Source organism: Bos mutus, chromosome 16 (genome assembly GCF_027580195.1).
Source record: "Bos mutus isolate GX-2022 chromosome 16, NWIPB_WYAK_1.1, whole genome shotgun sequence".
Classification (NCBI taxonomy): Eukaryota; Metazoa; Chordata; class Mammalia; order Artiodactyla; family Bovidae; genus Bos; species Bos mutus.
In genome coordinates this window covers 4832236-4898307 of record NC_091632.1, presented here as the reverse complement: position 1 = coordinate 4898307, position 66072 = coordinate 4832236, and the positions used below count along the sequence as shown (strand labels likewise).

At 38.2% G+C, this 66072-nt stretch overlaps 1 protein-coding gene across 3 annotated transcripts; it reads right to left on the bottom strand.

Annotated features, from left to right (window-relative positions):
* Positions 1-5542: 5542 nt before the first annotated feature.
* CR2 (complement C3d receptor 2) lies at positions 5543-54883 on the bottom strand. Of its 3 annotated transcripts, XM_070384611.1 has the most exons (27): positions 54660-54853; positions 41578-41757; positions 39468-39567; positions 38959-39044; positions 37080-37478; positions 35299-35475; positions 35114-35216; positions 34411-34496; positions 32928-33317; positions 31124-31312; positions 30936-31035; positions 30638-30720; positions 29535-29942; positions 27928-28104; positions 27747-27837; positions 27393-27469; positions 22439-22846; positions 21890-22066; positions 21728-21815; positions 21291-21373; positions 19525-19917; positions 18305-18490; positions 16783-16971; positions 15799-15822; positions 13793-13868; positions 9203-9308; positions 5543-6254 (listed from the first exon to the last, which is right to left on the bottom strand). In XM_070384611.1, exons 1-26 carry the CDS (start codon positions 54715-54717, stop codon positions 9218-9220), a joined length of 4419 nt encoding a protein of 1472 aa, XP_070240712.1. In that variant the 5' UTR covers positions 54718-54853; the 3' UTR covers positions 5543-6254; positions 9203-9217. The 3 variants fall into 3 exon arrangements, with proteins under 3 accessions (XP_070240712.1, XP_070240711.1, XP_070240713.1); XM_070384610.1 differs by lacking the exon at positions 21890-22066 and having other exon boundaries at positions 54660-54883; XM_070384612.1 differs by lacking the exons at positions 34411-34496; positions 35114-35216; positions 35299-35475; ... (2 more) ...; positions 39468-39567; positions 41578-41757 and having other exon boundaries at positions 5545-6254; positions 54660-54857.
* Between the last annotated feature and the right edge of the window lie 11189 nt (positions 54884-66072).

Below are 66072 nucleotides of genomic sequence, written 5' to 3'. Positions count from 1 at the left end.
TTGTCCCTTATATCTGTGAGTCTATTTCTGTTTTGCTGTATTCATTCTTTTGCTTTATTTTCTAAATTCCACACACAAATGATCACATACAGTATTTGCCTTTTTTGTCTGACTTATCAACTAGAGGTTTTTTAATATTTTTGTGTATTATGGACCCCTTTGCCTATTTGATCAAGCAGGACTCCTTCTCAGAATTGTTTTTATAAATGCATAAAATAAAGTACACAGAATTACAAATAAAACTGGTTATACGGAAATATAGTTCTAGTCATGAATTTTTGGAGGTCTGTGGTGATCAAGACAAAAACCCTAGATTTAAAAATTAGTAGAAGCAAAAGTCATTTGTTTCTAAAGCTAGAGTTAGAGCAAGTCATATGGAGAGTGGAGTAATTTCAAATATCAAATGCTGTAAAGGGGGAGGAGGGGTATGAGGATTGAAAAGGCTTCAAATATTTCAGTAAATATGTTAGCTCTTCTCTCCTCTGTGCATAGATATGGTTCATGGTGGAATAAAGACATTCAAGGTTGGAAATTAATCTTCACTCATTATCTCTTCACTGTTGGAGACCCACATACACACCGTCCAGCAAACCTGCACTCACTCAGCATGTACAGCCTTAGTTCACACAACAGTCCAAAATACTGTCTTACTTCATTAGTCCTTTTATTAAAGTCTCAGTTCCTACCCTCACTAGGTGAAGAAGGGCAGTGTCCCAAAGGCCAGATATGTTTTTAATCTTCCATCCTTGTCCATTAGACTCTCTCCTAAGGCTCTATTGCGATAAAATCAACTTTGATCACATCACATCACAACCCCCTTGTATTTTTTTAATCAATAAATTTATTTTAATTGGAGGATAATTGCAATGCTGTGATGGCCTCTGCCATACATCACCATGAACTGGCCATAGGCATACCTGTGTCACCTCCCTTCTGTCTCCCCTCCCGCCTCTTCCTCCTCCCCATCCCAACAGTTCAGGTCGTCACAGAGTGCTGGCTTTGGGTTTCCTTTGTCACACATCAAATTCCCATTGGCTATCTATTTTACACATGGTAATATATAAGATTCAATGCTACTCTCTCAAATCATCACACCCTCTCCTTCTCCCATTGTGTCCGAAAGTCTGTTCTTTACATTTGTGTCTTTTTTAATATTTTAATACTTTCCTTTTTAATACTTTGATACCACTCTTTCTAGGATTTGATATCATCCTTTCAAGATATTCTAAATAGAGCAATGAAAGAAGAAGCCAGATCATAGTAGGCTGTGGAAACAGAAATAGAAGATTGAACTCCCCAGGCTTACATCACAAGCTATCAGAATATGCCACTCATTACCACTTCTTTTTACACTAGTCTCCTAGCATCTGCTTTCTTCCCTCATTTCTGAAAGGTTTTAGCTCCTACCTCATGGCAAACTTCTCTACCGTTACTCCTGTCATAATCCTCAGTGATTTGATATTCAGTGATGGTATTTTCCAAATACCTTATCTTTTTTCAACAATCCTGTCCTTTCCTCTATTCTGCCACTTATGCCCATGGCCATATCTTAGACCCTGTCATCATCCATAAATACAGTCCCTCTATAATTTTGGCCATCCCACTGTCCAACCACCAATCCTATCCTTCTAGTTCACCTCTAGTACCTTGATCCCAACAATCTTGGTATCTCTCAGTACCTACGATCCGTTTATCTTTTCTTTCAATTTCACACACCCTTAGTATCCTCACGTTCATCCTGACAAGATTCAATTCAATTCCATGGTCCATCATTATAATCACTATCTTGCATTCTGCCTCAGCCGCCTTGCCCTTCTCCCAAGTTATTGTATTTATTATGTGAACAATTTTGCTTAGATTCATTTCTCCACAACTTTGCCCCTGTACTCATGAAACTGAATGTGGCTGGAAAAAAAAAAAAAACGTCCATGAGGACTAGTCTAATGACAACTCACTTCAAATGGACCTTTGTAATGCGGGCTGGTGTTCTTACTATACTTACCTAATCCATTTACTCTCTCATTCTTCCAAGTGACTATCAATTTTTTTTTTTTTTTTGGCATTGAACTCTCACTTCTCCTCCATTGTTCTTAATATGTTTAGAGCTTTGCTTCTCTTTTTTTTAAAACGGAAAAAAATAGGAAAAAATTAAAAAAACAAAAACAAAAAACAAACTTCTCTCAAAATTTAATCTGAATATTTCTATCCGGTTTAGATAATTTATCTCCTGTTCATAGGGTTATATAGTTCACACCTTATCTAAGGCTAAATTTGCCACTAATGCACTAGATTCTATCTGTTCTTTCTTGCTCAAATACATCACTCTAGGAATTCCCCTCTCTCTCCAGAATTATTACTTCCCCTTTTCTACTGGATTTTTACCATAGCATGCAAACAAATTTCTCCAAATGCAGCAGACATAGTCCCTCTTTGATTTTTTTTAATTATTTTTTCATTTAAAAAAATTTTTCGCCTAATATTTCTTTTGCTTGCAACCCAATCTGATGAGATATCTATATCTGCAGAGCTACCTCCTTCATCCCCTTGAGTTTCTATTTTTATTTAAGTGTTACCTTCTCAATGAAGTCTTCTCTGGCCACTATTTACAGCTGCACATCCATTCAGAACTTCCTTTCCTCTTTATCTGCTTCATATAATGTTAAAATTTTTACTTATTTTTTCATTTTATTTCCATCTGACAATCTGCTTGTCATTTGCCTCTCCTCACTAGAATAAAAGCTACTTGAGAAAACATGTTCATTTATCACTGCTATATCCCACAACCTAAAACATTGCCTAGCACGCAAGAATGGGTACCATAATTATTGGTAAGTGAATAGATGAAATGGTTAAATCTGCTAAGTTCAACCACTTTTTCAGAAAATTTGATGGTAAAGAAAAGGGAGATAGTTTAAAAGAGAAAGCATGGATGGTTTGGGGGAGGATTTTTTCAGGGTTGGGGGTGGATATGTGTTGCTTTAACTGAACCCATTCTTTTGGAATTAAGCCCCTGATTTTTCCTGATTCCACAGTTCCATATGGTTCAGATGGATCACAATTTCTCAAATATGACAGTATTGACATATTGAACCAGACAATTCTTTGTTTGGGGGCTGTCCTGAGCACTGTAAGATGTTTAGCAGCACCTCTGGCTTCTACCCACTAGATGCCAGTAGCATTCCCCTCCTCCAGCTGTGACAACAGCAAACGTCTACAGGTATTTCCAAATGTCCTCTGTGGGGTGTGGGGGACTGGGGGGAGAGAAGGGAGGGTGTGATTACCCCACTTGAGAAGAACTAAGGTAAATCAATTCTATCCCCAGTTCTAAGCCTAGGCAAACAGCTTAGCCCTTGTCATCTGCTTATTCACTGCTCTGATCTAGTAAGTGGTTCAGCTGAGAACATTGTCCCAATTTGGACAAGTAAGAGTTAGTGAAGGCACTTTTGAAAGAGTTATTGGACCAAAGAAGTTCTTTGTGCTGGAATGCTAAACTGACAGGGCTTCCTAGGTGGTGCTAGTGGTAAACGACCTGCCTGTCAATATAGGAGACCCAGGTTTGATCCCTGGGTCAGGAAGATCCCCTGGAGAAGGAAATGGCAACCCACGCCAGTATTTTTGCCTGGGAAATCCCATGGACAGAGGAGCGTGGCAGGCTACAGTCCATGGGGTCACAAGAGTTGGACACGACTTAGTGACTAAACCACCGCCACCAGAGAAGGAGGCCAGCAGAAAAAAACAAAACCAGGGAATGAAACAGATTCCTAAAGATATGATTTGAATATTTAATTCCCATTTTGACTGAAACAAGCTGCACCCTTGACCTTTTCTGTCATGCGACATAAAATTCCTTCTTGGTTTAAACCAGTGTGAGATGGATTTCTGTCACCTGCAGCTGAATAAGTACTGGCTTGAACACATTTTGTAGGTGAAAAAAGGCAGGCAGTGATGAGAGAAAGTATAACTGAGGGAGCAATGTCCTGGAAGAAATAGAAAGGGATGAGAAAACTGTATAGTCTGTAAAAAGTGGTAAGTGGAATTGAGAATAAGGATGGATAAACTTGAGAGGTGAAGAAAGAGGAACTAGAAAGCTATCCTGTGATATTTTCATCCTCTGCTAAGATAAGGAAGGTGGTAAGATATAATATGGGGTTTTCCAGGTGGCTCAGTGGTAAAGAATCCACTTGCAATGCAGAAGACACGGGTTTGATCCCTGGGTCAGGAAGATCCTCTGAAGAAGGAAATGGCCACCCACTTCAATATTCTTTCCTGGAAAATCCAATGGACAAAGGAAACTGGTGGGCTATAGTCCGTGGAGTCGCGAAGAGCCAGGCACAACTTAGTAACTAAAAAACAACAGGTTATAGTAGATGGCTTGAGGTGAATGAACAAATGAGTTGGAGAAATGAAAATGTACTGTGAATGAATAAGATACCAAACTACATACCAACTGAAAGCAATTTCTTAAGGAGATATCTGGACACTCATGTTCATGTGTGGGGAGGCTAAGTTGCTTCAGTCCTGTCTTACTCTGTGCAACCCTATGGGCTGTAGCTCGCTAGGCTCCTCTGTCCATGGGATTCTCCTGGCATGAATACTGGAGTGGGTTGCCATGTCCTCCTGCAGGGGATCTTCCCAACCCAGGGACCGAACCAGCATTTCCTGTGTCTCCTGCATTGGCAGCTGGGTTCTTTACTATTAGCACCACCTGGGAGACCCATTCATGTTCATAGCAGCAATATTCACAATAGCCACAAGGTGAAAACAACCCAAATGTTCATTGACGGATAATTAGATTTTAAAATATTGTATATACATACAATGAAATATTATTCAGCCTGAAAAAGAATTCTGACACATGCTACAACACAGATGGACATTGAGGACATTATACTAAGTGAAATAAACTTGTCACAACAGAACAAGTAACTGTATGGTTCAACTTATATATGAGGTATCTTGAAGTAGTTATGAAATTCATATAAATGGAAAGTAGAACGGTTGTTGGCAGGGGCTGAAAGATGAGGGGAATGTGGACTTACTCTTTAATGGATATAGAGTTTCAGTTTTGTAAATTGAAAAAGTTCTGGAGATCTGTTGCATAGCAATGTGAATATACTTACACTTCTGAAGTGTACACTTAAAAATAGTTAAGACTAAATTTTGTTACATGTTTTCTTTACTACAATTTATTTTTTAAAGATGTCAAACAGCCTACAGAATCTAGAAAAGTGGGAGTAAATCTGTGGTAGTGAATGAGCAAGATTTTATTTTCTCAATAATTTAAATACTGGAACAGAGAACACTGACAGCCAGATTTAGAGTGTGGTAGGAGACAATGAGTGCACTGGGGGAAGGTGTTGCTGGATAAGTGTTGAGGATGAGGGAATTCAGTTTGTGGGTTGAGTTTGACTAACGTGACAAAATGGTGGGCTCCAGGATGCATAATTGTTAAATCAAAAATTCTAAAAACCCTAAAACTATGTCTGCTATTCAAGAGTTCATTAATTCCAGAAAAAAAGATCACAAAAGGCAAGATTTTTTTTAAGATAAAATTTACTTGAATGACTAATGTACACATTGTCAAATGACATTTTACAACTATAGTTACTTCTGAGTTAAAGCTTCAGAATTACAACTTGACTCCTATAATTTTAAAAAAGATGTGCAAACTGGAATTACTGAGTGATTATAGAAAGGCAAAAATATATTCGATGAGAAAAACTCAAATCAAGTGGAAATAAAAGTGAGATGTTTAACTAAATCAGAGAAAGATGCTCTTATTAAAATAAAAACAGGTTTCCCAACAAATGTATGCCTATCATAACCACAGGATATGCTTCATACTTTGCTTAAATAATTAAAACCACACTATAATTAAAAGCATATGGTAACATAAGTATGTTGATTGCAGTATATATGTCTAGATTCTTTCTAGACACAAGGAAAGCTCTTTTTAGTGCCTTCCTTAAAAATGTAACACTTCAGAGATATGTAACTGTTTATAGCCATAGCCTGTCTCCAGGTACATCACAGGTGAGGCTTCAAAAAGTCCTTGAAATGCACATGGCGGTAAAACTGGGCTCCCATCTTTACCATCATCAAGCAACTTTTCTTTGTTCTGCTTGAGACCGATTGCATATAGGAGTTAAATCTTATGAAACAATCTCACTGATGTTGAGACCATACTAATCCACCTATTGATAGTAGAATGGTTTCTTTCCAACCATCAGTAGGGTTCCAAGCGGTGAGGCATACTGAAATAGATTAATTTGTATTTAGGAGGTGGCATGAAAAGCAGTGATGCAACTCAAAGTTTAAATATGAGTGTTAACCTTATCTTTATATATACCAATTACAAGTGCTATAAACAATGAAGTATCATTCAATTAAATGGTCCATCATATTACAAGAAGCAAATAAATAATAATTAAATTTTGCATTGATAGATATGAATAAAAATAAATGAGGAAGAAATTAAAATAATGGTCTCCTACTAACTTACTCATATATTCATTCAACAAACATTTACATGATAGCTTTACTTTGGGCCCCCAGGGCTTTGGTTTTAGAGATCACTCTGGCATAGTCTCTCCCATCCTCTTCTTCTCTTTTTCTGCAACTCATCGGCAACAAGGCATCATTTTCTTCCTCAACTGCCACAGCAGTTTTTCTCTGTCTAGTTTATGGCACTTAATGTTACACTATGATATGTATATGTCTTATTTCTCTGACTAAAATAAGTTCCAAGAGGGTAGAGGTGGTATCTTCATTTTATATTTTATAACTCATATAGGAGAAAGCAGCTTGAAGTCATATTTGAGCTTGAATTCTACCTTTGTCAACTACTGACCCCGAGTCTTTGGTCAAGAGAATTTTTTCTTCCTGGTTTTGTCACCGAGGATATTATATGCCCATTCAGGTATTGCTGCTGCTGCTGCTAAGTCGCTTCAGCCGTGTCCGACTCTGTGGGACCCCATAGACGGCAGCCCACCAGGCTCCCCCGTCCCTGGGATTCTCCAGGCAAGAATACTGGAGTGGGTTGCCATTTCCTTCTCCAATGCATGAAAGTGAAAAGTGAAAGTGAAGTCACTGAGTCTAGTCCGACTCTTAGTGACCCCATGGACTGCGGCCCACCAGGCTCCTCCATCCATGGGATTTTCCAGGCAAGAGTACTGGAGTGGGGTGCCATTGCCTTCTCTGACTAAGGTATTACCTTGGAATAATACACACCTTTTACAGTTGCAGTGAAGGCTAAATGAGATAAGGCATGAAAGAGCCTTAGCAAACCTCAGGGGGGCTCTTCATGTTGCCTGTCAACATTTCTGTACTCCCTATCATTCAGGCTTCACCTATCATGGTGACAAATTAATACCTTCTTCTCCTTCTCCTCAAGTCTTTAACATCTCCTTTTCTTATCTCCTTGTCAGCTGGTCATTTTGCTTTTTATTCACTGAGAACACAGAGGCATCAGAAGAGAGCTTCTACATGTGTTTTCCCAATCACATCTCCCCACCTGCCTTCATCTGCTCCCATGTGTTCTGCCTTTCCTGTTACTAAGGCCAGGCTCCTGGCTAAGGTCTACCTCCTGCTTGAACACTAGATCCCATTCCTCCTAGCTTAGGACATTGCTCCCACAATTTTTCCTTTTCTTTCCCTGTCATTTCCTTCCTTCCCCCTAGATCATTCTCTTCAGCTTATAGGAATAGCAGCTATTTCTCCATTGTTACAAATATGTCCCTTTGCTTCTTATCCTTGCCATTACTCTATTTATCTGCTCCTCCCTGTAGAAAAGATCCTTGAAAGAGAAATCTCCAATTTCTCCCCTTTCATTCTCTCTTAAACACTTCTGTCAACTCCAATTTGCTTCTTTTCCCCTACACCAAAACTGTTCTTATCAAGATTACCAGCAAATCTTATGCCAAACCCAGGTCAGTTTTCACATTGATGTTCCTTGATCTATCAGCACATTTGACAGGGTCTATCACTCCCTCCTCCTTAACGTTCTCTCTTTGCATGACTCCTGGAACACCACACTCTGGGGTTCCCTCCTGTATCAGAGCAGCTGCTATGCTCTTGTGTCAGCTCCTTCCCACTCTATGACTCCTAATGTTGGAGGATCCAGGGCTCAGCATTCAGACCCATTTTCTTCCCTTGCCTATCTCACTCCCTTTATTGACCTTACTCGGTTTCATTATTCTGTATATCCATACACTGACAAGACCCAACTTTGTATCCCAAGTCTGGTCCTATTCCTAAAATGCTGAGTTGTACATCCAGCTATCTTTTTAGCACCTGTATGTGGATATCTATTAGATATCTTACATTTAACATCTCCAAAGTGAACTGCTCATGTTTCTCTCTGGTCTTGATTTCATTCTCAGTTGTCTTAATTAACAGCAATTCTATACTTCGGGCTGCTCAGGCCAAAAACTCAGGCATCATCATTGACTTCTCCCTTTCTCTCATACCCTGATACAAACTGTCAGCAAATTCTACTGTCACTATCTCAAAAATGTATGAAGAATCTGACCTCTCCTCACCAGGCTGGTAATAGCAATTCACAACTTTAATTAGAGTTTTGTGATAGCGTCCACATGGAGGCCCCATCTTTCACCTCTGGCACTTACACTCTCTTCTTGATGAAGAAGTTAAAGTGATCATTTGCTTCCCTGTTTAAAATCCTTCAATGATTCTCATCTCAGAGCAAACACCAAGTTCATTACAATGACCTACCATACCCTATAGGGCCATCAATCTTCACCCTCCTCCTTGTGTGTGCCTCCAATGCAGCAGGAACATACCACCTGATACGGTCTTTGTGCTCACTGTTCTTTCTTCCTCTACAAGGCTGTCCTTGCTTCACACTAGTCTTTGCTGAACTGTCATTTTCTTAGTGAGGACTTCCCTTCTAACTCTTCTTCCCTATCTAGCCCCTTTTCTGGTTTATTTTTTCTCACAGTATTTATTGATTGATTGATTCTTATTTTGTTATGTATTTAAATATTTGTTGAATAGATGAATAAATTTAAAAAAACAGGGACATGAGTTGGTAATGTGAAGCAAGTAAACAGATTTTGTGCATAATTATTAAAGACCTATGCAACAGAGCCATATATATTTAGTACTATACTTATTGATAAATATAAATTGAAAGAAATTTTGACATAGAAATTAATAAAATATTTAAAACTTCATTAGATACCAGTTTGTCTTCTGATTAGTTTGCTGGGCTGTATGGGTCAACAGAGTATATGTCTAGTGTTTCTAAATGAACATCTTCTTTATAGTTTGTATTTGTGTAGTAATTGCTAAATGGAAAAAAAAAAGAAAAGAAAAAATAAATTCTTTATTCACTGGCCAAGATTACTATATAAAGGTGTAACAGTTGTTTTCTTTTTTGCAATTCCCAACACATAGTAAGTACTTTTTATGGATGATTTCATTTTATTGTCTTAACTATCTTATGAAGTAATCATTATAATTCTCATTTTTTGAAAAGACCCATAAAAATAATTTGCTAAGCTACTAAGTGTCCAAATCAGAAGTTGGCAAAACCAATACAATATTGTACAGTAATTAACCTCCAATTAAGATAAATAAATTTACATTTAAAAAAAGAAGTTTACATTGGGCAGCTTTATCCAGGCCTTTTAATGACTAATAATTAGGACTCCCAGATTGAAAAAATTTATAAAGAAGCTTTCACTTTATAATATGATTATAAACTTACCTTTGGAGGGCCAATCTTCCAAACTAACTTAAAAAGAAATTTTTATATTTGATATTTAATTCAAAATACTTATATAATCATGCAGCACTAAAAATTTTAAATGACTTTTAAGACATTTTTACTTTTTTTCTTTCAAAGCACATGTACTTTGCTGTGCTTCTAAAACATTTTGTCAAAATTAGCAAAAGACAATAAAAGGTGATTGCACTATCATGTAGAACTCTGAGATAAAATAATACAAAATTACTAGGAAAGAAAGTTTACCACTAAGGGTACTTACAACTTGCCACTCACTATCACATTTAAGAGGTCAATTTACATATTTAGCAGGAAGAGACATTAAAATTATTACAGAAGATAATTTTTAGGTTAATGTGAGATTTAGGTTTTACTGAAACATCTTAGAAGGCAAGAAGAGAATAACATAGTCTCTTCTTCACGTTTGAATAACTTCAAAATATTTAATTTTGTTAGTAGACATTGATTTTTAAATGATCCATTACTCATCTTACTTACAAAAAGTATTTAAGGCAGTTCAAATGTCTGTATTAAGTATAAGAAACTAAACTGAAGTCAGTTAGAAAATGGAAATAAAACAAGTGATGCTTAGAAGTTTAATTAACATATATGTTTAGTTCATAATCAACTGAGGCTCTTATGTATAGTGTTTGATATAAACATGTTAATAACTTTGTTAATAACTTTAATAATCAGATAGGAATATTACAAATTATTTATGCTTATAGGTGTTCCCAAAGTTTACAAATTTTCCTACACATGTAATGCTCTGATAGCAAACTTTGTAAAAGGAAGGTAGGAGATAGAGACCACCTTTTCTATTTACTTAAATGTCTTTTTAAATCACTCTTGACTAAAATTATGTTCTAACTTCCTGTGAGAAAAGCCATGCAAATGACATCTCTATGTTTGTTTTCTTAAGACCTTTAACTCTCCTGAATTCTATGAAGCCATTTTCTCCCAACTTTCTTTCCTCTTACTTCTGACAGTTCCTTCCCCCTCTTGCCTTTTAAGTATTACCGTTATTCTTAGATCTGTCTTCATCCTTGTTCTAATCTTCTATTTTGTTTGGTACCAAGGCTTCAATTGTGATTTAAGCATCATCTACCTGAGTCCAGGCCTCTCTCTTGAGTCCTGGAAGAGAGTACCTAGAAGTAGCAGATCAGAACTGCACCATTTTCCCCCACAAACCTATCCCTCTCCGTTTTTTGTGAACCATTGGATCCATCCAGTGGCACCCACTTGATTCATACTTTGTGTCCCCTTCTTCCCACATTTAATAATTCACTAAACCTTGAAATACTGATTGAAGGCGGGAGGAGAAGGGGACAGCAGAGGATGAGATGGTTGGATGGTATCACCAACTCAATGGACATGAGTTTGAGTAAGCTCCAGGAGTTGGTGATGAACAGGGAGGCCTGGTGTGCTGCAGTCCATGGGGTCACAAAGGGTCAGACACGACCGAGCAACTGAATTGACTACACTGAAATCCTGAAAAGCCTATTGTCTTCATAGTGAAAATATTTCCTTTTAAGATTTTTTTGGACATGGACCATTTAAAAAGTCTTTATTGAGTTTATTACAATATTGCTTCTGTTCTATGTTTTGATTTTTTGGTCAGCAGGCATGTGGAATATTAGTTCCTAATCAGGTATTGAACATATACTCCTGCGTTGGAAGGTGAAGTTTTAACCACTGGACCACCGGGGAAGCCCTTGAAGATATTTCCTACATCTATTGCATCCTCTTGATCCTCACCACTGCTGCTTTGGTTGACAACTCAGTACTGCCCCTTTTTAAAAAACTGAAAATCTGAACATATTGTTTCTTTGCTTAAGATTCTACAGGGTAAACACCAACTCCTTGTCGTGGCATACAAGGCTTTTGATGATCTAACTTTCAGACCATCTTTCCCCAAGACTGTTAAACATCAGTCCCATGAGATGTTAAAGGCATTTTATGAGAAAAAAGTTCAGCAGCCCAACTCGTCTGCAAGACTCGTTTTTGAAAAATTAAATGGGCTTCTTTCGTGTAGGACCTTAAATAGTCTCATGGTCATTGTGAATCCCCATGAGAAAAATGTAGCTTGAAGTATATCCCAATATTATTTGTTCATAGAACATCATTTCCCCTGAAATCATTCACAAAACAAAGGTTATGTGATAAACTCTGATAAACACTACTGCCTAAAGTACCTCCGACTGTAGACCCTTGCCAGACCTACTGCATTTAGGCCCTTCCAGGCTTAGAACAAACTATTCAGGTTCAAATATGCCATTATTACATAATTTCAATGTTACCCCCTTCATGTCTGATGCCTCCTCTAGGCATTACAGAACTGTGAACAGTGCAATCAGATCACTTAGATAGATCCAAATGATTGGCTTGTTAAAGTAATTTTGCTGGAATTTGTGGGTGACATGTTTATGGTGACATGATTTGGTCATCCCCCACTGGAAGTTATATGAGATTTGGTAAGACTTTACCTGATTATCCTCCCTATCACTAGCATTTATTGATCCTTAAGAACCTGGGCACACAGAACATTCCCTGGCTGATAATTGACGATATCATTTGCTAAAAGTGTATCCTTTGTACCTACCAGAATATTCTGCAATTTCCATAAGATTTTATGTATCAGAGGGGATCTTTTATGTCACTTAAACCTATGCTAACTTCAATGTTTCTCAGGCATGTCAATTGCTTATGTAGTTCTTATAATATATGATGGAAAAACAAGTCCCAAACTGCACCTTCTACTTGGAATACTTTTCTCTACTTGTCTACACTCTGTGAGGCATACCTGCAACATCTTCTCCACTATGAAAGCTTTTCTGATCAAAATTCCTAAGTACTGACCATTTGATTGCATCCCCACCAAACATTACTTAATCTACTCTGGCAATAATACTTTATGGATACAAATTTTTTTTAATAATAAATTTAAAATAAAATGAAAAAGTATGTCTAATTTATGTGTGATAAAACATAATATAGCAAAATGTAGAAACCTAGTAGTATATTTAAAGAGTCATGAAAACAACAATTGAGTTGTTTAAAGATTGCTTAAACAAATAGAAAGGCCTAGTATGTTTCTGTATGAGAAAGCATTTACAGAAAATGTGCCAATTCTCAAAGGTTAACCTATAGACATAAATGTAATCACAACATATATGTCTTTAGAAAATGACAGATCATCTAAAACTCCTATAAGAACAAACAGAAGAAAGAGGAAAATCTTTAAAAACTATAATGAGGGGATTCTTGTCTTGTTAGAAGTTATAATATCAGAAAACTATACTATTTGAATGCAAAGTGTTTGTGATAGAAAAATAGACACATCAATGAAACAATAAAAAAAGAATCCAGAAATACAATATATCCAGATATATTATTTGATATATGATCAAATTGGAGCTAACTTTCTGGAAAACCATTTGGCAATATTAACTAAGCATCTAAATGTTCATACACTTATTCCTAGAATTCTAAGGATCTAAGCTAAGGAAATATGGAGATGTAGAAAAAGTTTCTTTAGGTTTTTCTTGTTTTTATTTATTATGAAAATAAATGCAGAAGCAGCTTAAAATCTACACAATATGGATACATATTATAGAAAAATATGCAATCAAATCGGTAAAAAGAAAATGTGATTTAAATATAAAAATAGGCTAAATGAAAAAAAAATTAAGGCAGGATTAAAAAAAAATAAGGCCAATATTGCAGTTTAAAAAAAAAGAAATAAAATAATCATATAGGCAAATGCCAAATATCAGCAGTTTTATGACTGGGACTTTTTTCTATTTTTAGATTTTTATTATGTATAAATAAATATTATCTTATCTGTATAAATACCATTCAAATAAAATGAATGCTCGTTATCTTTTAAGTTCTTACAGAAAGGATATTCTATTTAACACAAGATGCCTTATTCCAGTTATCACATTGCAGTATTTATTTCATTTAACTTGTGCTTCTGTGTTTAGTTTTAGGAAAGAAGTCAAAATCTTTTGTGTATTTTTGTCAAGCAGGCCTCAAACTTACCGTTCTCTGTGTTTTGATATCATGTATAAGGCGACAGCACCCAAGCAGAAAAGAGCTATTACCCCAGCAGAAAAACCTAAAATACAAAACAGAGTATTAAACGATAGAAAAATGTAACCTACATTGTTTTGAAGTGATTGTGGGGCCTGTTCCTAGTGGTGGGGAAAATGTTATGTGACTTTTTTGCTTATTCTTCTTCAGCCATACAGATACTAAATTCCGAAATAGTTGTATGTGGGCTTACGTTTTGGATTTAATCCAGTTCATATTTATTCTAAAGCACCAAGCATTTGATCACAAGGTTCCAGTCAAGTTTAGGTTCAGCTTTTCTGTTCTTTTCAGTTTTATTAGTAATATTCTTGTCACTGGAGTGAAATTAGAAGCTCAGGACACCAGGATTCCGTGACTTTTCATACAATATTTAACTCTCAGTTGTGAAATATATTTTGCCACTGCAGAATAAATGAATCTGTTTTGATAGCAACCAAATTATGCAAAAGACCAATAGTTAAACGAAAGTTTTGTGTGTGGCACTCACTAGCTCAGTCATGCCGTACTTTTTGCGACCCCATGGACTATAGCCTGTGAGGCACCTCTGTCATAGAATTCTCCAAGCAAGAATACTGAAGTAGGTTGTCATTTCCTTCAGGGTATCTTCCCAACTGAGAGATTGACCTCACATCTTTTGCATCTTCTGCACTGACAAGTGAATTCTTTACCTCTGCACCATATGGGAAGCCCAAACTTTTAGTAAACCTAAACTTTTGAACTAAAAACTGGGAGTAGCTGATCAAGTCATTCATTTCATCCTATCCAAAAGTGACAGTTTGTGATGTGAAGTGCACATTAAAAGAGCCTTAGAACACTTAAAAGAAAAAAAAGTACAATTTCTCATGAGTTCAAATGAAAAACTTAACAGGCAGGATACAGGGCTTCCCTGGTGGCTCAGATGGTAAAGAATCCGCCTGCAATGCGAGAAACCTGGGTTGGATCCCTGGGTTGGGAAGATCCCCTGGAGAAGGGAATGGCAACTCACTCTAGTATTCTTGCCTGGAGAATTCCATGGACAGAGGAGCCTGGTGTACCACGGTCCATAGGATCACAAAGAGTTTGACATGACTGAGTGACTAAGCACAGCACATATCAGTTCTGTTCAGTTGCTCGTCTGACTTTTTGCGACCCCATGAACTGCAGCACTCCAGGCTTCCCTGTCCATCACCAACTCCCGGAGCTTACTCAAAGTCATATCCATTGAGTTGGTGATGCCATCCAACCATCTCATCATCAGTCGTCCCCTTCTCCTCCTGCCATCAGTCATTCCCAGCATCAAAGTCTTTTCAAATGAGTCAGTTCTTCACATCAGGTGGCCAAAGTATTGGAGTTTCAGCTTCAGTGTCAGTCCTTTCAATGAATATTCAAAACTGATTTCCTTTAGCATGGACTGGTTGGGTCCCCTTGCTGTCCAAGGGACTCAAGAGTCTTCTCCAACACCACAGTTCAAAAGCATCAGTTTTTTGGCCCTCAGCTTTCCTTATAGTCCAACTCTCACATTCATACATGACTACTGGAAAAACCAAAGCTTTGGCTAGACGTACCTTTGTTGGCAAAGTAATGCCTCTGCTTTTCAATATGCTGTCTAGGTTGGTCATAATTTTTCTTCCAAAGAGCAAGCATGTTTTAATTTCATGGCTGCAGTCACCATCTGCAGTGACTTCTGAGCCCCCAAAAATAAAGTCTGTCACTGTTTCCATTGTTTCCCCATCTGTTTGCCATGAACTGATGGGATCAGATGCCATGATCTTAGTTTTCTGAATGTTGAGTTTTAAGCAGCTTTTCACTCTCCTCTTTCACTTTCATCAAGAGGCTCTTTAGTTCTTCACTTTCTGCCATAAGGGTGGTGTCATCTGCATATCTGAGTTTATTGATATTTCTCCAGTGCCTCAAAATTTACATATATTTGTATAAATTACCTTAGAAGTTTTATTGAAGAATTTAAGAAAACTTACCAGCAATAAGAGGAGCAAGTGAACCTAAGGAAAATACAAAATCATGAAAACATTAGTTTAGTTGCATGGCTCCACATAGCTCCAAATACCATGGATGTCCCAGAAATTAACACTCAGATCCCTCTTCTTTAAGTCTACTTAAAAAGATGTATCAGAACACTGAATTATACCCAATCTTTCTTCATTCTTTATGTAACAACTTCATTGGCCTTTAAATTTTTTTCCACTTTAAGGTGAGGTAGTTTACTCATGAAAAAAAAAATAATAATAAGCTCAACTTTATAATCAGGGATTTCTCAGGTCAGAATGGAAACAACGATTACAACAGTTTAGTTAGCATATTTTTGGAGGTCCCTGTCATATCAGTAAGCACTTATAAATCAAGATTCAGCAATAGCAGAAGTCTCAGGAGCAACTTCTTTCAAAATACAGTCTGTCTTTTGTATCTGTGGATTCAACCAACCACTAATTAAGAAATATTTGAAAAAGTAAAATATTCCAGGAAGTTCCAAAAAGCAAAGCTCACGCTGTTAGCCCAGCATCTATTTACATAGCATTTACATTGCATTGGGTATTATAAATAATATAGAAATGACTTCAAGTATATGGGAGGATGTGCACAGATTATATGCAAATACTATGCCATTTTACATAAGGGACTTGAGAATCTGCAGATTTTTGTATCTGAGGGGGTCCTAGAACCAATTCCCCTGAGGATACCAAAGGACCACTGTATAAGGCTGTGAGCTTTGCACCTTTTAAATCAGTGCTCATCTCTCTTTATATTCTTTCTTTACTTTCCCAATCTTCAGAAAGTCTCACTTTTACTACAATAGACCACTGACTTCAAATTCTTCTGTTACTATACCACTGATCACAAACCTACATCACTTTGAAACCCAGGAGTCCCTGAAATTGGATAACCCTCTGTCTCTTCTTTCCAGTGAAACAAGTAGAAGCTGCAGAGAAGCTCTTTGCACTTACTGGGTGATTTGCAAACAGCCAAGGGAGGGTTCCATCGGTGATCTTCCTGACACTGGCTCTGGGGACTGCCTTCTAGGGTATACCCGTCTTCACACATTAAAGTGACAACAGCTCCATATTGATACATTCTTCCAGGCTCCAGCCCATTCTGGATTCCATTTATATGTTCTGGGAAGCTACAGTTCACCTCTGAAATTAAAGGAATCTAATTGAATCTGTGTCATATTTTGACCTTCAACTAAGAATGTAGATACTGCCCTTAATGGAAAGATTTATGAAACCAATTTATTCTATTCTCAGTTAGTAAAACTTCACTGAAATAACACAAAATTATATCCTAGGCATAGACTTTTAGTGTCAGCCATCTACCTCAATAACACCCTGGTTATCAAATAACTTTCTTTCTTGTGCTTTAGTCTCTAAACCAATAATGAATAATTTTTGTGGCTTCTTAGAGAAATGATGCAGGATGAATGAGTAATGTTAAGACTTCTGAATTATTTCCTCAACTTCTACTCTTGTTCTCTAACTCTTCTTAGATCTTTAGTCTTTGCAGTGTAGTGGCCAATAGTGTGAGATTTTGGATTTAAACTAACTCTAGGGCTTTCAAGTTGTTTGACTCTGTATAAGTTATAAATCTCTCCATTCTTCGAGGACTTCATCGATAATACAGGAATAATGACACCAATCTCATACGGTTCTCATGAGGATTAAATGACAGAAGGCATGCAAAGTGCTGTGTGCCCTAAGTGCTCAACTAATATTTAGTATTAACTCACCACTCATATTTCATATGCACTATTTATGATAGTAAAAATGACATTCTGAAAAACTTTTATAAGTATACCCATAATTCTACCACCACTTACAGGGAAATATGCTCAAAAAAGTATTTTTAGGAGTATTTTGTCAAATGTACACTTATCATAACTAACCACAGTGCACATTCGATCTGTATTAGTTGTTTAATCTACATAAAGACTTCATCTTTCCATATTTAAGTGACTACATATATGATAGCTCATATAGACTAAGGCCTTCAGTCATTTTCTTTATTTTGCAATATTTAGATTACTTCATCTATTAATCCAATTAAATATATTTAATTGTATTAAATACATTAATTAAATGATCCAATCAATGCATCTATTTGGCTATTTTAAGTTGAAAGTACTTAGGAGAAGGCAATGGCACCCCACTCCAGTACTCTTGCCTGGAAAATCCCATGGACGGAGGAGCCTGGTAGGCTGCAGTCCATGGGGTCACTAAGAGTCAGACACAACTGAGCGACTTCACTTTCACTTTTCACTTTCATGCATTGGAGAAGGAAATGGCAACCCACTCCAGTGTTCTTGCCTGGAGAATCCCAGGGACGGCGGAGCCTGGTAAGCTGCCATCTATGGGGTCTCACAGAGTCGGGCACAACTGAAGTGACTTAGAAGCAAGTTGAAAGTACTTAACTGAAAATATCTACTTGGGACAAATTTTATTTAAAAAATAAGAAAACAAATACAGAACACACCTTTACAATATGGAGCAGGTTGGTTCCAGGTTCCTTCATGTGTGCAAAGAAGGAGTGCCTCTCCCACAAGCAGATAGCCTTGGTTGCAGCTGTACAGGATTGACATTCCAGGAGAAAATCGAGTTATGTCTCCACCAGTATGATTTCCATGGGAGATTGTAAGTGGACGTTGACAGCCAAAGAAAGCTTAGACATCAATATGAAAGGATTTTTAATTTAGTACAGAGGAACACATAGCCAATACTCTCTGTAGTTGATAACAATACATAAAGAAGGCAGGCAACAAGCCAACTGATCAGTATCCAAAAATACTCATTCCACCCAAACCAAGCAGTATAGGACAGATATTTGCATTTCCTACCTACACCATATATGATCTGAAAGCAAATGTCAAAAGTAAGATAATGAAACATCAGTGGTTGCAGCCTACAATTGTAATCTATCAAAGAATAGTAATCTTTTCTCTTTATATGGTAGAAAGGCTATAGTCAAGTGTCACGCCTTCAAATATCTACAGGCACCAGGAAGTGATGCCAAGTTATAGAGCACCTATCTTTCTAAAAATGGCAGCCACTGCCTAATTCAAGCTACTGGTACCTTGCAGGAAAGCAAAGGGGATCCTCACTGTATCACAGATTCACAGTTTATCTTGGGCAGTAGGGATGGGTCTCACTTAAAATAAGACTGCTGTGCTAGACAAAAATAAACAGTTCTGAATTCAGTTCTTGGTTGCCAGTTGGCATTCTCTGTTGCAGATAGCCACTGACAGGGATAAAACCACCAATGACAACTAAAATTACAAGACAATTAAGTGGGTTTTAAGGCTAGTTCCATTCTCCAGAATACTCAAATATATCTTTCTGGCTGATAGCACAGCCTTAAATATGAAATTATCAAGCAATGTTACTGCCAAACATTTGCTGAAAAAGGTATGTGCATTTTTGCTATTCTAAACTAATAAAAATAATAAATTTGGAAGATCCTATCAATTTAGAAGTTAACTGTTATCCTTTCATGTACCTTTTGTCAACATGCTTGGAAAGAAAAAGGAAAACAAAAAATGAGCTGAGAAAATAAGACAAGCAAGTGTTTTGTAAAATAATATGATTACCTAAGCTTTTAACTTGCCTTTCTATAGGTGAAATGACAAGTGCACATTCAAAACCCCTTTTTAAAAATTCTATGTAACACCCCATATTTTGTTCCTTAAAATATCTTACCCTTTTTGATGCAAGTTGGTACACCTGGCACCCATTTGTTGTTGGTATGGCATCTAATCAAGTGACTGCCATTCATGATGAAGCCGGGATTGCAGGCAATATGTAATATGTCATTGTGGGAATATGAAGAATAGGTTTTATTTAGCTTGTGTCCATGCATGACTTCTGGGTTAGGGCAGTGAGTCACAGGAGGAGATTTTAAGCACTGCGGGGCACGTCCACTCCAAGATACAAGTCCTTTAGAATCACTTATGCACCGTATACTTTTCTCTCCCAGGAGATCAAATCCTTGATCACATTCATAAGAGACTTCGCTTCCATATGGAAAGCCTCCTGGCAGCACACCTCTGTACCTCCCATTGTTAATCACTGGTGGGTCCTGACAGTGGATAACTGCAGAAGAGAACAGGAAATTCTGCTTCAGCTGGTACACCATAGTAGACAGTCTTCATTCAGATACAAATGCCACTATGCAACTGTGTGTACTGCTGCTGCTACTGCTGCTGCTGCGTTGCTTCAGTCATGTCTGACTCTGTGCAACCCCATAGACAGCAGCCCACCAGACTCCCCTGTCCCTGGGATTCTCCAGGCAAGAACACTGGAGCGGGTTGCCATTTCCTTCTCCAATGCATGAAAGTGAAAAGTGAAAGTGAGGTCTCTCAGTCGTGTCCGACCCTCAGCGACCCCATGGACTGCAGCCGACCAGGCTCCTCTGTCCATGGGATTTTCCAGGCAAGAGTACTGGAGTGGGGTGCCATCGCCTTGTGTGTACTGCACATAGCTATAAAGTTGTTTCTTGGAGGAGGAAATGTCAATCCACTTAGTTCTTGCCTGGAAAACTCCATAGACAGAGGAGCCTGGCAGGCTACAGTCCATGAGGTTGCAAAGAGTTGGACATGGCTGAGTAACTGAGCACACATAAAGTTATTTAAATTTTAGATGCTGAATCATAATTTCTTTAAAAAACTTCATTGAATTTTTTGACTCTATGAATAATACATACTCATTCCAAAATAATTCAGAAAATAGAGTATAAATATAGACAAAGGAATAAATACAGCTATGTTCCCATGAAATAAATAGTTTATATTGTTATTTTTTTAATTTTTAGCAATTAGCAGGCTTACTGCAAATACAGTCATTCCTCAGTACCCACAAGGGACTGATTCCAGGGTCCCCCATCAGTACCAAATTCCAAGGAGGCTTAAGCTTCTTATATAAAATGGCATAGTGTTTGCATTTAACTTATGCACAGACTCCTATATATTTTAAATCACCTCTAGATGACTTATAATACTGAATACAATATAAATGCTATCTAAATATTTACAAATACAATGTAAATGCTAAGTAAATAGTACACAGTGCATAGCAAATTCAAGTTTAGCTTTTGGAAACTTTCAGGATTTAAAAATATATATAATATATATATATATTATATATATATAAGTATATATTATATATATATAATATAAATAATGTAAATATAAATAAAATGTAAATGTAAATAATATATAATATATATATTATTTACAGTTGGTTGACACAAAAAGTTATGAAGCCTGCAAACACAGAGGGTCAACGGTATTCATTTCCTACTTGACAGTTTTGTTTCCCACTGCCAGTACTATCTAAATACCAAAACATGTTTTATATAAACTAAGCTAGAACACATACACTGCTGAGGCATAGAATAGCTCTGCAGTGACCTATCCTCTTTACCTCTCTACAACCCCATGGACTTTTTTTTTTTTTTTTTAACTTACTTTCACAAACTGGAATCCTTTGGAACCAAACCCTATTTTCATCATCTTGACATTTTTGAAAAGCATATTTCATCATCCGGTACCTAGAGAGAGATTATAATACATTTTCTCTTCTTAAAAATCACATCTCTGAAACCTAGCCTCCTCAAACCAGTAATATAGAGGCACTTCTAAATAAGAAATTTGGCACAAAAGAGTCAAAAGTCTTGGCCCTTCAAGTAAGAAAACTGCTTTAGACTTAGGGTGCTCCCAGCAAAGACATTTTCATGTCAATAAAGGACTGAAAAGTTAGAGATGCTAGTTAGACCTTCATAACCTCGCATCCTCTGTTAATGTGACAATGAAGAACCTTAAAAGGGAGTCACCAGGACAAATTGAGGCTAGAATTAATGCATAAAGCAAGATGGAGACCCTTTATGAGAATGAGTCTTACTAACCCTTCTTGGCAAGATGTATTAACTGGTACCACGAGTGAATCAACTGGAGGTTCTCGAACATCTTCTTCCAAAGGTTGGCATTGTGCTTCTAGAGGAGCAAAGTTGAAATTACTTATATATGCTTGATATAAAAGAGAAAGACAACTCAGGAACTGAAAATACCTTCACACCGAGGGACAGACGGACTCCAATTTCCTGAAGACATACAATGAATGGATCTGTTTCCCACAAGCAAGTAACCAAGGTCACAGGTGTAGTCTACAGTCATCCCAGAGACAAAGAGGACCCTATTTCCACCTGTATGCCGACCATGGTGGAGCCCAGAGGGTGGCTGACAGCCTGGAGAGAAAACTTCCCACATAAATACCAACAAAAACTCAAGAACACTAAATACACAACATTTGACAATAGACAATCTGAAACTTTTAAGCAAAACAGCAAGCCCTTATTCATTACTGAGTGCTTTCTGCTCTTTTGAAGGAAACTGCCACCTTAAAAACAGATCTTCTGAATTATCTACCTTGACTTTATCCCATATCCAAGGGAGCATTTGGATAAAGAACATATACAACACGAATAGACTGTTTTAATACAGAATGGGATGGTAATCTATGCCCCTTTGCTTTTTCCCACAACTCTAGCTTTGAGTGGGAGGTAACAAACAAGAATAAACAAATAAATACCTCCATTTTTTCTCCACTTGATTTTTACCTTTTTCACAAACTGGTATTTCAGGATCCCAGGTGTTATTGGCTTTGCAACGAACCTGACTGCTGCCCTTCAAAATAAATCCATCATCACACTTGAATATCACACTGTCATTGTAGAAATATGGAGCTTCCTTTCCAGATATCTTGTATCCATTTGCAACATGGACATGCGAACATTGAACAGCAGGGAGGGAGAGTTTACAGAGAGGAGCAGGGCCACTCCAGATGCCTGTCTCTTGATCATTGCTTATACAACGAATTGTGCTCTCCCCAATGAGGTTGTACTTCACTCCTCTCTCTGGCCCAGGGTTACATGTGTAAGTGACTGTAGTTCCATACAGGACATCTTCTGAAGAACTGCCTGTGTGTACTCCATTGTAGATAACAGGAGGTGGTGGGCAGGTGATATCTGGAGGGAGGAAAACTTACTCTACAATTCTGTTTCAGTATTAAACACCAAAGAAAAGAAATGAAGCTGATTATAAATCTTTTATCAGGTTTCCTAGAGAATATGGGTGAGATATGATTATGTTTTGTGTCAAAACTCATCATGTATGTAAAATTCAATTTAAAAGATTTCATTGAAAAAATCTTTGCAATGTGTTAAAAGATGTATATAAATATCATATTGTGACTAAAGTCTGATAGCAAATTATTAAGAAAAGAATTCTTTTTATAACAACCAATAGGTCAATAGGCAGACAGAATGAAAATCACAATCACAGAAAACTAACCAAACTGATCACAGGGACCACAACATGTCTAACTCAATAAAACTATGAGCCACCAGGATAGATGGGTCATGGTGGCGACTTATGACATAATGTGGTCCACTTGAGAAGGAAATGGCAAACCACTTCAGTATTCTTTCTTTGAGAACCCCATGAACTGTATGAAAAGGCAAAAAGATATGACACTGAATGATGACCTCCTCAAGTTGGTAGGTGCCCAATATGCTACTGGAGAAAAGTGGAGAAATAACTCCAGAAAGAATGAAGAGACAGAGCCAAAGTGAAAACAATCCCCAGCTGGGGATGTGACTGATGATGGAAGTAAAGTCTGATGCTGTAAAGAACAATATTGCATAGGAACCTGGAATGTTAGGTCCACAAATCAAGGTAAATTGGAAATGGTCAAACGAGATGACAAGAGTGAACATCAACTGTTTAGGAATCAGTGAACTAAAATGGACTGGAATGGGATAATTTAGTTCAGATGACCAATATACCTATTACTGTGGACAAGAATCCCTTAGAAGAAGAGTTTCCCTCAAAGTCTACAAAATAGTCTGAAATGCAGTACTTGGGTGCAATCTCAAAAATGACAGAATGATCTCTGTTCATTTCCAAGGCAAACAATTCAATATCACAGTAATCCAAGTCTGTACACCAACCACTAATGCTGAAGAAGCTGAAGCTGAATGGTTCTAGGATGACCTACAAGACACTCTAGAACTAACACCCAAAAAAGATATTCTTTTCATCACAGGGGACTGGAATGCAAAAGTAGGAAGTCAAGAGATACCTGGAACAACGGGCAAGTTTGCCCTGGAGTACAAAATGAAGCAAGGCAAAGGCTAACAGAGTTTTGCCAAGAGAATGAACTGGTCACAGCAAATATCCTTTTCCAACAACACAAGAGATGACTCTATACATGGACGTCACCAGATGGTTAATACCAAAATCATATTGATTATATTCTTTCAGAAGATGGAGAAGCTCTATACAATTAGCAAAAACATGACTGGGAGCTGACTGTGGCTCAGATCATGAACTCCTTATTGCAAAATTCAGACTTAAATTGAAGAAAGTAGAGAAAACCACCAGACCTTCAGGTAAGACCTAAATCAAATCTCTTCTGATTATACAGTGGAGGTGACAAATAGATTCAAGGGATTAGATCTGATAGACAAAATGCCTGAAAAACTATAGATAGAAGTTCATGACATTGTACAGGAGGTAGTGATTAAGACCATCTGAAAGAAAAAAGAAAAAATGCAAAGAGTCAAAATGGTTTCCTGAGGAGGCCTTACAAATAGCTAAGAAAAGAAGAGAAGTGAAAGGCAAAGGAGACAAGGAAAGATAAACCCATCTGAATACAGAGTTCCAAAGAATAGCAAGAAGAGATAAGAAAGCCTTTTTCAAGTGATCAATGCAAAGAAATAGAGGAAAACAATAGAATGGGAAGAAACTAGAGATCTCTTCAAGAACATTTAAGATACCAAGGGAACATTTCATACAAAGATGGGCACAATAAAGGACAGAAATGGTATAGACCTAACAGAAGCAGAAGATATTAAGAAGAGGTGGCAAGAATACACAGAAGAGTTATACAAAAAAGATCTTCAAGACTCAGATAATGATGATCCTGTGATCACTCACCTATAGTCAGACATCCTAGAGTGTGAATTCAAGTGGGCATTAGGAAACATCACTGCAAACAAAGGTAGTGGAGATGATGGAATTCCAGCTGAGCTATTTCAAATCCTAAAAGATGGTGCTATGAAAGTGTGGCACCAATATTCAAGAAAATTTGGAAAACTCATCAGTGACCACAAGAATGGAAAAAGTCACTTTTCATTCCAATCCCAAAGAAAGGCAATGCCAAAGTAGTTTCACACTACCACACAAATGTTCACCCACTAGTAAAGTAATGCTCAAAATTCTCCAAGCTAAGCTTCAACAGTACTGAACCAAGAACTTCCAGATGTTCAAGCTGGATTTAGCAAAGGCAGAGGAACCAGAGATCAAATTGCCAACATCCGTTGGATTGTAGAAAAACAGGAGTTCCAGAAGAACATCTACTTCTGCTTTATTGACTATGCCAAAGCCTTTGACTGTGGATCACAACATCACAACAAATTGTGGAAAATTCTTAAAGAGATGGGAACCCCAGACAACCTTACCTGTCTCCTGAGAAATTTGTATGCAGGTCAAGAAGTGACAGTTAGAACCAGATATGGAACAACAGACTGGTTCCAAATTGGGAAAGGAGTACATAAAGGCTGTATATTGTCACCCTGCTTGTTTAACTTATATGCAGAGTACATCATGCAAAATGCTGGGCTGGATGAAGCACAAGCTGGAATAAAGATTGCCAGGAGAAATATTAATAACCTAAAATAAGCAGATGACATCACCCTAAGGCAGAAAGTGAAGAGGAAGTAAAGGGCCTCTTGATGAAAGTGAAAGAAGAGAGTGAAAACGCTGGCCTAAAACTCAACATTCAAAAAATGAAAATCATGGCATCTGGTCCCATCACTTCATGGCAAACAAATGGAGAAACAATGCAGTGAGAGACTTTATTTTCTTGGGCTCCAAAATCACTGAAGATGGTGACAACAGCCATGAAATTAAAATATGCTTGTTCCTTGGAAGAAAAGGTATGACCAACCTAGACAGCATATTAAAAAGCAGAAACATTACTTTGCCAAAAAAGGTCCTTCTAGTCAAAGCTAGAGGGCTATGAGGGCTTCCCTTATAGCTCAGTTGGTAAAGTATCTGTCTGCAATGCAGAAGACCTGGGTTCAATACCTGGGTCAGGAAGATACCCTGGAGAATGAAATGGCAACCCACTCCAGTATTCTTGCCTGGAGAATCCCATGGACAGAGGAGCCTGGCAGGCTGCAGTCCATGCGATCACAAGAGTCGGACATGACGGAGCAACGAAAGAGAGAGAGAGAGTCAAAGCTATAGTTTTTCCAGTAGTCATGTGTGGATGTGAGAGTTGGAGCATAAAGAAAGCTGAGCATCCAAGAATTGATGCTTTTGAACTGTGGTGTTGGAGAAGACTCTTTCGAGTCCTTTGGACTGCAAGGAGATCATATCAGTCAATCCTAAAGGAAATCAGTCTTGAATATTCATTGGAAGGACTTCTGAAGCTGAAACTCCAATACTTTGGGCACCTGATGCAAAAGACCCTGATGCTGGAAGGACTGAAGTCAGGAGAAGAAGGGGACACCAGAGGATGAGATGGCTGGTTGGCATCACCTACGTGTTGGACATGTGTTGAGCAAGCTCTGGGAGTTGGAGATGGACAGGGCAGCTTGGCATGCTGTAGTCCATGGAGTTCCAAAGAGTCGGATATGACTTAGTACTGAACTGATATGAATAGGTCAATAAACAGCACAGAGGAATAGAATTAAGGTTTTTTGAGATGGCTTATCTTTGTGTTGTGATGGTATGGTAGGTTAGCCAAGAATTTTTATTGTTTACTTAACATCTACTTTTTGCTAGACAATGTTCTCATCCTTAATGTAGGGATAGTAGCATTTAATTATAACAACTTTGAGGTCTGAAATCTTATGGCAACATTACAGATAAGAGGCCTGAGTTCAGAGAAATTACATAAATTGCCCCAAGTCAATAAGTAGAAATAGAATCTGAGTTCAGATCTCATCTCAGTCCTCTTTCTTACCACTAAGCTAGTATACCCAGACTTAAGGATGATGGTTCATATACTTACTGACTTCATTACTCTTATTCTCCCAAATCACATAAGAGAATCAGTAGTTAAATGAGTTCACATTAAGTGATTGCTATGCTTTGAGTAAAAGAGGAGACAACAGAAAGCAAAACTGTGCAACTATAACTATTGACAGAGAGAAAAGAATGGAATCTAATATTCATAATCCCATAACATGTCTAAAACAGAAATCTCATAGGAAGCTAAAGTGAAAGTGAAAGTGAAGTTGCTCAGTCGTGTCCGACTCTTTGAGACCTCATAGACTGTAGCCTACCAAGCTCCTCTGTCCATGGGATTTTCCAGGCAATAGTACTAGAGTGGATTGCCATTTCCTTCTCCAGGGGATCTTCCCAACCCAGGGATCAAACCCGGGTCTCCTGCATTGTAGAGAGACGCTTTACCATCTGAGCCGCCACAGGAAGCTAGATCCTCTGTTATTCATATTCATTGATCTCACATTATTCTAGATCCCCTGTTATTTTTCTACTTACCTTTACAAAGACGAATTTCCATAAACCAAGGAATTGTGCCTTGACACTGCTGATAGACACTTTCACCCAGTCGGTACCTAGGGACAAAGAGTCAAGACATTTTGTTATCTGTGGACCATTAGCCTAAGCAAAAGCTATTGGCTCAATAGCACATATTACTTTCAGGACAGGCAACTATAGGAACAAAAATGTAGCCACCAGGAGCACAACCCATCCACTGAACAGCATAGTCTCCATTAATGGAAAAACAGAGTGATCAACATGTCCACAAACCCATGAAGAAGGTCTTTGAGATAAACTCTTAACACAGGGCTTGCAGTGTAGCTACTGTAGTCTGAGATAGTCCTCACTTACCCTTCATCACAAGTAGAGTTAACATCTGGTCTAATAAATTGGTTCTTGGGTTTTTTAAAGACTTGCTTTCCGACAGGTTCACATTCTGCCACTAAGAAAAAAAAAAGGAGAATGAGAAATCAACTGAAGGCCATTTCAAAACCAAAAAAAAAAAAAAAAATCAAAATTCAGAGCCTGGCACCTTTGCATGTGGGAGCAGTGGGCATCCACACTCCATCAGGGGTACAATGTATGGATTCTTCTCCCACCAGCTCATAGCCAAGGTCACAGCTGTATTTTATGGATGTCCCAGGGTCAAAGCGAACCCTGTGTCTGTCTTCCTTCTGCCCATTGAGGATTTTAGGAGGGGCTTGACAATCTAAAAGAAAGGCAGATAATTTTTCTTATGTAAACAACAGAAAAAACTGAGCCAAAGATATTGATATCAATGCTACAATGCCATTCTGGTGGCAGTTGTACAGTACAGCCGTAATCTTGCAGCCCAGTTTTGGGTAACTTTAGGTCAGTGGTTATCTTTTTCTTTTTCTTTTTTTTTCTGCATTTAGGCTGCTGTAGATTGTTTTCCATTCCAACTGAGTGCTCCAACTCATTTGCTGTCTCTTCCTGTTTTAAGGAACCCTCTTGTATGCTTCTAATGGGAGATTCTGATCTATCTATAGGGTGGGATTTTGCTGAAGTCTCTTTTAAGAAATCACTGTTAAGACAAGCAAACATTTTCTCCAGTTTTTTTTTTTTTTTTTTCACTTTAAAGAAAGGGACAATTTAGTGATCCCTAATGTTTTTCCTCCAAGGATACTTCCACAAAATGAATGGTAGTGTTTTAAAAGGCTCTGTATAACTGATATTCACTATATTTGATGAGGGTGGGCTTCCCTGAAAGCTCAGCTGGTAAAGAATCCACCTGCAATGCAGGAGAACCCGGTTCGATCTCTGGGTTGGGAAGATTCCCTGGAGAAGGGATGGGCTGCCCATTTCAGTATTCTTGGGCTTCCCTGGTGGTTCAGATGGTAAAGAATCTGCCTGCAAGGTGGGAAGATTCCAACCCAAGGATGGGGAAACAATGGAAACAGTGGCATACTTTATTTTCTTGGACTCCAAAATTGCTGTGCATGGTGACTGCAGCCATGTAATTAAAAGACACTTGCTCCTTGAAAGAAAACGTATGACCAACCTAGACAGCATATTAAAAAGCAGAGACATTACTTTGCCGACAAAGGTCTGTATAGTCAAAGCTATGGTTTTTCCAGTAGTCACATATGGATGTAAGAGTCAGACCATAAATAAAGCTGAGCACCAAAGAATTGATGCTTTTGGACTGTGGTGTTGGAGAAGATTCTTGAGAATCCATTGGACTGCAAGGAGATCCAACCAGTCAATCCTAAAGGAAATCAGCCCTGAATGTTCATTGGAAGGACTGATGCTGAAGCTCCAATACTTTGGCCACCTGATGTGAACAGCTAACTCATTGGAAAAGACCCTGATGCTGAGAAAGATTGAAGACAGGAGAAGGGGATGACAGAGGATGAGATGGATGGATGTCATCACTGACTCGATGGACCTGAGTTTGAGCAAGCTCTGGGAGTTGGTGATGGACAGGGAGGCCTGATGTGATGCAGTCCATGGGGGTCACAAAGAGTCGGACATGACTGAGTGACTGAACTAAACTGATACTTGGTATAATTGAGGGGACTGGAAGCTGGAAAAGGTCCTGCTGAAGTCCATAACACCTTCTCTAATGTTTCTAAAGAAGAAATCAGTAGCATTTATTCTGAACATTGGAATACCCACCCTTTTCACAGACTGGTACTGACGGTTCCCATGTGCCTTGGGCATTACATCGGACTGCCCTGCTACCCTTCATGGTAAAGCCAAACATGCAAGCAAATACCACAGTGTCATTATAGGAATATTGATCTCTCTGCCCAGATGATATTTGGCCTCTTGGGATCTGAGGAGGTGGACACAAAAGCTCAGAAACAGAAAGTTCACAGCGTGGGGCAGGTCCGCTCCAGGTCCCAGTCTTCTGACTATCGGTGGTACAACGGATAGTTCTCTCCCCAACGAGGATGAAGTTCACTCCTTTCTCTGGGCCTGGGTCACAAGTGTAACTGACTGTGCTTCCATATCGAAAGATCACTGAAGAGGTGCCTGTATGTCTTCCATTGAGTATAGGAGGAGGTGATGGGCAAAGAATTTCTAGAAAATTAGAGAGATAGTTGACAAGATTACAGCTGTACTATCAACAAAGAATGTCTCCGGTGTTTCTAGATGCCACTCTCATATCCTCGGTTCAGGGACAATAGTGTTTGAATCTGTGATGAATCTGTCAAAGCAGCTATAGCAAAATAATTCAGAAAGTATGATCTAAAATTTTGTTCCTGAATATATCTACTTTGCTGATCCTTTTATTTCTTTTACCAAGTATATAATCTCCATTATGTGCATGGCCTGGATGGCAATTGTACATAGCTTTCAGAGAAAAAAATGCTCAGGAACCCTGTTTTACCTGAGTAAGCAAAGGATAAAGAGATAATACAAGGATGCTTCAGTGAAGAATATATCCCTTAAAATCTAAAGATTTCTTCACAGCCTGTGCAAGTCAGTGAAACTTTGAGCCATGCTGTGCAGGGCCACCCAAGATGAATGGTCATGGTGGAGAGTTCTGAAAAAATGTGATCCACTGGAGAAGGAAATGGCAAACTACTTCAGTACTCCTACCTTGAGAACCCCGTGAACAGTATGAAAAGACAAAGATCTCTAGAGGAGATCTTTGTTCTATAAGATCTGTGTAGTAACAACTAGACAAAAAACTTTCAGTTAAGCTGAGGAGGCAGTGTCTTGCTGAACCTCTGGCCAAGGAGCAAGTTACAAACTACAGTTGCCTAACTTACCTTCACATGCTGGCATCCTGGTCCAAAAAGTACGCTGTCCAAAAATTACACACTGACTAGAAAGTGGTCCTTGTAACCGATACCTGGAGACAAAGGGAGGTCATTCAGAATGATTAGGCAGAATGAAAGCCTCTATTAAAAATCCAAGATAAATTCACTTAATTTGTGGGCACTAACTTCTTTTTATCAGCATTATCTCACAACCTCAAGCTGTCCATCGACCCTCATAGTTTCACAGTTCACACCATGCACACATAAGTCAAATGAATGAAACCCCATTGGGCCTCTAGACACTCACCCTTCATTACAGGAAAAGTTCACAGTTGCACCAACCCCAAAACTAGTGGGCCTCTTTATCTGCCCATTGAGAAATGGTCCTGGAGCTTCACACTCTGCCTCTAAGAAAGCAATCCAAAGATGAGCAAAATATGGCAAGTAACATAATAGCCCAAATTCTTAACCCAGATGATTGTCAATTTAGAGTACCTTTACATGTGGGAGCAACAGCACTCCAGTCTCCCGAAGACAAACAGTGAATGGTGTTTTCTCCAAGAAGTAAATAACCAGGTTCACAACTGTAGGTCACAGTCAATCCTGGAGCAAAGGAGCCAACACTCTCCCCTGTGTGATGCCCATTGGCAATTGTGGGAAGTGAAGGACACTCCAGGGGGATATCTTTACACACACATTAGGAAAAAGGTCATCAGATAACAGTTCCTTCACAGTCTGTATTTTGATTTAGTACATACATCCAAATAAATGATACATGATGTATGGCAAACAGTCATTATTAATATTCAACTCAGTCTTTTAAAGATTAAACAGGTGTGGTTTAATTATATCCATTTTATACTACAAATAGTACATTATATTTTAGTTATACTTTATGAATTATATTTACCATGTGAAAACCTTCAATTACCAAAAAATAAAGTCCATTTTTCACTCATACTCCCATTCTACCCTTAAGCCTATTCTATGCTCCAAAAGTAGCATGCTGTTATTTATAAGATTATCCTGCCAGATATCAGTAATATAGTTTGTTTTTATCCTATATGTGATATATACACACACATTTTTCCTTTGTGTGATGCTCAATACATATTGTTCAATGCCTTGCTTTATTTGTTTAATAATCTATGTCTTTCCATGTCAATACATAGAGGCCTATCTAAGTCTTTATAAAGACTTAATTGTTTTTCAGGCTTCCCTGATGGCTCAGATGGTAAAGAATCTGCCTGCAATGCAGGAGACTTGGGTTCCATCCCTAGGTCAGGAATACCCCATGGAGAAGGGAATGGCAACTCATTCTAGTATTCTTGCCTGGAGAATTCCATGGACAAAAGAGCCTGGCAGACTCCAGTCTGTGAGTCTCAAAGAGTCAGACATGATTGAGTGACTATCAAACACACACACAATTGTTTTCCATGGTCACCTCATTTGTGACTATCTTCAGAATGCCCCCAAGATTTTATAGATAGAATCGTATTTTGATTATTTTGATAGTACAATTTTTGTCAAATATTGCCAGATCCCATAATTACATAACTGAAATTCAGATTTAGAGTTCAAGCAATGTAAGTCAAACAAAATACAAAGAAAAGGAACTTACAGTAGTTCCTGTTCTCAAAGTTGTTGTTCAGTCACTAAGTCATGTCCAACTCTTTGCAACCCAATGGACTGCAGCATACCAGACTTCCCTGTCCTTCACTATCTCCTGGAGTTTGCAAAAACTCATGTCCATTTTCAAAGTAACTTGATTTGAAATGTTATGGCTTAGGAGATGAGTTTGGAATATAGTGTGGATCACTCAGAAAGTATTTATAGAGGTCAAAGGGAATGGCAAATCATTTCTGCCGTACTACATTAACAGCTCTTATAGATAAATTTTAAATCCATTTAGTATGTTTTTGCTTTAGGAGCCCACATTTCTTTTCATTTGACAATACCTTAGATAGACAGTTTAAACTATCCACTTTCCACAGTCCAGACTAACTCTGGCCTCTATCATTGTGAGATATTCCATTCAAATATTAGGTGTGTTCAGTTAGATTTTCCCATTATATTTTAAAATTATTTGCTCTATTGATGAATGAACATTTATATCCCTCTACAACTAAGGAAAAAAAAAATAGGAAACTGTCATTTTCACCCTTTCCCTTGCTTCCTCCCTCCACCCTTACCATTTACACATTCACACTGTTCTTCCTTCAGAATGATCCCAAACTTAACCTGCACAGAAATGGAAGGGACCAAGCTCCTGGCTCAATTTTACTTTCATTCTACTCACCACTCTCACAGGTTGGTAATGGTGTCGGACCCCACCTTCTATTTGCTCGGCACCAAACAGTTTTGTTTCCTTTCATGGTGAAATTGGCATTACAGGAAAATGTCACAGCATCACCGTGTCTGAATGGTGGTCTAGATGTTTTACTTCGGTATCCCCCTGGTACTATGGGTTCAGAGCAAACAGAATTTCTATCGTAATATTCACAGATAGGAGGAGCTTTATCCCAGATTCCATTCACATTGTCTTTACTTATACAAAAAAGACGTCTTTCTCCAATGAGGCGGAAGGCACTCTGACATGTATAGGTCACCACAGCATTATGAGCTACAGGACCAGAATAATAACTACTGCGTCCATTTTTGATAGAAGGAGGGGGGTCACAAAAAATCCCTGCAAAGTAGGAAAGAAAATATGTGGTCACACTGATCATGAAAATAAGATTCAAATTTAGATAAAAGATCCAAATATAGGTCATGTCACTGTTTCAGAAATAGATTAGAAATTCATATAATTTCTTTCTTATTCATACTGACTCTGACAGCTCAGTAAGAGCTGTCCCTAAGCTGCTAAATTCTTACCTTTCTCTTGATCTTCAGCAAAAAAAGCAATTAGGACCAAACAATAACAATGAAACAGAATTTATTGAATAGTTCTGTGTCTAATCAACTTTAATAATGAAACAAAAGGTAAATAGTACATGAAAATAATGTTAATGACGTACTAATTACATGTGTACAATTTGGGCTCAATAGGCCTGGTTTCAAATCCCCACAGTCATTCAATAGCTGCGTGACCTTAGACAAGTCTCACCCTCTTTAAGCCTCAGTTTCCTAATCTAGTAAGAAAGTAGCTGAAAATGACAAGTACAATACCTGGAACATGCTAATTATGCAACACCTATTTCAAGCACAACTGGGGCTATTAAGTATAGAGACCACATTCTGTCCTGTTACAAAAGATACTGCATCCTCACTGCAAGTCAATTGTCTTCTTTTAATGCTTGTCTCCTTTGAAGAAGCCACAGGAAATGGTTTCAAATAATATCTTTTATTTACTTGTCCTATTGGGCATGAAGAATATTAATTGTTTATAGCTGTATTAGTATATGTACACTTTTCCTGAGTGAGTCTCAGAATAAAGAAAAAACTGCCAACCTCTGAAACTTCTGGTTGATTTCCATTTAGCTCCAAGATTTGCTCATCAGATGAGGAAGTGGCATTACCATGTCAGTGCATCAGTGCTATTCATTTTCAGCTGGAGTAACTTTTGAGAGCCTTTATCCTTATACACATAGAATACTCAACACCATTTGTAGTCAACTGAATAAAGTTAGTTTTGGCCTGCATTCTAAAACATACAGAAGAGTGGCATGTATATGTTCAAAGCATACATGTTGATAGATTTTATAATTGATAAATGCATAAGAACAGACCAAAAATCAAGAGGCACAATCCATACTTGATTACTTTTGCTTTCTACTCACGTTCACAGACAGGAAATTTATTACTCCAGAAAACTCTCATTCCTTCTGAGACACACTGACTAGAAGACTGGCCATTTAACCGGTACCTTAAACAATAAGGGGCAGCAAATTATCACCAGAACAAACCAATTCTCCGTTACATGGAAACTAAACACTTCTTTCAAGAGTGTGGGATTAATGGGGTCTATCTTCATAAGAATTTTCCCTAAGGAAAAAGTCCAAGATTGCGAATTAGCTAAGTTATATGAAGACTTCAGACCAGCTAAAAACACAGAGCAAACAGTCCTGATGGTCTGCTCTTTCCTTGAGTTCTTGCTTTAATCTTCAGCATCCAAATGTTAAGATTTTCTTGACCATTAGAAGGAAACAACCTTAGTTCCTAGTGAAGAAAACATCAAAGACTTTGTTTCTTAAGCTCACTTCAAAGAGCCCCTCTTACTGAACCCTCAACATCCATTCAGTCTCCATAAAAGAAATCTTAACTTCTGAGCCTAATCTTTGCTTTTGCAAATGATGAGAGGACAGTTCCCAACTTTGGCTGACCATGCACACATTTGGAGAAAATAAATGGGATTCTTTTAACAACAGAATTCTTAATCATAAAAGGTAAAGAAAAGGAGAGAGAAAATCAGAGGCAAAGAAATGTAACTGTCTTTAAAGATCACACTTAGCAATGACTAGCTATGGGTCACTTTGCACTCACCCTTTATCACAAACAAATGAAACCTCTGCCCCAAGCTGGAGATTAGGAGGAGCTACCACACGACCATTGAGAAGTTGGTTTGGAATGTCATCACATGATTTCACTAGGAAAAAAGAAACAAGGCTGGCACATGAAGAGTCAGGAAACAACTGAGTTTCCTTGAGATGAAATAGACCTTTATGCACCTTCACATTTGGGTACTAGATGGCTCCAGGTTCCCAAGGATGTGCATTGTATAGGATTAGTTCCAATGAGAGTGTAGCCAGGCTCACAGCTGTAGGACACTTCCTGTCCAACTGCAAAGAATTCCTCATCCAATTGGTTATAATTACCATGGTGGGTATGTGGAGGTGGTAGACACCCTGAGAAGAAAACAGGACCGGAGGCCTGTTATTTCTAAAATAAGAACTTTCTTCTCTACAACCTAAGCCAATTTAGGGTTGGCAGGAGTTGGATAAAGGTGGTCATGTCAGCCCTCCTAAGTTTAAGGCAAACACTCTTTTGGGTGAGACAGAGTGACGCTACTATATGTTACATATTTTAGACATGATGCACTTTGCATCTATCTCCTCTGTATCTTGATCTGTGCCAGGAAATATGACCCCTCCTCATCATTTTCCTGTTTTATTTAAATGGATATCCTCTCACTAATACTGTAGCCAAGGGAACCAAACTATTATAATGCCTTTTTTTTTTTTTTTTTAACCACCAAAATATCCCCTTTCTTCCTGGTCCCCACACCATTGATGAAGTGTTTAAGTCTTGGGGAAGGAACTTCAAATGGTGCCAGGTTTTTAGGAAGTCGGGCATTTCTCAATAAAAGTAGGAGAAAGAGGGGAAATGGGGGAAGTGACTCAGTCTTAATTCTAACCTTATTCCATAAAGGCTACATTTTTCAATAGAAGAATGTATAAAGCGTATAGTAATTTGAATCTAATTCTGATCAGTCAATTTTCCCTACTGGCCTGGCTAATGGGATTAAGAGTTAATTTTATCCTCATTTAAATAAAATCTAACTACATACAATTTTAATCATACAAAAATCTTTGATCACTGGCTCTGGTACTATCTGCTTTTTTTTTTTTTTTTTTTAGTGTCTTCTGATTTCCCCTAAATTAATGTATATCTAGCTCTGTCCCAGAATATAGTAAATTTCTCATCTCTTCAACATTTAGATACTACTTTCAAAGTTTACTTTAAAATTTTTTTTCCCACTTACCACATCACCCTATTTAACCCCCCAAATAATATGTAATTATTTTATATTGTTAGGTTGATCATGTTTCCATTATAAAATTATAATTATCTTTTAATTTGTGTCTATCTATTGATTGTGAAAACTGATAAACATATTTTACTATTGTGATTATGCAACTATTATTCACATAATACCACTGTATCATGATTGGTCAACAGAAAATAACAGAATTCTATATCACTAAAACTACTATTTAATAGAAAAACTTGAATTTACTTTTTAAAATCCAGATACATAGAAGAATTATTTTGGATTATTTTTTGAAAAATAAAAATGTCCAGGTATTGCTACTTTTCTCTCCAGAGCTCCAGGTGTGTTTCTAATGTTTAAAAGCAACTGGACTATATAATGATCTCTTACTTTTATCTAGTTTGTTGCACCTTTTCTATTTCATATTCAGTGCTCCCATTTCACTTAGTTTATGTTTTCCAATTTCTCTGTCTCTTTTTTGTTGTTATTGCTGCTGTTCTTTCTCAAGCCTTTATCAAGCATAGTAGAAAAGCTTTTGTACACCTATATGTATGTAGTATTATAATAAAAATATTTTAGAAAATTTATGAATCTTTGCCTAGCTACTTTTAAATTCTTTAACCAGGATATCCAACAACACACACTGTCTTTATCATCCTCTTCTCATAGGTATCCTACATCTATCTCTCCCAAAATCTCATTTTATTTCTAGATCCCCAAAGTTGCAGCCCAACTCACCCTTGAAGCACTTTGGCAGTGGAGGATTCCATTTGCTGTTTGGTTGGCACCATACTGTGTTGCTGCCTTTCATGGTAAAGCCAGGCTTACACTTAAACATCACAGAGTCATTTAAAGAAAATGAACGCCTAAATCCAGATTCCATAGCTCCATTTTCAACTTCTGGAATTGGGCATTTGACTACAGGAATACACTGAGGGGGAGGGCTGTTCCAGATGCCAACTTGATTGTCTTTGCTGGTGCAATATATTGACTTCTCACCCAAGAGGTCAAACAGCTTTTTCCCATTCTGTCCAACATGGCACTGATAAGTAACCACTGTTCCATAGTAAAAGTAGTCTCTATTGCTGCTCTGAAAGTCTCCATTAGAGATGGCTGGGGGTGGCTCACAAGGAATAGCTTTGGCAGTGTGGTAGATAGGAAAAGAGAGAAGGTATTTAAATATTATATCTTCTGTAACAAACACATGAAAAGATGCTCAACATCACTTATTATCAGAGAAATGCAAATCAAAACCACAATGAGGTACCATCTCACGCCAGTCAGAATGGCTGCTATCAAACAGTCTACAAACAATAAATGCTGGAGAGGGTGTGGAGAAAAGGGAACCCTCTTACACTGTTGGTGGGAATGCAAACTAGTACAGCCACTATGGAGAACAGTGTGGAGATTCCTTAAAACACTGGAAGTAGAACTGCTCTATGACCCAGCAATCCCACTGCTGGGCATACACACTGAGGAAACCAGAATTGAAAGAGAAACGTGTACCCCAATGTTCATCGCAGCACTGTTTATAATAGCCAGGACATGGAAGCAACCTAGATGTCCATCAGCAGATGAATGGATAAGAAAGCTGTGGTACATATACACAATGGAGTATTACTCAGCCATTAAAAAGAATACATTTGAATCAGTTCTAATGAGGTGGATGAACTGGTGCCTATTATACAGAGTGAAGTAAGCCAGAAAGAAAAACACCAATACAGTATACTAATGCATATATATGAAATTTAGAAAGATGGTAACGATGACCCTATATGCGAGACAGCAAAAGAGACACAGATGTATAGAACAGTCTTTTGGAATCTGTGGAAGAAGGCGAGGGTAGGATGATCTGAGAGAATAGCATTGAAACATGTATATTATCATATGTGAAACAGATTGCCAGTCCATGTTAAATGCATGAGACAGGGTGCTCAGGGCTGGTGCACTGGGATGACCCTGAGGGATGGGATGGGGAGGGAGTGGGATGAGGGTTCAGGATAGGGAACACATGTACACCCATGGCTGATTCATGTCAATGTATGGCAAAAACCACCACAATATTGTAAAGTAATTAGCCTCCAATTAAAATAAAAAGAAAAGAAATTTAAAAATAAATGTAATATCTTCTGGGAATTTTGTCTCAACTCTTGCAAACCAAACTTCCACTTCACCTACAATTAACCCATATTGCTGAAATTCTGTAAGCTCATCTCAAAGATGGTTCTAAATGGAAAGTATCAAGGTAGGAAGATACATGGAACTGGCCTAATAAAACCTCCTAAATATGACTTAGTCACCAGTCCTCACCCCCAGAGTACAGATAAACTCTTACAAAAGGTACTTAGAGTGCCATAAATTCTGCTTGGATTTAAGCTGGCAGAGTGGAGTCTTGTAGCATATTTTAGACTTGAGCAATTATTCACTGTGAACTAACTTACCATCAAGGTACAGTAAGCGAAAGAAAGGGTAGTGGGATCGGGGGCATGGAAGAAAATAAATCACAGATTTGTGTCCAGATCTGCTCAGAACAAGTGTAACCTTCCTGGGTACTTATTTTGATGTGTAGATGCCCACTTTCCCTCTAGAGGGGGACAAGAACAAAAATTCTACTCACATTCACAAAGGGGTAGGTCCTTATCCCAGGTTACTGTATTGTCTGAGATAAGACATGTAGCAGATGTGTCACCAATGAGTCGATATCTAAAGATAAAGAGATGAGTGATCATCTCCCAGCTGGACATTTTAGAAAAGCTTAGAACTTTTTCCACTGAAAGAATGGCAAAGAATAGAATATCATGGTGAAAGTAATGGTGAAGGACTATGGACATATACATAAGATTCAACAATGTAAAGACAAATGAAATTTGACCTCCTGGTCACTAACACTGAAGATTTAAAATTGGAAGAGGAGTAGCGCAAATTTTTTCTCTTCTAGGGATCCACTCTAGTGGGTCATCCTAAACAGTTCTCCCTGGAGCATATCAGAGAGGTGATTCTTTTTATTTATCCATTTTTAAGGGTGGGTGGCAATTACTCATATCTTTTTTTTTGGAAGACAGATGATTTCCATTGAAACTACTGTTCTAATATCCACGTACTTGGAGATGTCTCCTGCCAACTCACCCTCTGTCACAAGAAAATGTAATTGTTGCCCCAAACATGATACCCTGAGGTGTGTGGACAGAGCCATGGAGGAGTTCTCTAGGAACCGTACATGATTTACCTACAAGGGAGAACAAAACAGAAAAAAAAAAAAAAATCGGGATTGGGATTTTAGGGATTTTTTTCTGCTTTTATTAAATTCCAATATGACTGGACTGGCTGAGCAGCCTACCCATGCTTATACAAAGAACTTTTGGACATTTAGAAAATTTTTATCTTTCAACTCCATAACACTATTTGTTTAAAACCTGTAGTCTATATTTCTAAGTGTGGATGAAAATATTATTTGTGGTCAACCATAATTTATAGTCTCTCAGTTCAGTTCAGTCACTCAGTCATGTCCGATTCTTTGCGACCCCATGAATTGCAGCACACCAGGCCTCCCTGTCCATCACCAACTCTCAGAGTTCACTCAAACTCACGTCCATCGAGTCAGTGATGCCATCCAGCCATCTCATCCTCTGTCGTCCCCTTCTCCTCCTGCCCCCAATCCCTCCCAGCATCAGAGTCCCGACTCTTTGCGATCCCATGGACTGTAGTCTACCAGGCTTCTCTGTCCATGGGATTTTCCAGGCCAAGAGTACTGGAGTGGGTTGCCATTTCCTTCTCCAGGGGATCTTCCTGACCCAGGGATTAAACCAGGTCTCCTGCATTGCAGGCAGATGCTTTACCCTCTGAGCCACCAGGTACTGTAATTTATAGTCTCTCCTCCCTTTTATACTCTGTCAGTTGATGGCAACATCTAGCAAGTCTTGTGGCTTAAAAAAAAAAAAAATTATAATTTCCTTTCTATAGCTCATTATTTACCACCTGTCCTTAATTCAATTGATCATCAAGTTTTCATGACTAGATTTCAGAAATCTCTCTCCAAACCAATTATTTTGCTACTACTAAAATCTCTCATTAAATCACTGAGTAATAAAATTTACCTTTCTAATGCCGGTTGCCACTGGTCCAGTAAATGTTTCATGCCACTGCACACATTATCATTTAGAATCACAAATGCAGTCATGCTACTCCCCACACCCAAAAAATTACAATCACTTACCAATGTTCATTGGAAAAAAAATGTATGGCCCACGACAGTTAAGTTCCAGTCCTCATCATTTACTATTTCTCACCATGAACCTTGTGTTCCAACCACAATTTTTTTTTCTATTTTGTATTTTTCAAAGACATCATGTTCTTCCATATCTTTATATGTTGACATATGCTATTATTTTCTGTCTGTAATGCCCAGATGTCCCGGTTCTCCTAGATAGCACTTATTATTTATTCTCTGTGATGTCATATAATTTTATCTCTATAGATTAAAAAATTATACCATAGCACAGTGTTTGCTTAAAAGCCAGTCTCTACAAATAGTATAGGAGTTCCTCAGAGACTAGCATATTAATTTATATATCTCTCCCCAACCCCACCATCTAGCTTCATGCTTTATACCTAGTGATTATTCAAATATACTTCTTGAATTGAATTGGGTAAGACTGAGGTGAAACTAATATTAGAATTAGTTTATACTAATTGGCTCAGACGGTAAAGCATCTGCCTGCAATGAGGGAAACCCGGGTTTGATTCCTGGGTGGGGAAGATCCCCTGGAGAAGGACATGGCAACCCACTCCAGTATTCTTGCCTGGAAAATTCCATAGACTGGGGAGACTGGTAGGCTACAGTCCATGGGGTCGCAAAGAGTTGGACACGACTGAGCAATTTCACTGTAATATATATATATATATATATATATATATATATATATATATTAAGATATATATACTTAAAGTTATATATATTAAGATATATATAACTTTTAAGATCACTATAACACAGTACAGAGAGACCATAGAACAAAGTCATGAAAATTATAGGATAAACAGAGTTGGCCAGCTGTGATGATTTAACTCCAATACCCAATATCTAATACCCTTAGGAGTAAAAGAAAACATGGAGAATCTAGGAACTCATTCATTTGAGATTACTGACTAATCTTCTTATCTTTTATCTTGAAAATTACAGGTTAGCCCATAGAGACATGCTATAGACTCAAAGATTCTTCTATTACAGATTACTCACGTTTACAGAATTGCTGAGCATTTGACCAGTTGGAGGTCTTTAGGCAGGTGACAAAGAATGACTTCTTGAAATACCCAGGAAGGCACTCATATTCCCAAGTTTTGCCAACAGCAAACTCAGACTGATCACTCTGAATTTTAGGCTTAGCAAAAGGATATCTTGGCAGGAATTTACACTGACCTAGAGACAAAGATCACAGGAATATCAAAACTGAGAGGCTAAAATCTCTACTGTGCTTCTGTATGGTCACAAGTTACAATGACAAATTTTATCTTTAGAAATTAAATCTAATATGTAGATATTTGGGGGAGTCAAAGAAAATGTATCTTACAGTATGAACGCATATACAGAGAAACAAGCTCAGGAGTTCAAAGACTTTTTATGACAGACTTCAGAAGAAGATCTGGAGAAAATAATTTTTTAATAAAATGCCACAAAGACTCTGGAGTTCCACCTTTATAAAATCTCATAAAAACGAACTAAAATGGTATAAAAACTTTTCTTCAATATCACAGGAAACAAGTATATCAAGTATATCAGATTTTGTGACCTCATCTCATGTAAGAACCTCCAAAATTACTTTTATGAATTAGCATTCCTATTTAGTCTTTAAAACTTTAGGCCCTAGTAAGGAGAAAATGCTGGGCTGGAAGAAGCACAAGCTGGAATCAAGATTGCTGGGAGAAATATCAATAACCTCAGATATGCAGATGACACCACCCTTATGGCAGAAAGTGAAGAGGAACTCAAAAGCCTCTTGATGAAGGTGAAAGAGGAGAGTGAAAAAGTTGGCTTAAAACTCAACATTCAGAAAACGAAAATCATGGCATCTGGTCCCATCACTTCATGGCAGATAGATGGGGGAACAGTGGAAACAGTGTCAGACTTTATTTTTCTGGGCTCCAAAATCACTGCAGATGGTGACTGCAGCCATGAAATTAATAGATGCTTACTCCTTGGAAGGAAAGTTATGTCCAACCTAGATAGCATATTCAAAAGCAGAGACATTACTTTGCCAACAAAGGTTCGTCTAGTCAAGGCTATGGTTTTTCCAGTGGTCATGTATGGATGTGAGAGTTGGACTGTGAAGAAGGCTGAGCGCCGAAGAATTGATGCTTTTGAACTGTGGTGTTGGAGAAGACTCTTGAGAGTCCCTTGAACTGCAAGGAGATCCAACCGGTCCATTCTGAAGGAGATCAGCCCTGGGATTTCTTTGGAAGGAATGATGCTAAAGCTGAAACTCCAGTACTTTGGCCACCTCATGCGAAGAGTTGACTCATTGGTAAAGACTCTGATGCTGGGAGGGATTGGAGGCAGGAGCAGAAGGGGACGACAGAGGATGAGATGGCTGGATGGCATCACTGACTCGATGGATGTGAGTCTGAGTGAACTCTGGGAGTTGGTGATGGACAGGGAGGCTTGGCGTGCTGCGATTCATGGGGTCGCAAAGAGTCGGACACAACTGAGCGACTGAACTGAACTGAACTGAACTGAAGGAGAAAATAGAATTGTTTTTTATTCTTCATTATTTTTTCCATTAACCTAATGGAGTAATATGCCCCCAAAAACATTTAGTAAATACTTTCTGATGGGTACCAGATAAAAGGAGATAGTTGTTTCAAGATATGTCTCTGTGACTTAAAGTAATTGTGATTATGATGATTAAAAAGAAACAAATCTTATTCTAGGAGGTGAGGAAAAAAAAAAACTGTAATGTCCTGATGCTTTACAATGTACCTTGAAAAGAATTTTTCTAGATATGAAAGACAGTTCAAGTTTCATCTCCACAATGATGGTATATTTGAATATCAAATCTATGAATCTCCTTTTTCAAACAAATCTGAAACAGTTACAGGTGCAAGTCAAAGAACAAACATGGACTAACTGACACAAAGGAAAACACAGACCTCCCAAGATTATAGCTGAATCCAGTGTTTTTGTAGCCAACACTTCTATTGGTGGAGTCATACAGACAGGAGTCTCTGGTGGAGGCATAGGCCAAACAACAGGGAGGGAACACAGCCCCGCCCGTGCACAGATAATTGGATTAAAGATTTACTGAGCATGGCCCCATCCATCAGAACAAGACCCAGTTTCCCCCACAGTCAGTCTCCCCGATCAGGAAGCTTCCATAAGCCTCTTATCCTTATCCCTCAGAGGGCAGAGAATGAAAACCACAATCACAGAAAACTAACCAAGCTGTTCACATGGACCACAGCCTTGTCTAACTCAAGGAAACTGTGAGCCATGCTGTGTAGGGCATGGGGAGAGTTCTTACAAAACATTGTCCACTGGAAAAGGGAATGGCAAACCACTTCAGTATTCTTGCCTTGAGAATTCCATAAAGACTATGAAAAGGCAAAAAGATAAGACACTGAAAGCTGAAATCCCCAGGTCAGTAGGTGCCCAATATGCTACTGGAGAAGAGTGGAGAAATAACTCCAAAAAGAATAAAGAAACTGAGTCAAAGTGAAAGGACCACCTAGTTGAGGATGTGACTAGTGATGGAAATAAAGTCTGATGCTGTAAAGAATGGTATTGCACAGGAACCTGGAATGTTAGGTCCATGAATTAAGGAAAATTGGAAGTTATCAAACAGGAGGTGGCAAGAGTGAACATCGACATTTTAGAAATCAGTGAAATAAAATGGCCTGGAATGGGAGAACTTAATTCAGATAACCATTATATTTATTACTGTGGGCAAGAATCCCTTAGAAGACATGGAGTCTCCCTCATAGTCAACAGAACAGTCTGAAATGCAGTACTTGGGTGCATTCTTAAAAATGACAGAATGGTTTCTGTTCATTTCCAAGGCAAACCATTCAGTATCACAGTAATTCAAGTAATCCCCAACCACTAATGCCAAAGAAGCTGAAGTGGAACAGTTCTGTGATGACCTACAAGACCTTCCAGAACTAGTACCAAAAAAAAAGATGTCCTTTTCATCATAGGGCACTGGAATGCAAAAGTAGGAAGTCAAGAGATACCTGGAGTAACAGGCAAATTTGGCCTTGGAGTACAAAATGAAAGGGCAAAGGCTAACAGAGTTTTGCCAAGAGAATGCATTGGTCATAGCAAACACCCTTTTCCAACAATACAAGTGATGATACTACACAGGGACATCACCAGATGGTCAATACTGAAATCAGATTGATTACACTCTTTGCAGCTGAAGATGGAGAAGTTCTATACCCTTAGCAAAAACAAGACTGATTGTGGCTGATTATGGCTCAGATCATGAATTCCTTATTGCAACAATCAGACTTAAATTGAAGAAAGTAGGGAAAACCACTAGACCATTCAGGTATGACCTAAATCAAATCCCTTATGATTACACAGTGGAGGTGACAAATATACTCAAAGAATTAGATGTGATAGAATCCCTGAAGAACTATGGACGGAGGTTCATGACGTTGTACAGGAGGCAGTGATCGAGACCATCCCCAAGAAAAAGAAATGCAAAAAGGCAAAATGATTGCCTGAGGAGGCCTTACAAATAGCTGAGAAAAGAAAAAAAGTGAAAAGCAAGGGAGAAAAGGAATGATATACTCATCTGAATGCAGAGTTTCAAAGAATACCAAGGAGAGATACAAAAGCCTTCCTCAGCAATCGATGCAAAGAAATAGAGGAAAATAAAAGAATGGGAAGACTAGATATTGCTTCAAGAAAATGAGATACCGAGGGAAAATTTCATGCAAGATTGGGCAAAATAAAGACCAGAAATGGTATCGACCTAACAGAAGCAGAAGATATTAAGAAGAGGTGGCAAGAAAACACAGAAGAACTACACAAAAAATATGTTAATGACCCAGATAACCACAATGGTGTGATCACTCACCTAGAGACAGATATCCTGGATTCGGAAGTTAAGTGGGCCTTAGGCAGCATCATGACAAACAAAGCTAGTGGAGGTGATGGAATTCCAGATGAGCTGTCTCGAGTCCTAAAAGATGAATCTGTGAAAGTGCTGCACTCAATATGCCAGCAAATTTGGAAAACTCAAGAGTGGCCACGGGACTGGGAAAAGTCAGTTTTCATTCCAATCTCAAAAAAAGGCAATGCCAAAGTAGCCTCAAACTACCGCACAGTTGCATTCATCTCACACCCTAGCAATGTAATGCTCAAAATTCTCCAAGCCAGGCTTCAACAGTACCTGAACCAAGAATTTCCAAATATTCAAGCTGGATTTATAAGGCAACGGAACAAGAGATCAAATTGCCAACATCCATTGGAACATAGAAAAAGCAAGAGTTCCAGAAAAACATCTACTTTTTCTTTATTGACTATGCCAAAGCCTTTGACTGTGTGGATCACAACAAACTTTGGAAAATTCTTAAAGAAATTGGAATCCCAGACCACCTTACCTGTCTCCTGAGAAATCTGTATGCAGGTCAAGAAGCAGCAGTTAGAACAGGACATGGAACAACAAACTGGTTCCAAACTGGGAAAGGTGTATGTCAATGCTGTATAATGTTACCCTGCATATTTAACTTATATTCAGAGTTCATCATGAAAATGCTGGGCTGGAATCAAGAATGCTGGGAGAAATATCAATAACCTCAGGTATGAAGATGACAACACCATTATGGCAGAAAGTGAAGAGGAAGTGAAGAGCCTCTTGATGAAAGTGAAATAAGAGAGTGAAAAAGCTGGCTTAAAGCTCAATATTCAAAAAATGAAGATCATGGCATCTGGTCCCATAACTTCATGGCAAATTGATGCAGAAACAATGGAAAAAGTGAGAGACTTTATTTTCTTGGGCTCCAAAATCACTGCAGATGGTGACTGCAGCCATGAAATTAAAAGATGCTTGCTCCTTATAAGAAAAGCTATGACTAACCTAGACAGAATATTAAAAACCAGAGACATTACTTTGCCGACAAAGTTCTGTATAGTCAAAGCTATGGTTTTTCCAGTAGTTATGTTAGGATGTGAGAGTTGGACTATAAAGAAAGCTGAGCACCGAAGAATTGATGCTTTTGAACTGTGGTGCTGGATAAAACACTTGAGAACTCCTTGGACTGCAAGGAGATCCAACCAGTCCATCCTAAAGGAAATGAGTCCTGAATATTCATTGGATGGACTGATGCTGAAGCTGAAGCTCCAATACTTTGGCTACTTGATAGGAAGAACCAACTCTTTGAAAAAGACCCTGGTGCTGAGGAAGATTGAAGACAGGAAGAGAAGCAGATAACAGAGGATGAGATGGTTGCATGGCATCACCAACTCAGTAGACATGAATTTGAGCAAGACCTGGGAGTTGGTGATGGACAAGGCAGCTTCACGTGCTGGAGTCCATGGGGTCACAAAGAGTTAGACACAACTGAGTGACTGAACTGGTCAACAGGATCTAAGAATAGCCTTTACTGTTGGGACCCATGTCACACTGTAGGTCTCCTGTTTCTTTTCTCAACTCCTCTGTTTTCCTCCATTAACAACTACAAATGTCTTCAAGCATATACTTTTGCAAAACAGCAAGACTCTATGGGGAAAGTCAGGGTTTGACCTCAATGAAGACCAACTTCACGACCCTGTCATTATTTGTATCAATTCACCCTAATCAAATGATTTAACCTATACATATCCAATGTGAATAAGAACAACCCTAAATAATTCCATAAGCTGAAAACCTGTCTGAATTTACAAGATTTTTTCAGTAGTGATGACATGGACTAAGATGCAACCAAGATCTTGGAGAAGCAAAATGTAGAAGTTAATTTATAACATGACATTTGGGGGTGAAATTAAGTAAGAATCACACTTTCTGGATGAGAAATATTAGGAAATTCTTATCTTCAAAGAGACTTAGGAACTTTCTCTCTTTGCGGGGACATCAACTCTTATTAGTAGGGCTTCCCTTGTGGCTCAGATGGTAAAGAATCTGCCTGCAATGCAGGAGACCTAAGGTTGATCCTAAGGTTGTAAATATACAAGCAACTCCTACAGCTCAACTCTAGAAAAATAAATGACCCAATCAAAAAATGGGCCAAAGATCTAAATAGACATTTCTCCAAAGAAGACATACAGATGGCTAACAAACACATGAAAAGATGCTCAACATCACTCATTATCAGAGAAATGCAAATCAAAACCACTATGAGATACCATTTCACACCAGTCAGAATAGCTGCGATCCAAAAGTCTACAAATAATAAATGCTGGAGAGGGTGTGGAGAAAAGGGAACCCTCTTACACTGTTGGTGGGAATGCAAACTAGTACAACCACTATGGAGAACAGTGTGGAGATTCCTTAAAAAACTGGAAATAGAACTGCCTTATGATCCAGCAATCCCATTGCTGGGCATACACACTGAGGAAACCAGAAGGGAAAGAGACACGTGTACCCCAATGTTCATCACAGCACTGTTTATAGTAGCCAGGACATGGAAACAACCTAGATGTCCATCAGCAGATGAATGGATAAGAAAGCTGTGGTACATATACACAATGGAGTATTACTCAGCCATTAAAAAGAATACATTTGAATCAGTTCTGATGAGGTGGATGAAACTGGAGCCTATTATACAGAGTGAAGTAAGCCAGAAGGACAAACACCAATACAGTATACTAACGCATATATATGGAATTTAGAAAGATGGTAACGATAACCCTGTATATGAGACAGCAAAAGAGACACTGATGTATAGAACAGGCTTATGGACTCTGTGGGAGAGGGAAAAAAAAAAAAAAAAGACTGATCCTTCCACTCTATAAGGGACCAAATTCAAGGACTCCAAAAGCAGTGCTGAGTCCAATATTGAAACAGCTTTTCACAAAGATATACGTGACTGTGTTGCTGCTGCTGTTTAGTCGCTAAGTGGTATCCGACTCTTTGTGACACTGTGGGCTGGAGCACACCTGGCTCTTCTGTCCATGGGATTTCCCAGGACAGAACGCTGAAGTTGGGTTGCCATGTCCTTCTCCAGAGGGTATTCCTGACCCAGGGATGGGACCCACATCTCCTGCTTGGCAAGTGGATTCTTTACCACTAAGCCACCTAGGAAGCCCATGTGTGACTATATGGAATTAAAAATAAACTCATCTGTTTTCTCATTAAAAAAAAATAAAATAAAATAAAATCAGGACTAAACATCAGTATAAATAATGATAGGATCTAAAATAGAAGATAGTGACAAAATATTGACGTACACATCACATAAACCATGTTAAAACTAAGTATGCAAAGGAGTTTCTAGAGAACAAAAATATATTTAATTCTTTATTTGTGTTTAAGGAGATTTACCTGAACTGGCTTAGAAGTCCATTTGAAATGAATAAAGAACAAATATATAGGATAATAAAAATAAACCTGAAATTTAAGACAGATAGCAGATAGAAGGAGAAAATATTATAGATAATGAGAATTATTATGATCAAATATCAAAACACTGGTTTCCTTACTATTTGATAATTTTTGAATGACCAGTGCAGGTATTAACCAAGATACTGTCTTAAATACAGAATATGCATCAGTGAACATTAGACACAAGGTTCTCACCTTCATGGAATTTATATTAAAATAGAGGGAGGTAGACTATAAATAAATAGATGATATATAAAGGAAATAAACAGAATTATGTATCAAAATGTAATGGACTAGGAAAAGAGGAGACAGGATGGCATACAACTTCAGTTATGATGATTAAGGAAAACCTATGAAGAATAGACATTTGAGTTATGACTGAAGGATAAGAAGGTGTCAGCAAGGTAAGGTGCTGGGTAAAAGCAATGGATTTGCTATGCCTTAGGAATAGACTAGGGCTTCCCTGGTGGCTCAGATGGTAAAGAATCTGCCTGCAATGTGGGAGACCTGGGTTCAATCCTAGGGTTGATAAGATCCCAGGGCATGGCTACCCATTCCAGTATTCTTGCCTGGAGAATTCCAATGGACAGCGGAGACTGGTGGGCTATAGTCCATGGGGTCACAAAGACAAAAGGCAAGTGTGGCTGGAATTTGGTGATCAGAGTGAAATGGGATGAAGCTAGACAGCCCAGCAGAAAGAATTGCACAGGGCTTCTTAGTCTACAGTAGGATGTCACCATGTTCTTTTGGGTGGATGTCATTGGAGAGTTCAAGCAAGAGAATCATGTGATCTAGTTTAACTTTTAAAAAGAATAATCTGGTAATTGGATGGAGAATGGACTGGACTTTTACTTTCAGAAGTAGGAAGTACAATCTGGGGGCTATTAAAGTAGATTAGCCCAAATAAAATAAAGCTTGGATACAAGGAGACAGAAACAGATAAACTAGGAATATACTATAGAAATAAAATTGGTAGGACTCCATTGTACTAGATGTGGGGCTAAGGGAATGGGAGTATTCAGTAATGGCTTCAGGCTTTTTTAAACAAAATTTATTTTATTTATTCATTTATTTGACTGCACTGGGACTTATTTGATGCATGTGGGATCTAGGTCCCTGACCAAGGATCAAACCAAAGCCCCCTGCATTGGGAACACAGGGTTTTAACCACTGGACCACCAGGAAAAACCTAATAAATGGCTTTTAAGCTTTTGATTTGAGCTACTTGGTTGATGGTAATACAATGTATTGAGATTGGAATGGACCTGTGTCTGTGTGTGTGTGTGTGCACACGTGCACGTGTGTGTGTGCACGTGTGCACATGTGTGTGTTGTGGGGAATGTACAGAATTGGTTCCACTTTAGACTTGGTATATTTAACATACTCAGTGGACATTAAGATGCAAATGCAATTGCATGCACAAATTTGCGTCTCAGGAGAGAGCTCAGGGCTACAGATAATACGTATGAGTCATCAACATATAAATAGTATTTAAAGTCATGAGACTGGATAGCTCTCTTAGGAATAAAGTATGGAGGAAAACAGAAGAGGCCCAGGACTGAACCCTAAGACCCTCTAAAAATATTAGAGATAGGGCAAAAGAGACTAAAGGTAACCAGAGAAAATAGGTAAAAATAGGAAAAAATAGATAAGAGTGTCTTGTTTTGGAAGATGATAATGAAAACTGTTTCAAGAGGCAGAAGTCAGTCAGCTTTTGCTGAAAGACTGAGAAAGATAAAGATAGAAAAATGACCATTGGATTTGTTAGCAGAAGGTCAGTACTGACCTTGATGAGAATAGCTTCAAGACAACAGTGTGGAAAGAAGCCTGTCTGGGAAGGACTAATGAGAAAAATAAGTGTGAGAAAGTAGTCAATGAGAATTTTTGCTGAGAAAGATGAGAAAAAGGACAAAAAAATGGAATGCCACTGGATCATGAAAAGCTTCTTCCTGCAACCAAAGAAAGTATGCCCTGGGGCATATTTAACTGCTGGTGGGGATCATCCAAGGGAGAGATACAAATGGATGATATGAGACAGGGGATATCTGCAGAGGTAAAGTCTTTGCACAGGAAACAGAGGATGGATTGTGATCATGAACACAGAAAGAGGAGCTGACTTTTGTCAGGAGGAAGGATACTTCTTCTTACTGAACTCCTAGATATATGCAAATGCTGGGGATTCATCAGGCAATAAGACAGATAAAGGCCTTGTTCTCATGGCCTGGTAAGGGAACAAACAAGTAAATAAATTAAAAGGTTTTATATGATGATAGGTGCTCTGTGGAAAAAAGAACATGGTTATGTGATAGAGTGACCTGGGGCAGGAGCTACTTCAGGTAAGAGTCAAAGAGTCAGAGAAGAATAACAGTGGGTCTGAGACCTGAATGTTGAGGAGACAGGTAAGGGGTGACCTGTAGACAAGTATTTATCAGAGGAAAACTAGTGCAATAGCTAAACAAGTGTGACTCCAATTAAGGAACAGAAAGAAGGTCAGCATGGCTGGAACAGAGGTGGTGAGTGAGGAATATAGAGAATTTCAGAGAAAGGCAGAGGCTTGGCATTGAGTTTAAGGAGCATGGATTTTGTCTCAGTGTGATGGGAAACCCTTGGCAGGTTTTAAGCAAAGGAGAGAAAAGGATCTGATTTCAGACAGAGGTAAATGATTGGAAAATAGGGGAATTTCTTTTAATGATTTTGTTTCCTTAGTGTTGAGTGAGGTGAGGCTGTCAGTCAAGGTAAGAGTGAAATTTAAGAGTATAAGAAATTTGAATTGGTTTATGCAAATAGGCAAAAGGGGAAAAACAAAACCACTCTGAGAAGGAAATTTGGTCTTTAAAACTTTAAAAATTGCTTCAGAATTTTTCAGAATGCTTGTTAAATCTTGGATTTCTAAGCCAACTCCCAGACATATCTCTGGAAGGTAAGATGGAACCTAGAAACCAAAAGTCACCATAATTCCTCAAAAAATTAACAATAGAACTATCATATGATTCAACAATTACATTTCTAGGGATATATACAAAGAAAATGAAAACATTAACTTGAAAAGATATCTGTACCCCCATGTTCATAGCAGCATTATTTATACACGTAAACATAGCCAACACATGGAAATAACCTAGTTGTCCATCAACAGATGAATGAACGAACAAGTTGTGGATGAATATATACAATGAAATATTATTCAGCCATTAAAAAGCAAGGAAATCCTACCATTCACAACAACGTGGATATTTGAAGGCATACTGAGTGAATAAGTCAGAGACATACAAATAATGTATCATTTCACTTATATGTGGAATCTAAAAACAAAAATACCAAACTCCAAGAAAAAAAGAGATCTGATTTACCATTACTGAAGACAGAGCATGGGAGGAGAATTGGAGGAAGATGATCAAAAGTTTTAAATTTCCAGTTATATGAAAAATAAGTATAGCAATGTAATGTACAACATGATAACTATAATTAACATGGTTTTATGATGTGTGGGAAAATTGTTAATAGAGTATGTCCTAAGTTCTCATTGGGCTTCACTCATGGCTCAGAGGTTAAAGCATATGCCTGCAATGCGGGAGACCTGGTTTCGAACCCTGGGTTGGGAAGATCCCCTGGAGAAGGAAATGGAAACCCACTCCAGTATTCTTGCCTGGAGAATCCCATGGACAGAGGAGCCTCGTGGGCTACAGTCCACAGGGTTGCAAAGAGTTGGACACGACTGAGCTACTTCACTTCACTAAGTTCTCATCACAAGGAGAAATTTTTTTTCTTTTCTTTTTATCTTGTGTTAACTAAATGGATGTTAACTAAACTTACTGTGGTAATCATTCTACATTATGTGCAAATCAAACCATCATGCTGTACACCTTAAACTTAGTGATGTATATCAGTTATTTTTCAATAAAACTGGAAAAATATATGTATGCATACTTTTTGTAAAAGGAATGTCAAGAGTTTCTTAAGCATCCTCAGAGGCAGGAACTGGCCAAGAGCCAAGGGATGGACAGGGGAGGGTACAAAGTAGGAGGAGGGTATGAGCAGAGCATGAGCAAGAGATCATAGGGTGACAGTCAGTCAAGACGAGCAGGAAGTGGTAGGGAATCAGGAGGGGTATGCTTAAGTGAGATCCAAAGTCTTAATTCCACAGTCAGTAGGAAGCCCTTTTAGATTTTTGAGCAAGGGAGTGAAATAATGAAAAAGATATTTTTAGTTTTCATGATTGGAAAGGTTGGACAAGTATCAGAATAACCTGTAAGAGAGGAGGTTGTTACAAAGGTAATCATAATGAGAATGATCAGAATACTGGTGTGAGAATGATAAGACAAACAACAGAAGCACACTAGTTATGACAGCTGGCAGTTCAGTAAACCTGCTCTTTCATGTGTCTGGAGTTAAGTGACTGAGAGGATAGTTCTGCTCTGGTACTGGAAGGGGATGCTCTGGCATCCTTGGGGGAACAATGAATTGGCAGGGTTGCTAAAGAAGTTGATTTTCAATTGATAACATCCTCTCTGAAATTTAGAAAAACGAATGGAACGCTGGCAAGAAGTCTGGTCAGGAACAATGCCACAAAGATGTGTTAGAGAAAGTTGTGAAAGTACATTTGTTCAAAGAGAGTTAATAGGTAGGAGAGAGAGATAGTGGTTTGGGGAAATGTTCAATTAAGGGTCAGGAAAAAGTTGAATGTTAGGAAGTTGACAAAGTAAACTGTAGTAGAACCAAAGTATGCAATATCCCCTAGCAAGCTGGCAGTGGTCAAGCTTAAATGCTGACTCCATCAGAACAGATCCAGATAGTCATCTTATTACTGGCATTTAGTAATAACACCAAACATCCAGCTTTCATTTGCTTAATTTCATCTGCTATTCAGGGCAGTCCAGTAAGGGTAGGGCTGCTTATCAATAGCTTCCTTTTAAAGGTGAAGAAACTGAGGCTTGGGAACTAAATGACTTGCTAAAAGTCACGTAGGTATTGAGGTCTGTATACAGTAAATTTCTTATCCACTGTCCTCTGAAAATTATTAGACAGTTATACCTAGCCTATTACCAACAGACTCCAATCTTAATTTATAATTTAAATTACAATTTAAAATTAAACCAATCTGGAGGAAGAAAATTATCATAAACGTTGAATGACACTTTCTGGTGCCCTTGACAATAAATAACACAAAGAACTGCAGTATTTTATTCATATATCAGCTTTTCTAAGTAGCTCCAGATGTTTAGCATTTAGGATCTCTCTACCAATATCACATCAAAATTTAAAATATATATATATATATATGAGAATCACGCCTGGGAATCAGACATTGTTTCTTTTGGGGAAGCTAGCTGGAGGCTGTGCTGTTTTTATTGGCAGGGGGGCGTTCAGTGTGTGCAGAAACTCCCGCGCCTAGCGGAGCATGCAACTGCACTCAGCACAACTAGGTTTCGGATAAGGGTCTCGGCATTAGCGCTCGCAGACCTGAGGGACCCAGAGCGCTGAGCACATGCTGAGTCCCGGCCGCTCGGAGCCCGGCGAGCACGGGGCGGGCACGTCACGCCACAGGATACACTGGACAGATCACATAGTGCCATTCCGTCATGCATCCAGCGATACTGGTGGCCCCAGCACGGGAGCAGCGAGCGAAGACCTTCAGGACCAAGAGAGGTGCCCCAAACGAGCGAGAAGCAGGCAAGGTTGTCCCACCTTCTCACTTTTGACTGCTTCCTTTGCATCGTGGCACAGAGGCCATCCCGGTCCCAGACGCTTCCCTACCTCCATGATCCCATTCCCAGCTCACCGAGGACCCCCGGCGCGAGAAGAGTCAGGAAAACCCAGATCGGGCCCGCGGCGCCCATGCCACGGCTGCAGCCCCAGCGGCGGGATGCGTTCTGAGACCCGCGAGCCTCCAGCAGCTCCGAGAAGACAGGGCTAGAGAAGCTGGCAGCTGCAAGCAGGGGAAGGTGGGCCCTTAAGTAGTATCTGGCACCACGTGCTAGCCTGAGTGCACACCTGCAGGCTGCTGGGGGCGGGACCGCACCGTGAGGGTGGCAGAAGGAGCTGCGGGTTGGCCCGGGGCCGGCGGGCGGAGAAACTCTGATTCACTGTTTGGCCCAGACGCCAATCTTTAGTGCACTCGCTTTCCAACTTTTTGGACCGCGCAGCCCAGGGCATCTACTTTTGCCGCTGGGGCTCTGAAGCAAAATAGCACTACCCTGACCGATCTATGAGGCTCTCCTGTCCTGTCCTATTCTATCATCTCCTCTCCTCCCCCGTCCAACCCTTCCTCCCTCTGCTCACCCTCCCTTGCCCCCCTCTCCCCTTTCCCTTTCCGCTTCCCTCACTTTCTCTCTCTTGAAAATTCTGGTTTGGATCCGCTAAATTCATTTCAAAAGTTATTCATGTTTCCAACCTTCCGTTTGAAAACCGTTTACTTACAAAGGAAACTAAGGAATAGCAACCACCTCTGATGTCCTTTTCATTTTGCAATAACTAAGGCAGAAAAGTTGCAAAAATAATACAAAGGATCCCCACACATTCATCACTCAGATTACCCAAATGTTAACATTTCACTATATTTTCTTTTTCATTCTCCAGCTCTCCCTCTTTCTAGATAAATAACTATGATATATAGAGATTTAGATATATACACATATAGGTTTATAAGTGTATATGATTACAATTATATAAATTTTTACTTTAGAACTCTTTGAGATAAGTTACAGGCATGATGCCCCTCTTCTAAATACTTCAATATGTATTTCCTAAAAACGAGAATATAGTCTTACATAATTTCAGTACAATGAGCAAAAACAGGAAATTAACGTATTACCTAAGGGACAGACCATACAGATTTCTCCAATCATCTAATAGTCGTTATTATGGCAAAAAATGTGGGGGAAGGCCAGTGCCAATTCATGCACAAAGGAACACACACCCACTCTTTTCTGGTGCTGAGTCATTCTAGGATCATTCATTGCATTAGATTGTTGTTGTTGTTATTTTTTTCTCATTTATTCCGATAAAGTCTTTTTGTTTTTCTGTTTTCCTGACCTTGAAATTTTTGAAAGCACACAGCAATTATTTTTGTTTAATGACTTTTAAATTAGTTACCTATTTCTAGTAGTAAATTACCCTTATTAATTTAAAGCAAGAATAAACACACATTATCTCACACAATTGCTGTGTGTCAGGAATTTGAGAGCGTATAAGCAAGGTGGTTCTGGCTCGAGCACTTTCATGAGGTTGCAGTCCAGACATTGGCCAGAACTGCAATCATCTGAAAGTTGGACTGAGACTGGAGGATCTAAGTCTAAGATGACTCAACCACATGGCTGTAGGTTGGAGGTCAGAAATCCTCACGAGGAGGACCATGCCCTAGGACTATTTGAGTGTCCTTGTGATATGCCAGCTGGCTTCTTAGAGAACAAGAGAAAAAAGCAGAAGTCACAATGTCATTTGAAATTTATTCTCAGAACTCATACTATATTACTTCCATAGTATCCTGTTGGATACTTGTGATGGTTAATTTTATGGGTCAGCTTGACTGGTCTATGAGATGCCCAGATATATGGTCAAAAATTATTCTGAGAGTTTCTGTATGGGTGTTCTCAGATGATATTAACTTTTTTGGTAATATATATTTATTTTAACTATTTCCAGTTTTGTTGATATATAATATTGTATTAGTTTAAGGTGTACATCATAATGATTTGATATATGTACATATTGAAAAATGATTAGAATGGTAAGTTTAGTTAACATCCATCGCCTCACATAGTTACAGTTTTCTTATAATAATTTTTAAGATCTACTCTCTCAGCAACTTTCAAATATGCAGTACAGTATTGTTGACTATAGTCATCCTGCTATGCATTATATACCCAGAACTTATTTATCTTATAACTGGAAGGTTGTGTCTTCTGACCACCTTCACTCATTTTCCCCACTTCCCACCTGCCCCTATCTCTGGCAGCCATCAATCTGTTCTGTAATTATAAGTTCATTCTTTTTAGATTTCACATGTAAATAAGATCATACAGTATTTGTCTTCCCCTGTTCAACTTGTTTCACTTAGTATAATGCTTCCGAAGTTCATCCATGTTATAAAAAATGGCAAGATTCATTCTTTTTATGGTTGAATGATATATATATATATATATACATTTTTTTTATTTTCCTCTCCTGATGTATACACAGAAGTGGAACTGCTGGATAATATAGCAGTTCTGTATTTTATTTTTTTGAGGAACTACTCTTTTTCCATAGTAGCTCCATCAATTCATATGAATCCTTTTATACACATCCTATTCAACACTTGTTATCCCTTATCATGGTAGCCATTCTAACATGTGTGAAGTGATACCCCATTTTGGTTTTGGTTTGCATTTCTTTGATGATTGATCATGTTGAGCATCTTTTTATGTGTGATATGTAGAAGCTTTTTAGTTTGATGTAGTAATAGTTGTTTGTTTTTTGCATATGTTGTCTTTGGGTGTCAAATCAAAGAAAAAATTGTCAAGACCAATGTCAAAGAGCTTACCCCCATGTGTTCTTCCAGGTATTTAATGTTTCAGGCCTTACATTCAAGTCTTCAATGCATTTTGAGTTGATTTTTGTGTATGGTGTGAGATGGTTCAGTTTCTTTCTTTTGCTTATGGTTGTAGAGTTTTACTAACACCATTTACAGAAGAGAGCATCCTCTATTCATTGTTTATTCTTGGCTCCTTTGTTGTAAAATAATTAATCTTATATATATGGGTTAATTTTTGAGTGCTCTATTGTTTTCCATTGATCTGTGTGTCTGTTTTTATACAAATACCATACTCTTTTGATTTTTATAGCTTTGTAATATAGTTTACATGAGATAATATAAAATATATGTGTTGATCTCTGCTCCTTGTTCCTGGCACAGAGCTCCTAAAATCCTTGATATTTTCTAGGTGTTTACCAGGAGAATATCTTGTTCTAACATATGTCTTTGATTCTACCCTAACACAGCTCATAAAACCCTAGTAAATTTTCATGATATGAGCACTAGGAACATCTTTTGTTCTGTTGAGGTGACTCTTGCAGGACTTCTGGATGGAGGCTTGTCACTAGAAAGACAAAGTCATCATTAGAAGCTTGCAAGTTTTGCCCCCTCCCTTTCCCATCCTCCAGAGAGGGGAGAGGCTAGACATGGAGTTAATAATTGACCACCCCTACATGAAGAAACCTCCATAAAATCCCAATAGTGCAGCCATAGAGAGCTTCCTGGCTGGTGAAGACATTCGCACCAGGAGGGTGACATACTCCCAGTCCACGTGTACAGAAGTTCCTACATTTGGGTCCCTCCTAGAGCTTGCCCTAAGTATCTCTTCATCTGGTTGTCCATCTGTAACCTTTATTATGGTGGTGAGGTGAAAGTGTGCTCAGTCATGTCTGACTCTTTGTGATCCCATGGGTTGTAGCCCACGAGGCTCCTCTGTCCATGGAATTTTCCAGGCTAGAACTAGTGGAGTGGGTTGCCATTCCCTTCTCTAGGGGATCTTCCCAACCCAGGGATTGAGCATGCTTTTCTTAGCATCTCCTTCAATGGCAGGCAGATTCTTTACCACTGAGCCACCAGGGAAGTTCATCCTTTATTATATCCTTTAATAAACTGATAAATGTGAGGCAGTGTGGCCCTGAGTTTGATGAGCTTCTCTAGCAAATTGATCAGACTCAAGAAGGAGGTTTTTTTAACCTCCAATCTATAGCCAGTTGGTCATGGCCACAGGAGATAAACTGGGTTTCTGAACGGCAACTGAGTTGGGATGAGAGTAGTCTTGTAGGGCTGAGCCCTTAACATGTGGGATGTGATGCAATCTCTGGGTATAAAGTGTCATAATTGTAGTCCAGGACACTCAGGTGATGTTGCAGAGAATTGCTTGAGGTGGGTAAATTCCTCCAGGCATTTGGTCACCAGAAGTGTAAAAAGGAGTGTTCTACTAATGGTAAAGGAGACACACAAGAAAGAAACACACAGTGGGGAACAATTGGGTTTTTCCCTACATAGGGGAAAAAAAAAAAAAAAAGCTGAGTTTTTTTCTTTATAGTTTTAAATTAGGTCCAGTTTTGTTTCTTTCCCAAGATTGCTTTGGCTATTAGGGGTATCTTGTGGCTTCACACAAATTTTAGGATTTTTTTTTTCTGTTTATGTTGAAACTACCATTGAAATTTTAATTGGGATTGCATTGAATCTGTGAATCATTTTGGGTAATATGGGTATTGTAACAATATGAACTCTTTCAATTCATAAGCATAGAATATTTTTCCATTTATGTATGCCTTTTGTCATTGCCTTCTCCAGTGGACTATGTTGTGTCAGAACTCTCCACCATGACCTGGCTGTCTTGGGTGGCCCTACATGGCATGGCTCATAGTTTCATTGAGTTAGACAAGGCTGTGGTCCATGTGATCAGTTTGATTAGCTTTCTGTGATTGTGGTTTTCATTCTGTCTGCCCTCTGAGGGGTAAGGATAAGAGGCTTAGGGAAGCTTCCTGATGGGGGAGACTGACTGTGGGGGAAACTGGGTCTTGTTCTGTGGGTGGGGCCATGCTCAATAAATCTTTAATCCAATTTTCTGTTGATGGGTGGGGCTGTGTTCCCTCCTTGTTGTTTGACCTGAGATTAAACAGTGGTGGAGGTAAAGAAGATAATGGCAACCTCCTTCAAAAGGTCCCGTGCATCCACTGCTGCACTCAGTGTCCTGGACCCCATAGCAGGCCACCACCAACCCACACCTCTGCCAGAGACTCCTGGGACACTCACAGGCAAGTCTTGGTCAGTCTTTTGTGGGGTCAGATTAGGGTTTTTTCCAGTAGTCATGTATGGATATGAAAGTTGAGCTATAAAGAAAGCTGAGCGCTGAAGAACTGATGCTTTTGAACTATGGTGTTGGAGAAGACTCTTGAGAGTCCCTTGGACTGCAAGGGCATCAAACCAGTCAATCCTGAAGGAAATCAGTCCTGAATATTCATCAGAAGGACTGATGCTGAGGCTGAACCTCCAATACTTTGCCCACGTGATGCAAAGAACTGACTCTGGAAAAGACCCTGATTCTGGGAAAGATTGAAGGCAGGAGGAGAAGGGAACGACAGAGGATGAGATGGTTGGATGGCATCACTGACTGGATGGACATGAGTTTGAGCAAACTCTGGGAGTCGGTGATGGTCAGGGAAGCCTGGCATGCTGCAGTCCATGCAGTCGCAAAGAGTCGGACATGACTGACTAAACTGTACTTGTCTTTTGTAGGCATTTTTCATATTATTTTTTCTATTTTACTTTATTGACGTATAGTTGATTTACAATATTATATTAGTTTCAGATATATGGCATACAGATTAAATATTTTTATAGATTATATTCCATTTAAGCTTATTACAAAATAATGGCTACATTTTCCTGTGCTACATAACATATCCTTGTAGGTTATTTATTTTTGTATGTGATAGTTTGTGTCTCTTAATTCTATACCCCTATTGTGACCATTACTCTCTTCCCATTGGTAACCATTGGTTTTTTCTGTATGAGTCTGTTTCTATTTTTGTTGCATACTTTTGTTTCATTTTTTAGATCCCACATATAAGTGATACCATTGAACAATTGTGTTTCTCTGTCTGACTTTCTTCACCCTCTAGGTTTATCCAAATTGCTGCTAATGGCAGAATTTCATTCTTTTTATGATTGAATAATATTTCATGTATACATGCGTGTGTGTATGCCATATCTTCTTTATCCACTCATCTGTTTATTCTTAGAAAATCAGTTTATTGGCAATCCATATGCTTTCTACAAAAAAATGTATCATAAAGACAAAGATAGGTTAAAAGTAAATGACTGAAAAGTTATAACATGCAAAGAGTAACCACAAGAAAACTGGCACGCCTAAGCTAGTATCAGACAAAGATTTGAAGGCAAAGAATTTTACAAAAGCATAAGAGGGACAATATATAATATTAAAAGAAACAATCACCAGGAAAAAAAAATCCTAAATGTACATACATTTAATGAAAAATCACAAAAATTAAAGAGGCAAAAACAAAGAACACAACACCAAACAACTGCTAAAATACCCAACTACAATGAATCTATTTTATTTTTTTCAGCACACATGTATCACTTGCCAAGGTAAACCACATAGTGATCCACAAAGTAGGTCTCAAAAAAGTCAAATATTTGGTACCTTATGAAATATATTCTCTGGTCATAGTGAAATTAAATTGGAAATCAATAAACATTAGATACTTAGAAAATCCCAAAATGTTTAAATGCTTATAAATGATACTTCTAAATAACCCATCTCCTTAAGAAAAAAATCCTGAGGGATTAAAAATTTTTGAAACTGAATGATAATAAAGACAGAGTACACAAAAAATGCTGGGATGGAACTAGAACAACATATATATAGAAATGTATGGCATTACAAGTTTGAAATTACATCCAGAACTGATATTGAAGCTGAAACTCCAATGCTTTGGCCACCTGATGCAAACAGCTGACATTTGAAAAGACTCTGATTCTGGGAAAGATTGAGAGCAGAAGGGGAGGGGGATGACAGAGAATGAGATGGTTGGATGGCATCACCAACCCAATAGATTAGAGTTTGGGTGAACTCTGGAAGTTGATGATGGACAGGGAGGCCTGGTGTGCTGCAGTTCATGGGGTCGCAGAGCGTCAGACACGACTGAGTGACTGAACTGAACTGAACTGAATCTGTTGATGGATACTTTCATATCATAACTATTGTAAATAATGCTGCTATTAACATTGGAGTGCATGTGTCTTTTTGTTTACTTCAGATATGTATTCAACAGTGAAATTGCTGGATCATATGATAATTCTATTTTTACTGTTTTGAGGTATCTATATATTATTTTCCACAGTGGATACAGTAATTTATCTCAACTATGTACTGTGGTTCCATTTTGTCCACATCATTGTCAACTTTTGTTATTTGTAGACTTTTTGATGATAGCCACGAGTATGAAGTGATTTCTCACTGAGGTTTTGATGTGCATTTCTCCGATGATTACCTGTGGTGAGCCTCTTACCATGGGCTTATTGGCCATTTGTGTATCTTCTTCGGAAAAAATGTTTTTTGGAGTTATCTGCCCATTTTTTGATTTCTTCTTTTTGATATTGTGTTGTATAAGCTGTTTATATATTTTGGATATTAAACTCTTACTGGTCATATCAATTGCAAATATTTTATTCCATTTATTTGACTGTCCTCTCATTTTGTTGACGGTTTCTTTTACTGTTGAAGTTTTTTTTTACTTTAATTTGGTCCCATTTGTTTATTTTTGCTTTTATTTCCTTTGCCTTAAGAGTCAGATCAAAGAAAAATATTGCTACTATACATGTCAAAGAGTGTTCTACGTATGATTTCTTCTGGTATTATGGTTACAGGTTTTACTTCTATCTCTTTAATCAATTTTTAGTTTATTTTGCATATGGATACAGGAAATGTTCTACTCTCATTGTTTTATAGATAGCTGTCCGATTTTCCCAGCATATTTATTGAAAGGCGTGTCTTTCCTCCATTGTATATTTTTGCTTCTTTGTTGTAGATTAATTGACTATATGTTTGTAGGTTTGAACATTCTTGGCTTTGCCTTTCTTTGAGATTGGAATGAAAACTAACCTTTTCCAGTCCTGTGGCCACTGCTGAGTTTTCCAAATTTTCTGGTGTATTGAGTGCAGCACTTTCACAGAACCATCTTTTGGGATTTGAAAAAGCTCAGCTGGGATCCCTTCACCTCCACTAGCTTTGTTCATAGTGATGTTTCCTAAGGCTCACTTGACTTCACACCCTAGGATGTCTGGCTCGAGGTGAGTGATCACATCATAATGGTCAGCTGGGTCGTTAAGATGTCTTTTGTATAGTTCTGGGTATTCTTGTCACCTCTTCTTAATATCTTCTGCTTCTGTTAGGTTCATACCGTCTCTGTCCTTTACTGAGCCCATCTTTGCATGAAATGTTCCCTTGGTATCTCTACTTTTCTTGAAGAGATCTCTAGGTTCTTCCAATTCTATTGTTTTCCTCTATTTCTTTGCATTAATCACTTAAGGAAGATTTCTTATCTCTCCTTGCTATTCTTTGGAACTCTGCATTCAGATGAATATGTTTTTCCTTTTCTCCCTTGCTTTTAACTTTTTTTTTTTTAACTTTACAATATTGTATTGGTTTTACCATATATCAACATGAATCTGCCACAGGTATACACGTGTTCCCCATCCTGAACCCTCCTCCCTCCTCCCTCCCCATACCATCCCTCTGGGTCGGCCCAGTGCACCAGCCCCAACCATCCAGTATCGTGCATTGAACCTGGACTGGTGACTCATTTCATATATGATATTATACATGTTTCAATGCCATTCTCCCAAATCATCCCACCCTCTCCCTCTCCTACAGAGTCCAAAAGACTGTTCTATACATCAGTGTCTCTTTTGCTGTCTCGTATACAGGGTTATTGTTACCATCTTTCTAAATTCCATATATATGCATTAGTATAATGGCACCCCACTCCAGTACTCTTACCTGGAAAATCCCATGGATGCAGGAGCCTGGAAGGCTGCAGTCCATGGGGTCACTGACGGTCGGACATGACTGAGCGACTTCACTTTCACTTTTCACTTTCATGCACTGGAGAAGGAAATGGCAACCCACTCCAGTGTTCTTGCCTGGAGAATCCCAGGGACGGGGCATCCTGGTGGGCTGCCATCTATGGGGTCACACAGAGTCGGACACGACTGAAGTGACTCAGCAGCAGTAGCATACTGTATTGGTATTTTTCTTTCTGGCTTACTTCACTCTGTATAATAGGCTCCAGTTTCATCCACCTCATTAACTGTTTTTCTTTTCTCAACTATTTGTAAGGCCTCCTCAGGCAACCATTTTGCCTTTTTGCATTTCTTTGTCTTGGGAATGGTTTTGATCATAGTCTCCTGTACACTGTTACAAACCTCCAACATAGTTCTTCAGGCACACTGCCTATCAGATCCAGACCCTTGAATCTATTTGTCATTTCCACTGTGTAATCATAAGGGATTTGATTTAGGTCATACCTTAATGGCCCAGTGGTTTCCCCTACATTCTTCAATTTAAGTCTGAATTTTGCAATAAGGGGTTCATGATCTGAGCCACAGTCAGCCCCTGGTGTTGTTTTTGCTGACTGTTTAGGGTTTGTCCATCTTCAGCTACAGAGAATATTATCGATCTGATTTCACTATTGACCATCTGGTGATGTCCATGTGTAGAGTCTTGTGTTGTTGGAAGAGAGTGTTTGCTATGATCAATCGTTCTCTTGACAAAACTCTGTTAGCCTTTAGCCCTGCTTCATTTTGTACTCCAAGGCCAAATTTGCCTTTTACTCCAGTAATCTCTTGACTTCCTACTTTTGCATTCCAGTCCCCTATGATGAAAGTCACATCCTTTTCTTCGGTGTTAGTTCTAGAATGTCATGTAGGTTTTCAGAGAACTATTCAACTTCAGCTTCTTCAGCATTAGTGTTTGGCGCATAGACTTGGATTACTGTGTATTGAATGTTTTGCCTTGGGTTCTGGCCTCTGTATTCAGTTCCACTGACTTATGTGTCCATTTTAATGTCAAACAGTGCAGTTTTGATCACTGTAGCTTTTTATTATAGTTTGAATTCAGAGAATTGATACCTCCAGTTTTGTTCTTTTTTCTCAACTTGGCAATTCAGGGTGATTCCATATAATTTTTAAAGATTTTTTCTAGTTCTGTGAAAAATATTATGGGTATTTTGATAGGGATTGCATTCAATATGTAAATTATTTTGGATAGTATGGACATTTTAACAATGTTAAATCCTTTAATCAAAGAACATGGAACATCCTTCCACCTCTTTGTATCATTTTCAGATTCCTTAATTAATGTTTTATATTTCTTAGAGTATGGATATTCCTCCTCCTTGGTTGAGTTTATTCCTAGGTATTTTATTCTTTTTGATGCAATTGTAAATGGGGTTATTTCCTTACTTTTTCTGGTAATTCATTATTAGTATATAGACAAGTAACAAGTTTCTATATATAAATATTATATTCTACATCTTAACCAAATTAATTTATTAGTGCTAATAGTTTTGGTAGAGATGCTAAAGCATTCTATATAAAGTATCATGCCATCTGCAAAGCAAACAGTGGAAGCTTTACTTTTTCCCCTTCCAATTTGGATGCCTTTTAATTTTCTCTTGTCTGATTACTATAGCTAGGGCTTCATATACTATGTTAAAAAGTAGCAAAAGTGGGCACCCTTTTCTTGTCTCTGGTTTTAGAAGAAAGGCTTTCAATTTCACCACTGAGTATGATGCTGGTTGTGGGTTTGCCATAAATGGCCTTTATTATGTTAGAATATATGCCAACATATACAGGATATTTACCTCTATATCAGCTTTGATAAGACTTTTTATCATGAAGAGATGTTAAATTTTGTCAAATGCTTTTTCTGCATCTATTGAGATGATAGTGAGATTTTTATTCTTTCTTCTGTTAATGTAATGTATCATACTGACTGATTTATAAATATTGAAGCATCCTTGCATCTCTGAAATAAATTCCACTTGATCTTTGTATATGATCTTTTTTTATATATTGTTAAATTTTGTTTGCTAATATTTTGCTAAGATTTTTCATCCATATTCATCAAAGATATTGCCTGTAATTTTCTTTTTGTGGTATCTTTGTCTAGTTTTGGTATCAGGATCACAGTGTCTTCATAGAATGAACTCAGGAGTCCTCTGAAATTTTTTGGAATAGGAGTGTAGATATTTATATCTTTGAGAGCATTTCCCTGTGAATCTGTCTGATTCTGGACTGTTATTTGCTGGAAATTTTTTAAATTAAAAAATTCAATTTTACCACTAGTGATTGGTATGTTCACATTGTCTGTTTCTGATTCAATTTTGAAAGGCTGTATATTTCCAGAAATTTGTCAGTTTCTTCTAGGTTGTCCAATTTGTTGCCAATACTATAACTTTGTAGTATTCTCTTATGAAATCCACAAGACCAGGAGCTGACAAATTCATAATTAAATTGAATAAAGTAGGGAAAACCACTAGATCATTCAGGTATGGCCTAAATCAAATCCCTTACAATTATATAGTGGAAGTAACAGAGAGATTCAAGGGATATGATAGACAGTGCCTGAAGAACTATGAATGGA

Coding starts and splice junctions, on each gene's coding strand:
- CR2 (XM_070384611.1), bottom strand. CDS start 54,717: ATGGGCGCCGCGGGCCCGATCTGGGTTTTCCTGACTCTTCTCGCGCCG. Junction 29,943..30,637: donor CAGGATGCCAGCATGTGAAG/GTAAGTTAGGCA, acceptor CTAATTTTCTAG/AAATTCTTTGCCCATCACCT. Junction 18,491..19,524: donor ACCAACTTGCATCAAAAAGG/GTAAGATATTTT, acceptor TTGATGTCTAAG/CTTTCTTTGGCTGTCAACGT.